The 57,727-nt window shown below is 41.8% G+C and overlaps 1 protein-coding gene across 2 annotated transcripts; it reads right to left on the bottom strand.

Moving 5' to 3' along the window:
• Nucleotides 1–9,008: 9,008 nt before the first annotated feature.
• ZC3H12C (zinc finger CCCH-type containing 12C) lies at nucleotides 9,009–54,270 on the bottom strand. Of its 2 annotated transcripts, none has more exons than XM_010400556.4 (6): nucleotides 54,193–54,270; nucleotides 33,164–33,930; nucleotides 20,925–21,064; nucleotides 17,919–18,153; nucleotides 16,895–17,001; nucleotides 9,009–16,142 (listed from the first exon to the last, which is right to left on the bottom strand). In XM_010400556.4, exons 2-6 carry the CDS (start codon nucleotides 33,856–33,858, stop codon nucleotides 14,746–14,748), a joined length of 2,574 nt encoding a protein of 857 aa, XP_010398858.3. In that variant the 5' UTR covers nucleotides 33,859–33,930; nucleotides 54,193–54,270; the 3' UTR covers nucleotides 9,009–14,745. The 2 variants fall into 2 exon arrangements, with proteins under 2 accessions (XP_010398858.3, XP_010398856.3); XM_010400554.4 differs by lacking the exon at nucleotides 54,193–54,270 and adding an exon at nucleotides 53,328–53,661.
• Between the last annotated feature and the right edge of the window lie 3,457 nt (nucleotides 54,271–57,727).

Raw genomic sequence — 57,727 nt, 5'->3', positions numbered from 1 at the left:
GGCAGGTGTGGGGGAAAAAATACCTGTCTCTGTTTGTTTTAATAGAGGGCCATGAAAATAAATTCTGGAATTCTGCTGGCTTTCCAGCAGTGGCTTCTCTATGCTTTGGGATGGCCCTTTCATATGTGCTTCTCCCAGTCTTCTTTGAACTGGTTCTTACATCTCACTTCTCTTTGCTGCTGCTTTACTGCTTGGTTTGGGCTTGTCTTTGTTCTGTTGTTTTCTTTTTTTTTCTTCTCGCTAATGTGTCCTGCCTTTTATTTCATCTGAAGAACAGATTTTAGTTTACGTCATTGAGAGCTTTAATGCAATTATTTGTTTCAAGATGAGAATGCAAATTAAGACAAGGAAGGAAGATGTTGCATAATTATTAGTTTAAAACCATTGTGAGGGTAAGTTTAAGCCTTAAGTCCTAGCTAAAAAATATGTTGCACTTAGCTGACTGCTTAGACTTAAGGTGAAAAGTGGAGGCAGACAGCTAGGTATGGCAAGGTGGACTTCTCAAACTAAATTCATGATAGAAAAGTACTTTGGTAAAAATCACTAGGCCTTTTATGTATTTGCATTTGCTGGGTTATTTTGAGAGCACTGGAGAAGAAAATATGGAATGATTTTTTTTTTTAGTCGTATTTCCTTTAATTGCTGCTGTTGTGGCTTATTCCACAAATTTAAGAGTAAAAGTGCTTTTTTTTCCTCCCCAGCGATTTTGTAAAGTTATGTTTTGCCTATGACACTGAAATTAGCTTTGCAATCTGGAGCTTAATAGATGAAACTATTTTCTGAGGGAAAGGTATCATGGTTTGTTTGTTTAACTGAGCTTGGTAATTTATATGTATGTATATATATGCACATATATATTAAAAATATATAGATAGCTGGTTAAACTGGAGATTTCTAATACAGCATGTGGCATTAGGCCTTGTAATGTCTGTATTAAAGTGAAATATACGAGTTGCTACTTAGAGGAACTTTGATCTTGAATAGTTTTAGAAATGAGGCTTATAAAAACTGTGTTTAAAATACGATTTTAAAAAAATCACAGCAGGCAGAGTGAATATGGTTCAGTTTTGTTCTTGATCTCAAATCTACTTATCTTCATGTTTGATTTTAGCCACCTGTGAAAGCCAGTTGTTTCTGGGGTTCTCTTAGTACCAGGAAACAGTTCACTGGTTTTAGTGATGCCTTCCCAGCCTACAGTTTCACTCACTGACAGAAACCTGTTTCTTCTCCCCACCCATGTCCAGGAATTGCTGTCAGACTTTTAAAACACCAGTCTTAACCACATGCCTTATTTGCTTATGGTCAAGCCCTGGAAGTTCTGGCTGAATTTCTGTGCCAGAAAATCTGTGTGGGGAACAGGCTGCAGTACAAAATTCTGATGTTCCTGCACATTATGTGCTGTGTCTGCACTCGTAAGTGTTAAAAAAAAATGCTATTGAAGGCTTCTTACTTTTGAATAGCTGCTCATTCCCCATGCTTACTAATTACAAAGAGAATCTGGTTGTTTACTCTTTTTCTTGGTTAATTTTGAAGAGTATTATGATATATTACTACTTACAGCTGAAGTGTTTCTTTCTCTAAAACAATCAGAATGAGATGGTCACAACAAAGGAAGGCTCACATAGGAAGGTTGAATGTAAAATACTGGTTATTCTTCGCCTAGTCAGTATATTTAAGGAAGTCATTTTCCAAAAGGAAAGCAATTTTCAAGCCACTTCAACAATGATTTTTTTGTAAAAAATCAACATGGAAAATAAACATTTTTGAAATGTATCTTCACTCAAGTAAGTTTTGACTCATTGTAAAGATTTCCAGCAGAGGACATTAAACTTAAGGAGAGAAGTAAATTTGAGAGAGATTCTTTATGCTGTCCTCACCTTTTTCTCCAAAAGGCTCATGCAAGGGAACCAGTGAAATGAACTGAACGCCAAAGCTTACACAGCAAACAGCACATGTGTTGTGCTAAAAGGAAAATATGTCTGAAATCATATTGGCTGTGATTGAATGTTCTACAAATATGTCCTATATTTGGTGTATTTGTGCAAAAGGCATTTTATTTCAGCCATCTTTGGGAGCAGTTTTAACACAATCTTACCTCTGTTGCACTCCCATGTGGTTTGTGTTACCTGCAATAACAGATTGGTCCTTTAAAACTACCCCTGGGTGGATTTTCAGTTGGGTTCTTTGTAATGCTAAAATTTGATACCAAAATTGAACTGCTATGTACAAAAATTTGGCATAGAAGAGTACTTAGAGCTTGAGCTGCTCTTCAAGCTGTGAAGATGGGTTTTGGGTGTCCCTGGGTGCCTTGGCCACAAGAACAGTGTGTTTCTTTAATCACTGTGTTTCTGATGCTCCCTCGTTCTGCTGACATCTTAGAAAAAAAGTTCAGTCAGAAATTAAATATGGAATAGTTACAGGGAGTGAATATGGCTCATATGATGTTGCTGCATATTTCTATCTATTGTTTAGTATACTTTTGCTAAATCTATTTGATCTCTCTGTGTCTTTCTGTGCAGGTTACAAAAGTACGATCTCTTGCAACCCTTAGGATAGGAGCAAGGTAAAGATCAGCAGAAGACCTGGGGTCTGCCAAGGCCTGCTATTGCACTTCTGTAAATCTGGACAGTGTACAGTGCTTTAAATTAGGCGCTGCCTGGTCTGTGAAGAGTTTTTGGAAGGACCAGGAAGTGCTGTTACAACATTTTGTTAGTGTTTGATTCTCTCATGGTCTCTAAAATCTTTCCTTTGTCGTCTTTTCCCAGGAGAAAATCAGCTATATGAAGTATTTAAGCTGTTGTTCTTTCCAGGAAAACAGGATAATACTAATGTGTTAATCTTTAACTTGTAATGGGATGTGCTACAGTAATGTGACCCTCCAAAGTGCTTCCTGTAGTGCATCCTGTAGGCTTTATCCACAAATGATGTAGTTTGGGAAGCCTGACATATCCAGCCTGGGTAAAGTGAAATAACAGTAGATACTTTCCAAGTTTTATTGGTTTTCTACACAGTTTCTAAGAGCCTTGATGATACCTGAACAGTGTCAGACAATTTTCTAATGTAAAAGTCCCAGTTTAATATGTCTGTACATACATTCCCAGTGTAAGCTCCCGTTGCTCCTTGCCTTTTTTGTACGCTGTCAGGATGTGCATTCTGTGTGTACGTAACTGCGCTGGACTGTGCACCCTGCACAAAAGCCTGAATAAATGGGTTTGAACCTTCATCCAAAGAATCACTATTCATTTGATGATCAGTGATGCTAGTGGGTTTTCCTTCACTTCTCTGAGAAGTTTTAATTCACTTTGTAGCACCAATCCAAAGCGGAGTTTCCAGGTAAACATCTTGTGCTATGACCAGGTAAGCCAATGAGAGGCTTTATTTCCAAAGAATGGATTACTCTTGAAGGAAAAGACAGCTGGTAGTTAAGGAAGTTAATTGAGTAGATAGACACCCGAATTATCCTCAAATCCAGCTAGCACCCCCTGGGAATATACCCAGCCTTGGTATATGCCTCAGAGTGAACTTTGTGTTCCTTGCAGTGCCTTCTTGCACAATGGCCTCCTGCACTGGCAACTGTGCCAGTAGATCTGTCAGAGGACTTGCATCTGAAGCAGCAGCTGTCAAAGCCTCCAGCATGTGCCCAAAATCATTAGGTGATAATTGCCCGAGGAGGAAGCTGCTCCGGTGCTCTGCAAGCATCCCATGGATCTGGGAGCAGCCCCTCTGGCTTGGCTGAGGGAGGAGGGGCTGTGTGCCCTGGACCCTCCATCCTGACAGGGTTTGGAGCCACATCCCTCACACCTCAGGACTGCAGGTGGGTAGGGTGGGCAGTGGACCATGGCCAGCCTCCTGCTGAAACCCTTGCAGAGACGGGGGCTGTCGAGAAGGAAGCCTCCCCTGCCTCTGATTGGCACACCAGGACACCACCAGCTGAAGCAAGACCCTGGCTCAGCCCTTTGGAAGACAAGGTTTGGGTTTAGGATGCCAAGAGGAACATAAAATACAAAGCTGTGGAGTTTCAGGGTCTGATCTGCACACATAGGCCAGCACTGGGGTCTCGGGACTGGTCAGCACTCGAGTGATTATTTAAAATTGTTTGTGCAGCCTCCCTCTCCCTGCATGACCCATGTGGGGGCTTAGAGATGTTCCTGGTGCTCAGGGGACCAAGGCACAGTGGCCTCCAGGAGTTCTATGTCTAGCAAAGTCTCTGCAGTAGCTGCTGCTTGGAGTAGCCTTCTTTAGGACTGTGTTTGCTTCAGGTACCAAGAGTGAAAGGTAGTAAGACCCTTTCATGCAAATATATCTTCAGTACCACCACAAAATGTTCCCAGGAATTTTTTTCTACTGCTACCCTTGCTGCCTAGGATGCTTTTTAGCTTGTCAGTGTTGAAGTTCTCTGGTGGATGTCCTGCAGAGGGGGAATTGGGCAAGATGAAGCGTACCTTAGCAGCCAGGCTCAAAAACAGAAACATGAAAATAGAGATCCTGATATAATGAAAGCTTTGGGTCCCTCTCACTGATTGTAGCGTTGCTCAAGCTGGCCTGGTCTGGCTCTGACGGGATTGGCAGCTCATTAGCTGGAACAGGCAGGTTCACACCTGCTGCTAGTAGCCGGCAGGAGCTGGTCTGGGAAGGGGTGGCAGCCCTCCCCTGGCAGCTGCTGGAGGACCCGGCCTGGGAACAGCGCTTCCTGTGCTGCAGCAGCCACTTTGGACGAGCCTAAATGGCCGGAAAGGGTCACAGTCTGCCCTGCAGGGGGAAGGGAGGGAGCGCGGTCCTGCTTCTGGTCGGCACAGGAGGGTTCTCAGTCACCTCTGCGGCAGTCAGGATTTTGCCCTGGTGAAGATGTTGCTGGAATTGCCTGTAGGTAAAGGTCTGTCTGAAGTGTTGTTGTAGCAGAGTTGTATGATGAAAAATGCTCTCCTGCAGGGAAGGCGAGTGAATTCAATCGTGCCTGTGAATGGCTGACATCAAAGAGTGGTGCCTTCCTTGTCCCTCTCTGCTCCATGCTATTTCCACACCTGATGGCTGGCCAGCAGCTTCTTTCCTTGCAGTTCATCCTGGGTCTTTTCTCTAAATTCACAACTGGTCTTGGCATCTGTGCCTGCACCAGGGTATGGATTTGGAAGCAGCCGAGCTGCAGGTGGGCACACAGTCACTGGGATGCAGACACCTGCGGTCTTGCAGCTCGGCCACCTCATTGCCCTGACTGCAGAGGGCAATATTTGTAAACCTGCAGCCATTGGGGGGTTTCCTCCCAGTTTCTGTGATGGTCTGACAGAAGTTCTGCTGCCGCTTGGCTTTCTGCAGTTGATGTGCACTGACGAGTTAGTGAGTGGAAGCCTGCACGCCTCCTACGGCACTTGCTGGCCCTCAGCTGGGGGTGGGTATTCTATTATATTAGCTTTAAATGTCAAAAGGTGGGGTGAGCAAGTTAACTTTCACTAAAAGTCTGATCCAGGTTTAGAATAGGGTAGCAGCTCCATTTCCTGGCAGCACGTGGCACGCTAACACTTTCCATTTTTATCATGCTGACGTTTTCCTTTTTCCGAAATAATTCTATAGATGTAGCCCGTGCCAACCGTGAGCAGCTTTGCTGCATCCTGTGTGTGCGGAGTTTCAGCATTAATTAAATCACTTTGTCGCAGAGGAACCAAGGGAAGCTCATTTAATCAGGCATTAAATAAACAAACAAACATCACATCATCCCTCTCCGCAGTTCCTGGAGCATCTGACTCTCCTTGCCATGGTGACCGTGACCAGACCAGGGCAGAGCCTCAGCCTGTGAACACTGGGGGCAGGTTAGTGCTGAGGGTCACCATGGTCTGCACCCCCCAGAAAACCCAAAATGTTTGACTGGGTTTGAGCCCTAGCAGCTCTGTGTTTATAGGCACTCTGCAAACATGTGGCTCGTGCCAGAGCCCCCAACAACTGCTGGAGGCGGCTGCAGTGGAAGGACAGGTAGGAAAACACGTTGCCTGAGATAGGGAGTTCTGCTACTGAATTCAGTTCACTTTTTTTTTCCCCCACCAGGGAAAATAGACTTTCTATTCCTGAAATTGGTCAAACATAAAATAAAATCCAGGTTTGTGCATGCCTGAAAGTTTTGTAGAGGTGGATGAAACCCAAAAATTCCTTCTCACAGGCCACTTCCCAAGGGTTGGAATGTTGGGTCACCCAAACCAGCACTGCAGCTCTGGTTCCAGGGTGCAATTGGGGATCTCTGTAAGGTGAGCCTGGCTGCCATAAGGAACGGGCCTGGAGAGCATTGCCAGCTCCTTATCCCCCACAGTCCTCTTGCTTACACTTCACCCAGCTCATGTAAATTAATATCAGTGTTGAATTTCCGTCATACCTACCTGCTGCTCTTGGCAGTTCAGCTGGGAAAGAAAAAGCCCGACTGTTGCTATAGAGACCATCAGATGGAGTGGCACCAGAACATCTTCCGCACCACTGCCACCGAGTGCTCACGCGTGTCCCAGCACCCGGCTGGCGGCCACGGTGGGACTGGGACACCCCTGCTCCTTGCGCCACCCCTGTCCTGCCCTGTGTGACTCCAGGGATGACTGATCTCCTGGGTCTCCTACGAGCTGGATTTTCGCAGGTCTTCCTCAGCCTGAAGCTTCTCCCAGGCTCTGTGGGTTGGATACGCCCCCAGGGATGGGCAGGGAAATGCAGGGCAGCAGCTCCTTCCTGGTGCTTGTTGCGGGACTCCGGGAGCCTGGTGGGAAGGCTCAGTGAAACAAGGTGCATGACAAAGCCGGTCGGTGGAAGCAGTTTAAACCATTTTCAACACTTCTGCTGCTGGCTCTGCCACGCCAGGTGTCTCAGGAGCAGGTCCTGAGGTTGCTGAACGCAGGTCCTCTGCTGTGACACTGAAGAGCAGGATGATGGTGGCATTCAATGCATGTGCTCACAGTGTGCCCAATTCCATGCCAGATATTTGTCTACAGTCAGCAAAGGGGCAGTTTATGCACCAGGACACAAAATCTCTAAATGTCCCTTCATTTTGTCAGCATGGAATGATCTCAAAGATTCTGTGAGGCTGGAGGGTGCTGCCCAGAGCAGCCCAAGTGACATTTTGTGCTGCTTGGAAATGGTCTCACAAGGAGCATCCCTGTGTGTTCATACAGCAGCCTCTCCTTAGCTTCTCCAAACAAGGTCATGCAGGTTGTCAAGTTCAGGTTTCAGCTCCAGGGTGAGTGACAGAGGCCTTTCATCTCCAGTGTCACAACACTTCAACCTGCATCAGAGGCTGCTGTGATGCCTGTCAGGCTCACAGGCATTTTGTTAAGGCTTATGCAAGAGAAATTTGTAAACAGGTGACAGGCTCTCCAGGCCTGCCCTGCAGGTGATGCAGGCAGATCTCATGGGATTTAGAGAATTGACTGAATTGGGGAAACTCACGGTGCTTGATCAGCCCAAGGGAGAAAGCAGAACTACGGAGGAGAAGCCTCAGGTGGTGGTATGACCACTATCCAAAGAGACCAAACCAGATTATACAAACATTTACAAACACCAGCGGCTTGATGTTTTGAGAAAAAAAGAATGGCTGTATTTAGCATTCTTGAAGCAAGCTAAAAAACTGAGACCCAACCTGTGCCAGCAACTCACCTATGAAGAAACCAGCATGTTCAGGGACATGGCAAATCACGGCTTTATAACTGAATGATCCAGCACACCAGTTTCTTCAAAGAAAGGACACTAGGTTCACTGGTACAATGTCTAAATCCAAAATTTGCTACTATAAATGACTGATGTGTCCTCTTAATCCCAGAGGCTTTTTTCTTGGTAAGCAAAATGAAGGGAAAGAGCCTATTAAATACAAATTACTACATTAAAAATGAACTGATAATCTATAATCATACATGCTTATGTATGGTCTCACATGACACCCTTTTCTCTCAATTAGAGAGATGTGTATTTGATGGCTGGATTATTCAGTAGATAAGGAACTGGCTGGCTGGATGCAGACAGAGGTTTGTGGTCAATGCCTTAATGTCCAGGTGGAGGCCGGTGGTGTCCCTCATGGCTCTCTCCTGGGACTGGTGCTCTTTAACATCTTCATCAGTGACACAGACAAAGGGACTGACAGCACCCTCAGAAAGTTTGTGTGTGGCACCACGTTGGGCGGTGCAGGTGCCATACTTGGAGGATAGGATGTCAGCCAGAGGGAAGTTCAACAAGTCCAGGTGCAGGGTGCTGCACCTGGCTCAGGGCAATCCTAGACATGAGTATAGACCAGGAGAAGTTATTGAAAGAAGCCCTATGGAGAGCTGGGGATTCTAGTGGATGAAAAGCTGGACATGAGTCAACAGTGTGTGCTCACAGCCCATAAAGCCACTTGTATCCTGCTTGTGGCCAGCAGGGCAAGGGAGAGGATCCTGCCCTTGGTGAGACCCTACCTGGAATGCTGCTGTGTCCAGCTCTGGGATCCTCAGCTCAAGGAAGATGTTGACCTGTATGAGCAGGTCCAGAGGGTCACAGAGATGATCAGGGGGCTGGAGCACCTCCCCTATGAAGACAGGCTGAGAGAGTGGGGGCTGTTCAGCCTGGAGAAGGCTCCCAGGAGGCCTTCCAGCACCTTCCAGTACCTTAAGGGGGATTAGAAAAATGAGAGAGGGACTCTTTCTACAGGCAGATAGGACAAGGGGCAATGGTTTTAAACTAAAATAGGTGTAGATTAGATGTTAGGAAGAAATTCTTCACTGTGACAGTGGTGAGGCACTGGAACAGGCTGCCCAGGGAAGCTGTGGATGCTCCATCCCTGGAGGTGTCCAAGGCCAGGCTGACCATGTCCAGTGAAAGGTGTCTCTGCCCATGCCAAGGGAGTTGGGACTAGATGATCTTTGAGGTCTCTTCTAAACCAAACCTTTCTATGCTTCTATGTTTGAAACTGTTCCAATTTACTCAAAGTGAGCAGTTTTGTTATTCAGGTAGGAACACAAAGCTGTCTATAACTCACTAACTGCTCTAGAGATTTTTTTTTATGAAACAAAACCAGCCCATCAGTGAGGAAAATGAATCTTTATTTTTTTTCTCTAAAAGCAGAATCCATGTACATGTTCTTTTGTATGGTTTAAAGGTAGTTTTAAGATGTGAATAGTCACATCACAGAAATAATACAGAACAACCAGTGAAGGAATGAAGAGCCGGCTTGACAACTGCTTTATCAAGTAGCCCAAACATTATTTTTAACTAATGGTTTTCCCAGAGCGGACTTCAGGACAATATTAAAATCTCACCTACTCAACACAAATACAGAGATAATGACTGGGAAAATAACTACAAAATACAATTATTGCTGCTGTATCTGCATTGCTTCCTTGGAGGATACTCTACTGGATGCTGGGAGATCAGTTTTTAAATTTCAGTTTCATTAAGAATGTCATTTAGATAAATAAGAAGTAACCAGCTAGCCAATCTCACATGGTAAATTTATCTGAGACCAGAATAAAAAGGATTGTTCTACAACAAAAGCAGAGAGGTTTTGTTTTAAAAGGTGAAGAGTAGATTGTTATACTTTGAAACACAGACGATGGCTGTGCTTAAGCATCTAAGAAAATTTGGTCTGTAGGTGTTCCCAACACCCGCAAAGGGCAATCCTGGCCGAATGACCTGTCAGCACCAGTGAGCTCTCCCCTTTGTTTGGGAGGAGGTGGCTCTCCAGCTGTGCTCCTCAAGGCTTCAGCCCTGCTGCACTCACATATATGCCAGTCTGACTCAGGGCTTCTCTAACACCGGCCCATGCCTCTACTTCTGCTGAAGTCAGGCGTATGTGGTGGTGTTTGGGAGACTGGGCCCTCCCAGGGCTATTGAGTGTGAGACAGAACGAGAACTATTGCAATCATTTAGGTTAAAGGGTAGACAGAGTAATAAACACTCCAAGCACAAGTTATGACAACCCTTTAAGACCTGAAAATGGAAGCTGGAAAATTATTTCAAGCACACTGATAACTACGAACTGCACACGCTATTCGGTAGTGCCTTTATAAACATCTCTGACAGACCTGATGTGCACCAGCACGGCCAGGAAAACCCAGCATGCTGTAGGGTGTTTCCCACGCAAATGCGCATCTCCCGTGTGATTGGGTGCTTAAGTCACCAGCTTCTGATGAAACCTTGAGAAATGTATTCTAGAACATCTAAAGGTGACATTTGAACATCTCTCACATTACCAAGCAAAAGGTTCGATGGAAAAACCATTCAATACAGATGATTCCAGGTTTAGTTACATGATTAGTCTAAACAATGTGCCCAAACATACTTAATTGGAACAAGATTCTTAAACTATGCCTCTCTAAAATTTACAAAGTATATAAAATGTGATTTGACATTTATAAAACCTCAGCCCTTTTACAGAAAACAAAACAAGGCCATAGAATTTTGTTTTAAGTTTGAATCTATTCAAACTTCTCAGCAGTTTTAGTTCCTGTGATAAAAAAACTTAAACGGCACTCCACCATGGCCTTATAATGCAAGGAATAAATTAGCAAGTCACACTGTAAATAAAAATAAATAATTTCTAAGTTATATTTTTTTTAAAAATGGTTTCTTTAATTGCACAGTATTTAAAATTTTCAGTAGCAATGAAAAGTCAGTTGAGTATTTTTCTAAATGCTCCAGAGAGCAGGAAAGCATTGTGTCTCATTTTTCAAGCTTTACACACTGAAAATACCTTGGTCAAACCATCGACTGATGAAACTGATAAATGTTTTGGTAGTCTCTTACTGTGTCAAGATGCTGCAGTATCTCTCACCCAAGGCATTTAGTCCTCTGGCGCTGGCCCTGCTGGAGCAAACCCCTGCAGCGTCCCCTTCCAAGTGAGGTACTCTGGTTTACACCGACAGCTTTGATATTTTTGGAAAGGTGTTCACCGTTAGCTAAAACTTTCACAGCAGAAGTTTCTCAACAGCTCAGCACCAGTCTGCATCTGCCAAGGCTGCAGGGGTCTCCTTCGAAGGCTTCCCCAGCCCGGCACACCTTCTCTTTTCGGGGCATCACGTGAACACATCAGGCTTTTGGCTCTCCCCAGAGGTATTCTGCAGTGGAGGACCAAGCCACAATTCAGACATACCAAAGAAAATGGGACACCTGGAAAGGTATCATCTTACCTCAGACCATTAGCAGTATCTTAAACCCACTTGCCAAACATATGTGTGTATATATACACAAATATATATATATATATATATATATATATCTTACACATATTTTGAGAAATAAAAGACAACGAAGTGATTAATACTGTCATACCCTGGGCATATTTAACTCGAAGTTAGTTACCTACAGGACATACTTAAAAACTCTAAATATGGTTGTTGTATTGAAAACAGTTGTGGGCAGATGCCTAATGTATGTGCGTTAAAAATACTGTGTATCTATATACTATTACTGATGCAGTTATAACAGCTTGGGATTTTATCTAAAAATGCAGAGTTTCTGCAAGGTATCGAAACAACTCCCAAGTACTGAAGACAAAGGAAAAGTGTTGCCCTCTTCTTAGCTGAGGGACAGCTCTAACTCGAAGGTACTAAATCGTTCATTGCATCTCTGGCACTCAGCTGGGGCCAAGACAGTATCACTGAATTACCTCTGCTATTTAAGTACCACGGGAGGTTACAGTTCAGTTATTTGCATCAATGCAATTACACAGACAAAGGTAGTATCTGACCAGTATCATTGCATCCACATTTGTTACTGGTGTCCTCTTTAGAAGTTGTTAAATATACACACTGGTCTCCTCACCATGGAGGAGTTCACACACAATTCCTCAATCTGTTAACACAGCAAAACAAAAGGAAGTATCAAGGCAAACGTTTTGTCCACAGTAAATTTCCTTTACGCAAAATAAGCAAGTCTAAGGGGAACTAGCACATCATTGCACAACATTAAAATCCACCAAGTTACTCCTGCTCTTGTATTTTTAAAGCATTTTCAGTGCTGGGGTGCAAAGCACAGAACCTATTACAAGAATCACCACCCTTTTGGGGATTCAATACTGCCCTGGATATGTGCAGAGGCAATGGACTGTGGGATCTCAGGCCTGAGCAGTGCAGCTCGCAGTCCCACACACCTCCTCGCACCGATATCCCAATGGCTAAGCCTGCTGAGCCCCTGCTCTCGGCCAGACTGTGACATGTGCGTGGCAGGAGCATCCTGGTGCTCACATCACAGGGAAAAACACAAAACACTTCTTTTACATACGCACATTTCAGTTCATGCTTAAAGGAATTGACCTTTTGGCAGAAGTAAATACCTACATAAAAAATAAATGTAGAAACCCATTAAAAACACCAACATAATACTTGCATTATTAAAACAGCTGCATCTACACTATGGTGTAGTACTTCAGTGTAATTCAATTTAACCAAATCTTAGCGTACAACTAAGATGAGACCCATTTCCCAGTCCAAACCTCAGCGTCAGCGCTGCATTGATCTCTACATTAAAACATGCTCTACAGATGGCCACCAACCAAATCCAGGGAAAAACTGTTGCCACAGGTGAAGAGGTCTTCTCCCTAAACAGACAACGCAGGACAGATGGTGTAGAGCCCCTCCGGCCTTGCCACGGGGACAGGCAGTGGCAGAACCTGCAGCGCACCGGCAGCGGAAGCTGCAGGAGCACCACGTCCTGAGTTGGTTTGCTGAACATGGTTCAGATTATTGGATATGTCTATAGCACAATGCTCTTTAGAAGCATTTACTGTATACCCAAACCCTACTTGCTGCAACACATGGTGTCACACAAGTAGTGAAAACGTCTTCGTATTCAAAGGTGCTTGGACATCATTTTCAGGCAGCATTTTACCTTTATTTTAGTGAGTTCCCACTACAAAGATTTTAGAAGGAAGAAGATGCCAATAGTTTATTTTTTCCTTTTAGTATGTGAAATTGAGACAGACACCTAAATAAATACCTACTTTCACTTGCCTAAATCTATTCTATGTCTGAAATCTCTAATTTTTAAATAAGGGATAAAATGTTGCCCAAAAGACTAGTTATAATTATACATTTGTGTTTCTAATCTACAAATCAAAATAGTTCTCAGTTAAAAAGATACAATTTGTATCAACAGTAAAAGGTACTTTCTGGTTCTTCAGGGCCTTACTTAAAATTCCAGCAAGTGTACCAAAATTATCAGCTGTAATAGTGTAAACTAGTGACACTTTTTTAACACTGAACATTGTTACAATGGATGGAAACCTAAAACTGTCGGCAACTGATCACGTCATGGAAGTACATCTGACATCAATTGCAAAAACTATTTCTATTTTTCATATATATATATAAAAGCTTATGAGGTGCTAGTAAAACCCATGACTTTAAACCAGAAATATCCCTTACTAATGCTAAAACAGACTTGGTTTGTCTGTTTCTAAAACTACACTATTTGTGGCAAGAATCAGGCCTACACAATGCAAAAAGCGAAAAAACTAACTCCAGGACCACATATGGTATCTTCTCTCCCCACAACTCTCCCCTCCCCAGCCAAAAAAGAAAAAAAAAAGTTTAAGTTATTATTTTGAGCTACAATATCATTACCATAGTGCAGTTAATAAATGTTGCATATCCTGAACACACAAAAACCTTTTCAGGCCAGCCTTGATAAATAGCAAGAAAAATCAAACAGTATCTTAAATACAAAACTTGCATTGAGATAATTAAATTCATTTAAAAACAAGTAAATATTTTATGAAAAGCATATTTTATCCAGTACAGTTGTGCAGCAATACAAAGGAAAAACATATAAAACAACTAAACAGGGCCCTACGATTTCAGGTCCCCATCTACTGACCAGAAATACACAGAGCTGGGTAACAACACACGGGAACTGAAACAGGGTGGCCTGGTTTGGGGAGATCCTGAGCATTTGCAGCTTCTCTTAGCTTCCAAGGGGGCTGCAAATTCTCAGTACCTTTGAAAATCAGGCAATAAGGCTTTTACCATATCCATAGATTAGTAAAAAAAAAAAAAAATTTTCCTCCTCTGTTTGCATCTGATCTTACTAATTGACTGCATCAACAAAAACATGTAACTATTTAAGCAAAACAAAGAAAGCAACGAAAAGTGCCATACTATAAATTACCAATACATTGTTACCCATTTCACTGTTAACTGGTAACTTAATTATTTGTTTCAAAAAATGAAGTCAGTGCTGTAGTAAATCTTTGTTTTCTACAAACAGGTGATTACAGCACAAAAAAGCTCACAAAAACAAACAAACATACATCAGACTTACTTATGGTGGTGTAAAAAGTTCAGAAACTTGGCTTGAAAACTGGCTTGAAAATTGCCTGCCAGAAGTAGCAAAATCCTCTTTCTGCAGGTTAATATCTCACAGCCCAAGGATAAGCATCCAGCAAGTTAAAAAATGAAACAAAAAATTCCCAACAAAATGTAACAATGATAAGAAAGTGCTGCATATAAACCCCTGATGCACCAAAGATTATAACCAGAGACCACAGATTATTTTTATATATATATATATTAATTTAAACTGGAACATATTCCAGATGTGAAAATAGCCATTTAAAAATTTTCAAACTAGAACACAAAACATATCTGGTACTTCCAATGCATGGGGCTATACATACAGACTCCATGATACAGTATTTCACATAAACGGAGTACTCTATAACCTCCTTGCTGAGAAGGAGATCCCAAATGCTATTGTAGCAAACCTCCCTCAGCGTTAGCGCTGAGCTGAAAACTACGAGACACCACAAAGATGCATCGTGTCTCAATAACCTAGCTGAGATTTCTCCACTAAGATGGCTGCAGCGAGCTGCTGAGCGTCCGTCACGTGAGGGTTCTTCTTCATCACCATCCTCACGAGGTCGGGGGGGAAGATGTTGCAGAGGTTAATGTAAACCTTCTCCCGGGTGTCTTGGTGCCTTGGGGGGTCTTGCGGGATTCCACAGTAAGGTACGCGCCAGGGCTGGTCCTGCTGCTCGGGAAGGCTTTGGAAGGCAAACTGCTCGTAGCATGGCTGCGTGGGGTTGCTGGGCAAGGAGTATGTCTGGCGGTAGCCGTAGGCATCCATCCCGTAACTCTGCCTGTCCCAACCTCCCAGACCTTCCTGGGCAGCGTAAGGCTTTCTGTGTCTTAACGGAGAGTTTTCATACAAACGGGAGTCTGAAATGCTGTCTATTCTCGTGGACACCAGCGCTCTCCCCAGATGCAGCGCCTTTGAATGGGACGAGCTCTGAGATGCGGAGTAGTCGTTCGGACAACTGGAACGAGCCCCGACTGCTGGATGCTGCAGATGCACAGCCATGTACGGAATGGGAGATTTGTGGTGATGCTTTGGTTCTTCGTGACTGTAGCTCTGCACTCGTGTGAGAGGCTCGTGGTAGCTCTGCAGGAAGGGCTGGGTGTTAAGGCGGCCGTGGGGGTGCATATGTTGGCACTTCAAGTTCTCCTCTAGCTGCGGGTCAGGCGAGCTCATGTACGAGCGATCGCTGTAACCCACGTAGGAATCGCTACTGCCACAGCTGACGCTCCCCTCGCTGCTGCAGTCGGAAGCTACAGAGCTAATCCTATAATCTGTGTCCAAGGAGAAGCGCCTTTCTGGACTACGTGGACCAGATACGCTGAGATTTGAATATGCACTCAGCATGGAATAATAGCCTATATCCACCGGAGACTCACATTTTGGATACTGGTCATAAGGCATTGGTGTTCCATGATTTTTGGTTGCCATCATCACTGTAGGATACTGTCCCTGTGGTCTTTGATCCTGAGGTGGGAAGTGAACTCCGGATGGAAGGCCGTTAGTTAAAGGTGCAGTACTTTGGGGTTTTCCAGCAGAGGAACTTGGTATACTAACTAAAGAAGGTACAGACCTGGTTTCCAATTTGTTTTTGGTGGGAAGCTTTTCCTCCAAATCTTGATAGACTTGAGTCCTTATACTAGGATCGGATTGCCTCTTTGGAGCAGCACGCTTCAGCTCTGAAGTGCCATCACTTTTAGTGCTACAGGGAACACTATTGCTTTTTACCAGTCCTCCTTCACTTGTAGTTTTGGCAGCTGTGCTTCTAGACATGGCACGAAGTTCATCAGCTACGGATCGCTGAGGCTGATTTCCTCTTTCTGGATGGTAGTATTTGCATTTGTGTCCATAGGTACATTTCTTCCCTGTTAATACAGACATAAGCAGATTTAGCAAACTTCAAACAAGATCTGTTAGCCATCAAATAACAGAAATGCCCCTCATTTAAAGTTTTACTGTTGATTTGAAAGATCTTGCAAATGAGATAGGTTTGGTGCAACACAGGGTGTGCTCTAAGAGCTCCTCTCCTGTTTTGTGGGGAAAAAAGAGGCAGTGGTAGCGTTCTGCAGCTGATGCCCTGGGAATGCAGACCAACACTACCAGCCACGTTTTGAGCTGAATGTGGCACTGCCAGGGAGTCTACACACCTGCTGTGTCGGGCCAAGGCAATATACAAGCACAAAACTTAACAGGGAAGTCCCACAGCAATAAGGCCAGCAAGTTTCAGCTCAGTCAAGATGCCTGTAGGAATGCTCAGTAGCTAACCTTCAGATAGCTCAATTAATTTTCTGGAAGAAAAGCTCAATATCTCACGATATTAGAAAAGGGCTTCTGGAACCTGCAGAATGTAGGTGTTGATTTGGATCTATTCCAATGAATGATTAGTTAAATTGTTCCTTTAGTTCAACTAGTAGACAGAAATGTTTTCTAAGTAGCACATGAAAAAACCTCTTATGGTTTCTACCATCAGTTCAGCATTTCAACCCATCTCAGGCTAAAACAACAATGTTAAAACCAATGTTAAAGAGTTTTTAACAGTTCTGGCAATGTTAAAATAAAGCAGGAGCTTGGTCCCCAGTCCCAGCACAAAAAAAATTGATGGGTTAAATCAAATTACCATACGGACACGGTTGCTTCTTATGTTCTGGCACAATAGGCTTCTTCCTAAGAAAATTGTCCAGACTTGGACCATGGCGACCAAGAGGATCATCAGGAGGCATAAATCTATAAAGAAAGAAAAAAGTATTACGGAAACAAACAAGCCTTTTTGCACTCCTCATGCAATGACCAAGAACCTCATGACTATGCTACACCATAACCTGCCATCCTGTCGTTTTTAAATCCGGGTACCCCAAGAGCAGTTTTGGAAGGTCAAATTGCAGGTACTGCAATTTGCAGGTACTGCCTGACAGGTAAGTCACAGGAACAGACTGTGTGGACACCTCCAGGCTGCTACAGACACCTTTGGTCCAGCTCAGCTGATGCTTTGTAGCAAAGCAGGGCTGCAAATAACCCATCCCAAAATCAAAAGTAAGGGCAGCAATACAAGCAGCCATTTCTTAAAACACCCCTATTAGCTTTGCAAAACTGTACTGACTGCCTAGGACTCTTGCATCAGCATTCAGGCACCTCAGTACAAGAGCCTGCTTGGTGGGGTACTGAGTCCCTCCTACTACAAGAAGCCACCAGCTGCAACTGCAGTTGATCTGTAGGCTGGGGTACAGAGTTACTATAGATGGATCTAATCAGACAGTTGAATCACAGACCCCGTGAGGTTCATTCCAACATGGGTTTTTCTGTGACTCTAGGACTTAGGAGTCTAACCACAGGCACAGTATATCAACAGCTGGAACATGCTGGCTCAGGATATCAACAGAGCTGGAATATTATACCATAGCATACACTGAATATATACTGGCATACACCAAAGAGGAAAAAACAGCATAAAAAGACACAAAAATGTTGCTAGAAAAACAGTTTTGAGTATCTTTAATCAGAAGACCAAATCTATGATTGACTATCCCTCTTGTTTTCCTACATGTACCTAATGATTTGGGTGCAAACTAAAAAATTCGTACAAATCGTCAAACTGTCCTTTCTTCAATTATTTTAGTGGCACATATAAAGACAGAATGACTTACTTGTCATTAACAAATGAATACATCAACAAGCGTTCATCTATGAACTTCTTCCATTCTGGCTTTTCATTAGCTAGATCCCTGTAGTTATCATTAGAGACAATGATGCCATCTGACTCAAAGGCCAACTTCACTATGAATCGGTCATCGTAGCACACCACCCTTCTCCCTTGCACACGCCGGGATGGTGTGAACACAAGAATCTTCTCCTTTTCTAATTTACGTAAGATTTCTTGATCTACAAGGAATAAGAATCAAAAATCAAACAACAAAGAAAAGAAAAAAATTTGTTTAATCTCTAAAAACATTAGACTTGAGGAAGAAAATCCAAGCACTTAGGACTAAAAATGTCTTAGGTGGTTATAGTCCAGCAGAAGGTGTCCCATATATGATATCTGAACTTATAGTCAGCAGTCAGCTGGCAATACTTTCAAAAAACCCTGCAAACAAATCAAAACCTCCTGCTCCACACCATTTCTCTAAGACTAACACAAGGGATCTTGTTCATGTTCCTGTGGTTCAAAAAATCCCCATTTTATCAAAACATCTGTGCAGAACTCCTCTGGTTGAAGGGGTCATTTTAAACACCACTGAATAGGAGCACTATACCCAAGAACAGCCACGGCTTTCCCATAACTGAGCTCCTCGGTAAGGACAGACTTTCTTCATTTCTTTGTGGAAGCCAGCAAGAAGCATCTTTTGAAAGAATTCCAGTAGCTCACATTAATGGGACTGTCTCATTGAATCCCTGCCCATCAAGAGAAGGGGTACCCAAAGGACTAGAAAACCCACATTCGGTACAAGCACTCAGGTTCTCCACAAATATTAGCAGCATTCCCCAGAAAGACCTCTGCTGTCATCTTGTAACCAACAGCAAAAATGGTGGTGGTTTGTTTTGTTTGTTTTTTTTTGTTAACACCAGTAATAGTTTAGATTGTATCTTTCCTTGAATGGTTTACACGTTTACATGTAAGTTCTTATCAAAGCCAGATTTCTCTTCAGTCCTTCTAAATAATCATATTTAGCATTTTATGTAGCTCCTTCTTGTTCTACACAATCTGTCACTCACATATCCCAAAAGTATTTTCCCTTTTCCTATGCGGAACCCAGAGATCCCAAGCAGGTTTGAAAGATGGACCTCAGGCTACTAAGGAGGTTGTACCTAGTACTGGGGCACCTACCCCTTCTGTTGATTCTCCTACCTATCACTCTCCTCAGAACAGATAAGCTATGAAAGAAGAATACACAAAAAAACTAGGCAACATCTAAAACAGCAGAAGATGCTTGCATAGTGAATATGAATCATGGCTCTTAGTAATGGGTAATAACTCAAATAACTCAACTGTTTTGTAGCATAAGAAACTTGACAGGGGACATATTCCATCTGGGGAAAAAAAAGATTCCGACAGGAAGAAATACAGCATTAATATTACATATAAACAATATATTTGATACAAGCATTTATCTGCTTAGTAGAAAAAGCACAAGATTTTAAATGAAATACAACCTTTTTGTATTCAATGCCCCACAATGCGGTAAATGATGAGTGAGAGTGTGATGGGAAGTGATTTTTTTTTCCCTGCTAAGAAAGAATAAAAAGATCTGCCACATTATGACTGGTGGGTACTGGTAAGAAAGATGCGGCTGTTTAGTCCAAGAGACTCTCATGAATGCTGACAGTCTAGAACCATCCCCATGTTACTCATCTAGGGCTTTTTCCAAACTCCAGCTGGCCGCGGATTTCAGGTGCGTATCTCTGGCAACAGAGTGCCAGCACCATGTATTTTACATGCCTGGTAGCACACAGGCTTTCTGCATCCTCAGAAGAAAACAGAAGATGCAGTATTTTCACAGAAGATACAACAACCTGCTCTGATGTTCCTCCCATTTTCAGGGTACATGATCACAGACGGAAAACTGATTTCTCATTGCTAGACAACTGACCATTGCAAGGTCAATTCTAGCTTGCTGCTTTCTTGAAATGCCTTTTGGGGTGTTTAGCCCTACGCACACTTCAAGAAGATGTCACTATTTATTTCTAAGTGGCCAAATTTTTATTACTTAGCCAATGCTCTTCTCATACCCCAAACACCAGTACGGCGAAAGAAAGGCTTCAAGAGAAAGGCTCCACACTGCCAGTGCTGACAGGGTAACTGCGGCTTTCCAAATGTTACCATGTGTTAACATGCTATATTCTAGTTGCAACCAAGCAAATGGGATGAAGTGCTGAGAGGATCTTTCCAGATATTTGAAAATGCTCATGGCAATCGAAACATGCTTCTGTATTCTTCTAGAAGCTACAGCTATTAGTCTCAAAAGCCTCCCCTTCTTCAATGGCAATCATGTTGGGTCCCATCTCAGAAAACCCCCTTCCTCCTCTCCAAGTTCTAGGGTTTTTTTAACCCCTAATTCCTTTCTGTTTCAACTTTAGGGCAGTTGGAGGATGTCTCTCCAGCCTTCACACAGAACCTGTTAGTTTGATGAAGGAATCAATACCTCTACACCATATTTTTTTCTATATAAACACATTCAAAATTAAAATTTTCAAAAGTTGTCTATTTGCTAATAGTAATGACAAAGAGAGGAACCAGTCCCTTTCTGTCCAGATAATTCTCATAACCCAGACCATGGGCAGTGACAGGCCATCCTGGCAGAATCTGCTCACCACAAGAAATAATACCCACCAAATGACTAACTTCAAACCTCTTTGGTACTAATACTGCACAGACAGCATATTTTAACAAAGGCAATTACATCCTTCAAGAAGTAAGTAGCAATGTTAAGGGAAACTTGAGCAGATGAGCAGAACAGAACAGGAGGATGTGGAGAGGGCATTGCTTTGTCTTTTTCCATCCTGTAAGTCGCAAGGAAGTCACTACAGCAGAGATACTTTTTGTTACAGCCTTTCACTGCTAAAGGTTTGTTCATCTGAGCAGTAGCACTGTTCATTTGAGCAGTAGCACTCATGCTGTGCAAAGCACTGAACAAACAAGCAAAGATGGAGCTTACCTGTTATAAGAGCATCTGGTCTCGACTGTTCTTTCCTCCACGCTGGCACAAACACAGTAACATCCTTGTGGCCTCTTTCCAAAAACCAGTCTACTGCCAGTTTGATTCCTCGACAAGAAAATACTTCTTTGTTCCCGTGGCTGAAACACATATTAAAATTCTTTATTAGATGACTTTGTTTTTCTATGACCACAAATGGAGCTCAGTAAAATGCAGATGTCAAAGCCATGCTCTTCACTTGCTCCATGGTCTCTAAAAGCAGCTGGAAGTCTGTCTGAGCCTAGCCCAAACACAGCCATCATTTCCAAAACAGCGTGGGAGAGGGCTACTGAATCTGCCAAACACATTTATCACCTGTACAAAGATTTGACAAGTAAAGAAAAATATAAGCGTGCTTTTAAAAATCCTCATAGCCCAACCAACTGTATGGGGTATAACAGGCAGCTCAAAGACTTGAGGGAAAGCAGAAGGCCTGAAATACCAACATGAGAGTGAACTGTGTTTAGGAAATGTTAGCAGATGAGCACAGGTGTGCATGGAAGCAGCAGAAGGGACAGCAGAGAGCTCTGCGAGGTCCTGTGTGAACAGGGAGAGAGGAGAAGGCTCCAAGCCCAAGGGGATGGCAGGCACTCAGCAGGACAAATTAGGCAAACTGGGGAGACTGTCCAAAATCAACATGGCAAAACTAAGAATGTGCTTAGTACATATTTCAGAAGGAGAAATTAATGTTATTTAAAAAGCTGTGAAGAGACAATTAAGCAGAAACTGATCAGACACAAGCAAAACAAAACGTGTGTCTGTTGTGCAATAACTGTCTGGGGTAAGGCAAGAGACGCAATTATGTCATTTTCTAAAGGCAGACAAGCCTTTGCCCAACTTCTACATCCAGTTTTAGGCATGACATTATAAAAGACATAGATGAAACAGAAGGAATCCAGAAGAAAGTGAAAGGAGACCTATGGGGAAAGGCTGAAGGAAGCACATTTAGATAATCTGGGGAAAAAAAGCAGCTTGTGAAAGAACAAATCAATCTTCCACGTATAGGAAGTAACTGAAATGGAGGACAGCAATCAGCCAATGGGTGTCCACAGAGAGGTTCTGGGAGCAGGGAGCTGCTGTGAGAGGAGTTTGGGATTGCCCCATGATGGGCACACCCAGCTCTAGCCAGCTCCACAGCGGAGAAGGGAACGAGGGAACACCAAGGTTTGAGGACGAGGAGGTGCTTCATGAGGAGCAGGTACACTCCCAGAGGGACTTGCACTCTTGAGAACAGGAAAAGGGCAAGAAGGAAGGAGCAGCAGAGAAAAACTGTGACACTCTGACCTCAGCCCCCTGCATGGCTCACAGCTGCTCTGGGAGGACTGACTGCCACCTGCAGCTGTGACAAGGTGTAAGAGCGAGGCTGTGGGGAGGTAGTGGGGAGGACACATGTTTGGAATGAAGCAAGCCTAGAAAAGGAGAGACAGTCTTCCCCCTAAATATTTTAATGTTTTTCTTTTTTGTTTCCCAATATTAAATTTGGAATTAAATATTTATATTAACTGGCTATAAATGAAATTGAATTCCCCAAGCTGAGTCTGCCTGACATAAAAAATTACTTGATGAGTGATCTCCCTGTCATTGTTTTGAGCCATGGGTTTTCTTGCTTCTGTTCCTCCTGTTTTCTCCCCCATTCTGTTGGGAGGAGGCAAGCCACAGCCAACCCACGATAGTCCCACTGGGTAAGGACAGAAAAGTCCTTAACTAGCGTAAGGAACAGTTAAGCACTGTGCTAGTAAAAGCTTTCTCCCTAGTCTGTGGGACAGTCTGGCCACGGATTTTGGGATCTCCTCACCGGAGGCTTTGCAGAACAAGTTAGACAGCTCCTCTGAGGCCAGTCTGGCCTCTCCATGCACAAGAGGAGACAAGCAACTTTTGCGAGGTCTGTCCCAAACCTGCAGCTCTGTGTAGCCGAAGAAACTCAGGGGCATGGAAACAAGCCATCACCTTTCACTTGGCTTGTCATAGCAGGCATGCCACAATCTGCTTTCCAGAAGGGTAAAAGACTATTCTTTGTCCGTGATTTGTGAAGAGGACAATAGCATGATAGATAGCCACAGGAATTTTAAAAGTTCCTTCTCCTTGCATGTTTTGAGGTAAACAGAACACCAGAAAGTTATCTAAAAACTTTTGTCCCCCTCAGCAGGGAAATTTTAAGTACCTACTATTTCCACCTTTCTAAAACATAGCACTGCTGGTTTATTTCTTGACACTGAGGGAGCTTGAGTAATTGTGCAATGGACAAGGTACCAAAGTAAAAGTGAGAAAAAATTTGCAAAAATGTTCCGATTTCAGAAGTCTGTGAAGGAGGTGGTGTACACTTCCACCTGTGTCAAGGGAGAATGAGTCATGGCTAACACCTCTTACAAAACATCATTCTCAGCAGAGGCTGTGTTGAAGGTCACACATCCCATACAAAAGGGAAAAAAAAAAAAAAAAGAAAAGGAAAAAGGCAAAGAAGAGCCCACTACCATTAACAGGATTTAAGTGAGGAAGTGTCCTACTTCCTCTTCTAATGATACTGGAGGCAGTACCTGCAGACATAAGCATATACTCTGATACTGCAACTGTTGCCAAGCATAACAAAGTTTGTAAATTTCAGCTGGCATGGGGTACTCGAAGGATAGTTTAAGCCCATCTTCTGTGCCTACAGGGCTACACTAGGAACACTGTCAGGAACAATATCTCTACCTAAATACCCTTTTTAGCTATGGTTATAGGCCTCTGCAGTAACGCATTCCCTGTTTTCTATGATCATATCACACGATATAGAATTACATCATAATAACACTGTAATTATAAAACACAGACCAGTATTTTTTCTAGGCATTGTTTTATACTATACAACTACTCTTGTGCTTGTTTGGCTGAAAGAGTAGTATCTTTCTGTATTTCAAAACTTACCAGGAATGGGAAAGCAAACCACACACAGATGTGACACACTTAAAGTGCACACGCACACAGTGCAGAGCAAAAATGGCCAACAGTACTTCATCCACGGTCTAACTCCATCTTCCCTCAATGACACAAGATTGGGACACCTGGTGCACTTTCAGCACCCAGGGAGAAGCCATAAGGCCTCCTTTGCAAACGCTGAGAAAAGAGGTTACTGCTCGTGCTATCAGCAGGCTGTGTACAACCATAAACATATTGTAAGCCATTTTAAAACAGTCAGGAAGGGCTTGTTCCAGCTACTAAATTCCAGTGGAATCACTGTACTGTGACTGCTCTATACAATCTCCAGGGTTTCAAGTGGATAAACCCACTTTTCACTCCTTACAGTGAACAAGTGGTGTGTTAAGACTACGTTTTAGCAACACTATGTTTCCTTCTGCAAGTCTGAGAAATAACTTCAGGAAAAAAAATGGACATTCTTGCCTATTGCCTTCCATCAGGTTGTAGTTCAGGCCACACTTTTAGAGGCAGAGGGAAGACCAGGCAGTTCAGCTCCTTAGTTTTCTCTTGCCTAATACAGACTATTAAAATTCTTTCATCCAGAACAGAAATTTTAAATAAACTGCATGAAACAGAAGTGGGGAATGCATTACAATGCATACCAGCTACTCTGCACTGTGGAGCAAGTGAATTTATAACATGTATAAATCTTCACTTTTTTCCACTCCTTTTCAGGTACATGCCTAAGCTGGGATCTGAGCGGCTACAAATTCCAAGGAATTTAAATCATTAGTGAGAAAGTCTGTAAAAGAGATGTGCAATTAAAATTTGTTCACTTTGTTGTTATGCAGATTTGATGGTCTTCATTTTGTGATCTTTGCGCTTCATCAGCTTTATGATACATCATATGGTGAAAAGACTGAAATCATGTTACTGCTTCTGACTTCTTTTCCCTCCTCTTAGTTGCAAAAAAGATGAGAAATGTTTGTACTTCTTTGTCAAGAAACTTTTAAAAATATCTTTCCAGTTATTAGGAATATGAGAAAGCTCAGAGCAGTCAGGTTGACAGCTGTAGCCCTGGGTGACATACTGGTGTACAGTACACTGGTTCTGCTTGTTATGTTTCATCTACCACTCTCAATAGCAAGATAAAGTATATTCCTTTAGAAGTACCTATTTCTTTTTCATATCATGTGTGAATGATTCTTTTTACCACCACTTTTATATTTGGTCTGTTGATAGGTGTAGTTTTATTTTTAAATGAAAGAAAATAAAGTAGTATAATGTTTCCTAAGCAAAAAATCAATAAAGCATTTTCAAGGCTAGGAAAATTAGTAGAAAGTGTAAAACTTCTGATGAGAACACTTTTCATTTTCTCCGTTACCTTCCTAGACCCCAAATTAGATTTTCTAGTGATTGTCTTGGAAAGACTTCTGGTACACACTCTTAAAAGACTGACTACTTAGAATACCTGCAAGATTTCTAGTGTGCTCTAACACAATATTCAAACCAACACTCATATTCTGAGAGCTACAGAAAACACACACATTGATGACAAGAGGTCTACAACAATGTCTGTTGCATACAGGTTTTTATACAACTGAAATCTGGACACAAACACACACTTAGCATGTAAAAGCATATTGACTAAAAGCAAGAACAAAACCAAAACACATACCTGCCCAGTAAGAGTTATTACCAAGTTACCAAACTATTTTCTTCTATCATATCATGGGAGGAGAAGAGGGTTCAGTCCATAGCACAGAGAGAGATGAATTTCCACTCTGTATCGTATCAGTGATTCATAACCCTGGCAGCCTGGTTTTGTAACTAGCCATCCCTTTTTAATTACTTTTTTATTTAAGCTCTACTAATTCCCTGATCATAGAAATCATTTGTCCCAAAGCATTTCTCAGTAACCTGAGCCTTCTATCAGTCCTGCATATATTTTGGTGCCAACACAAAGCAGATAGAACAGTTGCCAAATGTTTTTTTTTCCCATCAGCCCAAATTACTTCAATGCTTTGAGGTGTTTCAAGGAAAAAACGCCTTGGAAGCTGTCACGTATTTCAAAATACCTTTTGCCTGTAGGGCTTCCAATGCTAGAGCACTCTGCGAGTACAGCAGGTTCTGTCTCCAGCCAGAACTTCACACAGGTCTCTGACCAAGCAAGAACCACACACTCGGCACTCAGAGGTCAAAACAGGCAAAAAGAAACAGGCAAAACAGGCAAAAAGAAGCTACACTCAAATCTGCCAGTGATGAGCTCCTATCCATGCGATTGTTACTTGCTGGAAAAATATTTTTATCTATTCTTTAAAGTGAATTCTCAAAATAACCTAAAAAACCAGACAGTGCTACTGAAAGACGAATATCTGAATCAAGGGACCAAGACACAACCATGTCTACTAAACGCAGCAACACAATCTGAGGAGAAGCTAATGCAGCTAAACTGTTTGTTAAAATAAATTGCCACACAAAAACTTCATAAGGCATGGATAAGACAACTGAGCCATCCTTTGGCTGACACAATTTGCAGTTGTGGAGAAACTTCTGTGTAGACAGGGTATGAGTGAACCTTTTACTACAACCAAATGACCTGCCTCAGCATAAACGCATGGACCAAGGCTCAGTTGCCTGAACAGAGATGTCTTAACTCTGGTTAGGCACCTCAGTGACACTTCCTCCAGCTGAATGCCACTCCTGAATGGCACTGGGGGCTCTGCCCATGACTTGTCAGGCCTGGGAGTATGTTTCTGGTGCCACCAAGCACCTACAACATCCACAGCGGGTGGGATGGCTGGGCATGAAAGCTGGAAGAAAATGGTAAAATACCTGTCTTAAACTGGAAATGTATTTATCTAAAAATCAACTCCACAAATCAGTATCTTCCTCTTCCAAACAAAAATTGAGTACACTATTTATCTCATGGTGTATTTTCCCCTGTGCAGTGACGTACAATCAAGGACCATTTAAATATACAGCCCAAGGTTTTCCAGAAAGGGAAGCTGAAATGCATCACCTCCATGGCCTGGGAAACCCAAGGGCAAAGTTTTCATAGGAATCTAATTGCCCAAAACAAGATCAATTGATTTTAATCTGCAAATCAAGGTGGCACATGATCAAAATACTTCAATTCCTTTGCCCATAAACTTCTTAAAGTTGTAGTCTAAAAATAATAAAGCAAGTAAAATAGTAACATAATTTTAAATCAGTGTTATCTTCATGTGGCACTCTCTGTAGGCACAGCAGACTTCTGCCAGTATGTTTTCAGCATAAAGTTTTATACATATTTGAAACATTCTTTCCACAGTCAGTAAAGAAAAGTCTGAAGGCACCCAGGATACCCAGGGAAAACTTACATGGAACAGAAGCAAATGAATAAAATGGTTATAATTTTCTCACTGTCTTTGTAACTAACAACTTTGTTCTTTACTCCTTACTTCTTGGTAGCAAAACCCTTACTTTGATTCCAGCAAAGGAAAGTATCACAGCAATAACCAATTTTAGTCCATTTTCAACATCCCAACCTTATCCTTGAAATTACAAGCGAGGGCAAAGGACTGTGCAAATTTGCTGCCATATATTTCTCTCTTCAGAAGGAACTCCTTTGTTCTCAACCCTAGCAGTAAAGGGAAGTCTTAAAGGGTCAAAAGAGAACCTTAAAACCTTGCCTCTGTTGCCTCGTGGAGAAACAGGACCTTCCCCCCCTTGATCCCAAACTAGGGAGCCTCAGCTGAGGAAACTGGGGATGCATAAAGAGCAGGACCAAGAACTCACTGGAGAAGAGATAGATGTAGGGCTGACAGTGATGACAAAGAGCTGACAATATGCTGTTGTTAGATGGATGGAGATCACCTTCTTTTGCTTACCTCAATTATGTAAAAGGAAAACTGAGGGTAGCTAAAATCTTACCACACAGGGAGGGATACAGAACTACGAGTGACTGAAATGTGTTACCTGGCTAGTATCAATGCTGTGCAGCTTACACTAAATAAGGTCCTGAGTGCATTTTCATGGAGGAAAAGTGCCTTTCTCACTCACATGGACCGAAGTTCTAAATGAATATTTTGCATTACAGTATTATCATCTACATGCAAAACACCCAACTCACCTTATGAAGCAGGGTTAGAACTACACAGCTCTCTGGAAATTGACATAGGTCACTGCTCAGGTATGGCACAACTGAATTCTGGGTCCTATCCCTTAGTTCAGCCTCACTCCCTGCTGTACGAAGGGTCTATCAGAAGGTCCACGATAGCTCCAGGGGATTATCTAATTTGCTGTTCAGCTCTCATTTTGAATTTATATACACAGAAAAATCAATCTCATCTCTAAGAGCATTCTAACAAAAAACATGGTGTGTGTTTAAGGCCTAAACACTGGGCATCTTTCCTCTTCTGGAAAAGGATTAAGTCAACATCAAGAAAGGCAGAATAACAAAACAAGAGCATATTTGATGTATCCTATAGAAGCTAAATAGCAATTCTTCAAGTCATAGCTTGCAAAAGCCTCCTTTCTGCTATTCAGCTGAAAGAGGGCCTTCTCTTTGTTTTTAAAACTTCAACCAATTCATATTCTTTACACCATATTGGATTTTTAAACTTGATATTCATAAGATGCATTTGATCACTCATTTTCAGTTTAAGGCACTAATGACAAGCAATGCCATATGAAAGGTTATGGAAAGCTTTCCAAGCGTTACCAAAATGCAGAAAAATTGAGTGTTGGGTTTTTCTTAATCTACAGTTTGCTAAAGCAGTTTGTCTGTAACAGGAGTAGTCACCAGACCAGACTGGCATACATGGTGGCTCTGGCTTGCCAGAGCAAGTTGTTCTGACCCAAGCCTTTTTCTGTACTGCTCTTAAGGAATTCATGAATCCGCCAGTTCATTAGATACAACCAGTACCACAAATATGAACATTCAGTCACATAATCAGACATATCCTTCCTCCTCTGTGTTGGACCGAGTTGTTCTCCCAATGACAAAAACATCAGGTTATATTTACATGTCTAATGGAAAAGTAATCCTTTCTGATTACCCCCACTCTGAATTAGGAAGCTGAATCAACTCATTTTGCAGCCACCCAGTCATTAGATGAGATGCAGATAAGAAAGCATCCCTGGCAGTGGGATAGAAGCAAGCCTTAAAGGAAATCACTCTGTGTCACTCACTGGATGTTTTGTGAAACTACATCCTTAATTAGTCATGGAATGGAGACACAGGGCAGCACAGTCTTTGATCCTTTGATATCAGTCACCTCAGCCTTCTCCACAAGACTTTCCCTCCCCCATCAAATACATCTTTTAAAGGAAAATTAGTAGCTCTTATATAGAATAATTCTTATAGTAAATGGTATCTTCAAGTATGTTCATTACAACTACATGGGAGTAAGAATACAGATCACAGTCTAACCATTCCTGTGATAGCATATGAGAAAGCTTCCAAGAACACCTCTCAAAAGACTATCTACAGTCTTGCTTAGGGCACAGGCCCATTTCCCTTTAGCAACTCCAGAGTGAACACATCGGCCACAGCTTGGAATAGCAAGGAGGAAAGACAAAACTGTGACAATTTGTAGTTACCCATAAGAGGATCCTGGACATTTAGATACAGAAGTCTGAAGAAGACTAACTGCAAGTGAACTCCTGTCCCTCCTGCATGTAAAAGCTGAAATCTTTCCAGTGTTTGAAGTGCTTAGTTACTAGTACCTATTTCCTTGAAGGGGAAAGGACAGATCCTGTGGGCAAACAACTGGTTGCACAACTGGTGTCAGCAGCTGAGACTCATCTTTTACATCATGGGACTGGCTTTCCTAACCAAGGACTGATTTCTGGAAAAAGGTGAGTGCACTGGACCAACCAGCCAATTGGCAAAGATGCTTTTGTTCTGACCTACACAGCAAGGTGTCACCAATTCAGGAAGCTCCTGGAGTGCTTTTGCAGTAACTTCTTAAAATGCGTGACTGAGGACCTAACAAGTGAACCAGCTGGGCCTCAGAAACAAGGGAGAACAAGACTTGAGATGGGAAGGTCATGGGCCACCTTTGCTGCAGTGACCATGAGAAGCATACCCTGTGAAGAAAGAGCAAGGCAAAAAGCATGATTACAAGACCAGAATTCAGGAGAGCAGATTTTGGCCTACCCAGGAGAATCCCATGCAGAGAAGAGTGCACAGGACAGATGGCAGATTTTTAAAGGATCACCCGTGCCAAGCTCAAGACTGGCCCACAGCAATGTGCAGGAAGTTGGGCAAAGGTAACAGGACAAGACTTTCCCTCAGCTGACTTTTGGGAACTCTGAAATGGGATATTGTGAGGCTGCTGGGCCCTGATGGGTACTGAGGGAGCTGGCTAATGATATTGTAAGGCCTCTCTTGGCAATTTTTGAAAGGTTGTGGTGATAGGGGATATTCCTAAGGTCTAGAAAAGCACAAATATACCTTCCATTTTAAAGGGGGGCAAGAAAGCAATTCAGGGACCTACAAAGCTGGTCAGCCTCACCTTGATCCCTACAAAGGTGATGGAGCAAATCATCCTGCAAATCTGTATGTAGATTGGATAAAGGTGACTGGGAACAGTCAGCATGGATTTATGAAGGACCAGCCTCATAGCCTTTTATGGTGAGATGACTTGTTCAGTGAATGAAGAGAGCAGTGGACACTTTATTGTGGCTTTAACAAAGCTTCTGACAGCTTTGTTCTTGTAACAGCCTTCTCTTATCACAACCTCACTGACAAACTAAGGAAGCTGGGGCAAGGTAAGAGGATAGAGAGCTGGACTGAAATCTGACTTGAACAGCGGCATTCAAAGGGTTATGCTTAGTGGCATAAAGTCCAGTTGAAGGTAAGTCAGGATCTGTGTACTCCAGGGACTGACATGGGGGAATGCACTGCTTAACATCTGCATAATGACCCAGATAACAGAACAGAGTCCATCCACCCTCAGCAAGTTTGTGGCGGATGCTCAACTGGGAGGAGAACACCACACGGGTGTACTCTCATTCTGAGGGATCCTGGTCAGGGTAGAGCAAGGGGCTAACAGGTACCTCAGCAAGTTCAACAGAGGGAAATGCCAATCCTGCAGCTGGGGAGGATTAACACTAGTCATCAGTACAGGCTGGGGGCTGACCATCTGGAAAGCAACTCTGAAGTGAGGAACATTGGGGTTCTGGTGAACACCAAACTGATCAAGAGGCACCAATCTGCATTTGCAGCAGAGAACACCAACAGCCTCCTGGGCTGCATTAGGAAAAGTGCTGCCAGCAGGTTTTGGGAGGGGATCCTTCTCTACTCACACATCTGAAGTGCTGGGTTCAGTTCTGGGCTCCCCCATGTAAGACAGACATAGACAATACTGGAGAAAGGCCAGTGAAGCACAACAAAATTAATCAAGAGACTGGTGCTTTCAAACAAGGAGGAAAGGCTGAGAGATCTGGGACTGTGTAGCCTAGAGAAGACAAGGCTTGGGAAGATCTTATCCATGTGTCTAAATACCCAATGGGAAGAAATAAAGGCAACAGAAACTGACTTCTCACTGGTGTTCAGTGACAGAACAAGGGGCAATGGGCACAAAACAGAATACAAGAAATGTTGCTTAAACATAAAATAAGGAAATTTTCTTACAATGAGGGCATTCAAACACTGGCCAAGGGAATATGTTGAGTCTCCATCTCCTTAGAGACATTTAAAACCCAACTTGACGTGGCCTTGAACTGACACAGCTCTGTGTAGGAATCTCCAAAGGCCCCTTCCAAATGGAATGATTCTATGGTTACATTTGGTAGAAAACAAGTAAAGACCTGTTAATTTGCTTCTGGGATACAGAACAACCATTCTATTAATAGATTTAATCTGTTCTAAGGCCCTGCCGCATGCATCACATACATTCATATTTGGTTCATTTGATGCAGGTGGTCAAGAAAGTAAATTGAACATAGGAAGGCAGATCCTAAATATTTACGCTAATAGCTGAATAAACATTAAGGAAAACTGACAGATCTGGAGCTAATTCTGGAATGCATTCAGTTCAGTTTGTAGGAGAAGTTGAACCTAAGTCCACCCACCAAGTCTGAGCCATGCTAACTAGCTAACACACAACTGTTTTGGCTTTATGTGAAGTACAGTAAAAACCCATTTTAGAAGTCTCTGGATAACTTCTTGGTTGAGAGCCACAATCTTTTTTATTCAACTGGACATGCCTTCTCTACAGCTCAAGTTAACCCAAGAGATAAGGAATGATACATCCAGCAGAAAGAACTCACAGGAATACACCATATTAAAAAAGTAATATCCTTGCCTTATGGGCTAACTCCTCTACTTAAAAAAACAAAACCCATCATACTGGCATAAATAAGTGGTATATTTAAATTTTAATTTTAAAAGCTTGATTTAAAGGGAGCTGACTTGATTACAAGCTAAAAAAAATCCCCTGCCAGGGTATTTTTTCAGGCCAGGAAAGTCTTGCACTAACTTTTATTCCTAAGATAATGAAAACCATATTACGTTGTCACAAAACTAAAACTGGCCTCCTAAACCTTGCTGTTAGTAATCAGATAATCCTTATGACTTACTGAAACAGTTACTAATCAATTTATCATTTAATGATTTATATTGCCATAAAACCCTAATCTCTCAGCATGTCTCTCTGCCATTTCCTTCTCTCTTTAATCATCGATGAAGCATGAGCCTCTCGCCTTCACAGGCAAGTTTGTTGTCATGCAACCAGATGACTGGGTCAGGATCAGTGAATGCTGAAGGTAAGTGTGCTATCTGTGGGCATATAAGTGAAAGTCATCTTTCACACAATAATCCCAACAATTAATGTCAATAAAACCTAACTCCAAAACTGATAACCAAGACCAATGTTATGGGCAGATCAGTTCTCACAGATTAGCCGACCAAGAAGTATCCCTTAAGCTGCTTAATTTTACATCACTATTTTATAGTCTTAAGGAATCTTACATTTGCTGTAACTTTCTGTATGTAACTCTATCCAGCAATTGCCTGTAGCAATGGTGACTACCAAAAATTAAGGACTACACTGGTAGTGAGAAGGAGAGATTTGATATCTGCCTACAATGAGAGACTGGCATTAACCTCTGGTTTTTCTACCAGTGAGTAGTACACCACTGAAGTCTTTCAGACCTGTAGCCTGGTTACAAGATGGGCACACTGTGTGGTTAACAAAGACACTTACAAGAGACCCTGCACACAGTTTTAGGCACACCAAACAATAGTGCTTGAAAGGGGCAAGACCCTTCAGTTTCCATTTAAATAGAAAAGCAAAACCTTCATAGTCACATACCTCATTGCAACATTGCTGCCATCAATAACTATTGGCCTCAGGTTGTCTCCATCCTCTGTCACATCCTCCTGCAGTGGAGACTCTGACCTCTGAGACTCTATGGAAGATGCTTCACGCATTACACTAGTGTTAGCATTACTTACAGTCTGATCAGTCTCAGTTTTATTCCCAAGTTTGACAAGTTCTCCCAAAATATCATTTATTAAAGCATCAGTACCAAGTTTATTTAGTACAAGTTGAACCTGCTCTTCAGAGTAACCCAACTTAAGTGCAAACTCCAGTTTGGTTTGATATTCTTTCACCACATCAGGAGGCTTTTTGACTTCCTTAGGTACTATCTGAGCCTCTTCTATCCTAAAGTCTTGTAAGATTTCATTTCTTTTTAGTATATGAGGCTCTAAGCAAGGAGATCGGCACAGCTGTCGGTGAGTCTTAGGCAATAAATGTGACTCCGATGCAGAATTATTCAGTCTCTCTGAATCATTATCAGAATTTGTGCTTTCTTCAGAGTCACAGCTGGAGCTTCCAGAAGTTTCTTCAGACGCCTCCTTTTCTACGTCTTCTTTCCTAGAATTAACCTTATCCATCGTTGGCTTCTCTGCCATCGACCAAGGTACAATTGCATTTATTTGTGTGCCAGTGCTCCCCACATAAAGGTGGCCTAAGTCATGCCCCAGATGATCCTTCAAGCCCATGAAGCTGCTGCATGTACTTGACTCCACTTTGCTGTTTTTCTTGTATTCCTGAATATAAAGTGTTCCGTATTCCTAAAGAGAAAACAAAAACGTTGCAACTGGTTACATGCATTACTTGTTTTCTGTTTTCTTGCTGCTTCCTCAGAACTGCATTTATTCTCTTGCAGCAGAGAAATAGGACTTCTTTCTTTGTTTAAACATGGAGGGCTTTCTGTGGGAAAAACTCTTCCTAAGGAACATCTATAGCTAAGTGGATAAATACCTAATCATCTGTCTTTTGAATGTATCAAATGTTTTTACTTACACATTTCTAGAAATGGATTTATGAAAGAATATGAAACCAAAGACTCCAAGTTTACCTACTGTAATGCAGAAGCAGGAGTAGAGTCATTATTTAAAAACAATGAGATATTTCTTCTAGCATAAGATTGTGTTGTAACAACGAAAAAAAAAGTGACTATAAAATACAAACACTAGAAAAGGTTTTCAAACTAAATACCTTAGACTATGTTGAACAGAAAGAAATTAAGAGTAGTGCTAGATTCTCTGGCTCATTAGTAACAGAAAACACAACTAAATAAAAACTTATTGTCCCTGAAAGACACCATCAGTTCAACTGAATACACTCAAACTATTTCTGAATTCCCTTATAAAGTGATAATTAAGTCAAGAAAGACTAATTGCTCTCAACAGAGTGTTGTATTACTAACACATAGAGCATTTAGGGACATGGATTGATCTAATGGCCAATAAAGCCAATGGAAGTCTTTGCACTAATTCCAACAGACCATTCCTCAAGCCAACAAGGCAACAAAATTAAAAGCTGATTTCAGCTCCTGCACTAGACTTGTGCAAGCCTTTTGATAAATCAAAACTATACATGTATAGATAGGAGCCACTTAGGAAGAATGGAAGAAAAAAAGTTGCAGTTTTCTGGACTTCATACACTTGCCATACTGGATTTCCCGGAGGAATTTTGCGTAACAGTAGTTACACAAAAGTTAGTTACCCATTTCATCACAAATATTACTTCAACAACCTACATTTATAGGCAGATTGCTACCTCTTTCCCTTACTTTGTTCTTTTCAACAGGAATCTTTGCTAACTGATTCAATAAAGAAAATAAAAACATAAATTATTTCTCATAAATAAAAATGGACCATATGGACCAATTGTACTGCAAGGTTACCATGAAAAAGAAGAATTTAAATTAAGGAAAGACTATGAAACAAAGAGTTCTTTCACACTTCCATCTTGTAAGGCAGAATATAAAGCAAGATATAGAGACAAAGGACTTCTCTTGAACTTGACAGATACACTACAGACACAAATTTCATCAAGGAGGATATACTGAGGAAAAAAAACACTGTGTCAAACAGTCTCTTGATCTATACTAATAGAAATTACAGGTATGTTTCATGAACAGTTAAAATTTCTGTCAGCAAATACATTAACTCTCCCATCCCCTTACAGGTGAGCATTTAAGATTGACCCAGTATCTTTAAAATACAGTGTATTTTGCTCTTCTTGGGATAAAGATTTGAGAGTGTGCACCAGAAAAATTCATCCAGGCTTAAGATTAGAGAGAATCAAACAAACAATCCAATCCACGGTTCAGTAAAAGTAGATTCTATAGGCAGGGAGTGCCAAGACATCACCATTGTGGTGGAGCGTCCTGGTTATGGGGCACATAAACTTAATTTACCTAAACATGTCTAGTTAAAATAAATAAATCTTATCGATCATCGGTGCTTTCATCTCCAACACCTTAATCCAGGCAATACTGATAGGGAAGAAAATCAAGTTTTATTTAGATATTATATTGTTAGAAGGCAGTAGGGCTGTAATTCTCAGGCAGTGTATTAATGAATGTTACCTTCTCTTAACTCAAAGCTTTAGCATTTCAAGCAACCCACAGATTAAACACAACAAGAATTTAGGAAATGGACCTTTTCACACAGTGATTTATTAACTAAGATAATACACTTGATAGCACAGAGCTAGTAACAAATCACAGTATTCCAATAAAAGGATACAGTTAAAAACCCAACACTGTGGCCTTCACAGAACTGACACACACACACACACACACACACACACACACACAAATTAAAACAAATCGCAAACAAGCAGCCCCTATTGGAAGCCAGGCTGCTTAGCAACCAGCCTCTAGTTGCTAGGATGCGCTCCTTTAACATACCATCATGAATACTAGCACAGCCAAAGAATAATTTGGTATGAACAAAAGCCCATGAAAGAGAGCGGGACTTAAGTGCGTCTGGTTTCCCCTCAGAGAACAATGCAGCTGCCAAACCAATCTGGAAGCCCCGACATCATTGTTCCACCAACCCCACAATCTGCTCTGACTCGAGGAAGTCTAGTTAATGGGCAACACTTTTAAGCTGGACTGAAAAGTTGAGCTGGCTCATGTACCGCTGCTGCAGAATACAGGGAGATAATGGGTCACTGCCGAAATCCGTGTACTGTGAAATGTCATTTTAGTACTGAACTAAAAGTGAAGGGAGGCGTTTTTTTGGAAGGGGGGGGGGAAGAAGAGGTTGCATATTAACAGCATCAAATACCAAGAGCCTGCAGTGCACAGATTAGAAAGAGAATTTTTTTTTTTTTTAGTGTTAGTTAAAATAATACTTAAGTCATTCTCCAATCACTTCTTTCTTGAAGTTTAAGTGATTTACAGCAACTAGAATCATAACACCCTCCACTGGGATTCAAAGAAGTCACTAGCATATGAATGTGTCTGAAGACCAGGCATTATATGAAACGTACTTCAGATGATTTGCACATCAACTGCTTATGAAAAATGACCATAGTCTGAGCTTGGTCCATTGTTAGGAATATATACATAATCAGCCTCACATCTATCTGCTTTAATTCTCCTGTCAATCTCCATCGTGCTCCAATATATAACTGCTTGTTTTGCAAAGAACTCTACTGTTTTTCAGAAACTGTTTGAAGAACAGAATAATAAAAGCAGCAGCTTTAACATCTCCCACAGATAATACGCAGTCATTATACTACTGCTTTAAAAGGATTGTTAAAATTGTATTTGTACTGTAAATCCAAAGCTAAATATTTCTGAAATAGTTTTGCATAAGCAGTACACTATTCTTGGCATTTGGCCTAAACCCTGCATGCAAACTGCATTTATTTTCAGACAACTTTTTACAGTGCCTGTGAACTTTGTACATCGTATTTGTGGTCAGTAGCATGTCTTAGAAACATTACACTTTGGAGCTCCCATCATTATGTCCTTTATGAGATTCATTGACTAGAACCATGAAAATCAGATGTCACTGTTGAATGCTGCTGATTATTTTGTCTTGGTTTGGTTAGTGAAGAGCAACATGCCAGGCAATCAATTTGAATGAATCTGTATTCCAAATAAACACTAGTGTACCTATACACAGGACAATGAAGTTCATGAAAACCAGAAAAGGTCACATTTGTCTAAGGAGTAACATCAGCTAAGAACTCCTTTTTTTACAAGGAGCTTTTATTACACACATATGGTTCAAAAGTATGCTGACTGATACAATGCAATACAGCTAAGAAAAGGATCTATTACAAATTCTGTCTCAAATGAGAGATAAACAAAAATCATCCAAAAAATTCCAGTCAAGAAAGTCTTCACCTTTTGGTTATGCTCACCACAGCTCAGTAAAAGAATTTGTATTTATGAAAAAGTTACTAAAATGGGTAACTCCCAATTTAGACATACCTATGATAAGTTTTAAACTGTAGTCTGTTTGAAACTACAGCATCTCACACTGTGATCACTCTTAAAGGCTTAAAATATTGTATGTACATTTATCAAATATAAATGTAATAATCCAGATGAGCACTTCATTGCAGAAGTATAATCTTTTCCCATTTTTTAGAAGTTGCCACTATTTCGCACTAACCATTAACAACAATCAACCCATCGATTCACCTCCACACAAAACAGAAATATTTCTCAAAGGGATGTGGGCAAGTAGATCACCTAATCTTTTACTGTGTATTCAGAATATTTTTGCTCAACTTACAGTTGAGCATAAAAGAAGTAATTTAATGCACATTTAGTTCACAGAGGAAAATAGTAAAGTAGTGTCATGTGGCACAGTGTAACAGAAAATGTGTATTCTCAAAAGACCATCAACAAGATTCTGAAGATACACTCTACAAGGAAATAGTTCAACATGTTTTCACACAGGCAGACTTTTTCTTAAGTCTTCTAAACACAAAATGGAAAATATTTAAATCAGTTCGTTGAAACACTCATTACTTGTCACAAACAGAAGTGCAGAGCTGCTCAGAAAAGCAAAAAAAGATAATGTATCCGTTACCCAAATGATAAAGATACTGCAACAATGCAAATAAAATAATGAATATGTAATAAATACCTACTGCTGTAGTTTCTATGTATTTAATTACCATTGTATTTCAGTGAGTGCTGTTGTCTGCATCATTCTATCCAACAAAGGAGGGATGTCCCATTGAACAGATTGGTTAATGCTCTAGGGCAACAGATGTCTACTGGAACTGCAGGAGACCAGCAACTGGTGGCCTGCCCATCTTCTGAAAACTTTCAATAGACTCATGCATATGTTCACACAATAGGGCATGTGGTAGAAATGCAAACCTCTTTTTAACCCTTTTATATGCTCTCTTTCCCTCTCAACTGATATATGAAGGTCTTTGTTTTGGACTTTTTTTTTTTTACAGGATCCTTGGAACACAGGCTCATGGAGTACACAGTGTTTGTTCTTCAGCCTAACATCCGAACTCAAAACATAAAACAAAATAGATTAGAAACTTTATAAAAACAGACGGGCTAGATCTGACACACTGATAACTGGTTTTCAAAGCTCAAAACCTTTGACTGTAACACATTCCTATTTGAGAGCACCCTAATGCTCAATCTTACACTATGATGTATCTTCAGATAGCCCATAATGGAGCTCTTCCTATTTCTACAAACACGGGAATTTTCACCCATTGTATGGTATAATGGAAAGGTGTCTAATTTTGTTTTTCCTTAAAAGCTTTTTCTACTAGTCACAATAATAGCTTATTTGCAAAAAAAGGGTAAATACCTGTAACTTAAAAGTTGAAACCTCTCCTTCTAGCCAGCGGGCTAGAGAGAATTTGTTCTGTCGATGGCTACTACCTACCATTTTCAAATTCTGGGAAATACACCATTACTGATGCTTTCAAAAGTTCCTTAGTAGAACGCACTGTGTGAGATCAATGCTCTTTAATATACTTAGTCACAGCACATAACTGTTTTTCTTTCCCTCTTTTTCCAAGAGACACCCAAAGTGTGCAAATCTCAAGCCGACACACAGGCTAGCTCGTTGTCCAAACGCAAGCTGATAACGCTGCAACACCAGAAAGGTGAACCATCCCGTTTGTGCAGAGAGAAGCCCCTATACTTACGTTGGCTGGAAAACACACAGACATTGGTTTCTCGTAGCTGTTCCAGAAGCAACTCCTTAACACGATTTCAGCTGCAGACTTCAGGCAAGCAAGCAGAACAATGAATGGACGAACAGATGGACCCGCGATGTCTTTGCTTAACCTATTACTGAGCGGCCGCGGAGCCAATCACGGCCCGCAGAGCTCACAATTAGTTGGCTGGGCAGATGCAAGGCAACCTCCCCACCCTGCATCAGGTTCGGAGGTTTCTAAGATAAGCAAGTTGATGTCATTCTCAGGGTCTGCCCCGGGCAGCATGTGTATTAACGAGGGGTGTGCAGCAACAATAGGCCATACAAAAGAGACTAGCAGGCAGCTGCTGTATGAGAGCCAGAGTCATTAGGGAGCAGGCTGCCAACAAGAAACACCTGGCTTGGGCAGACTTCAGCTTCTCCTCATTGTTTCTAATTCATGAAACAAAGAAAAGAATTATTTTTTAAGTAGTAAAAATTCTGAGTTTCTATTAAAATGTATCAGTCTGAAGGAATATAACCCCTTCTATTATGGAAACAAAAAGTTCTTTGTCAGGAAAAATATTAAAGAGAAATAAATCTATCAGTAGCTATTGTAGTCCTCTTTTCTTGTTAGCAAAATTAATCATAGTGGTATGAAGCACAAGGAGGTATGAAAGGAGCCCACACTAAACACTGAAATGTATTCAGAAACTGCTTTCTGAATTTTCTGACAGTTTTCTACATTAGTCAATAACTGCAACAAACTTGCATTTACACACAACTTGAAGAGTACTTGTGGGTAATTTCAAAGGAGGGGGTGAAAGTGTTTAAACTAAAATGACATAATATTAATATATGGAATAATGGATATTTTTAAGCGGTTGAAACATCAGAGTACTTGATAGAAAGGAACTAAGAACCACACTTTTGTTCTGGAGTCACTTATATTTCTTTGCAACAGAACTTCTTTCCTTTTTTTTTTTCATAGATCTGTTCTAGATGCCAAGATCTTTCCATCTCTTCTCAATGACAGAATATTTGAACAGAAGTCTGGAGCTAGGTTATAGCCAACTCTTTATTGTTTTTATTTTCAGTTGAAATAATCCACATAGAAACACAAACTCCAGTCCACATCTCCCCTCACTGCCCAACATTTCCAGTGCACAACATGGACATTTAGCAACATAACCCTAGCAAGGTTTGATGCTTGATAAAAAAAGGTGGTGTCCTGTGGACTTTCAAATAAGAATTTGCCACTGCTGATAACTTCAATGAAGATAGGTCAACACACAGAGGGAAGGGATTCTGCATTTGCAAATGTTCATCTGAATGACTACTAGAAAAGCGTATTTACTGAACTTCAGCATCATTACATGACTAAAAGCAATAATGAGAACCACAGAGGCAGCTGGCAAACTGCTGGGAAATATCTACTGTGATTTAACAGAAGAATGAGAATAGGTTTGTTAGAACTGTTTCTAGAAACTTCTCAAGCTTTATGTGGATATTAAAGCAATTCAACACAGTAAATGAAATGACATACCATCATGCTATTACACTGATGCATTTATCAGGTGCCCAGATATTAAACTTCAAAGAAGAAACCCCAACTATAGTTTCTCTGCACTGTCCATTAAACACTCCCAAAAACAACTACTAACACCACAATTTGGGATCTTTTAAGTCAGAGGCAGGAGGAGACTCCACACTAATTTCTGCCACTGTGAATACAAAGACTGAGAGAAAGCTACCCACGAGCACAGTGGGATGCCTGATCCCCAGCACTGGATTAAGCCTCTTTGCAAACAGCGAATAAAAGCAGTGATCTGAAAAAGCTAATCAGTCCCTGCTGTGGTATTTAGACTACCTCAGTTGCCGGTATTGGATAATGTTAAGCATATTAAAACTTCTGTAGGCAAAATTGGAAGCCAGTCCAGTTCATCTATGTCCAAGAACCGCACTTAAATGCAAGCAGGATCACTTGGCTAGTCATTTGTTATCTCCCTGATTAGAGCCAGGCATTTCTTTTGCAATACCAGAGATGCTTGCTTTGCAGAGACACATATGATACCCTTTATATACATCTGTAACAGAGAACTCTGTGGCAGAGAAGTGCTGTACTTAGGGCTCTACAAGCAAAACTACTAAAAGTGTATGAACCGGCTTAGAAATCTGCCTTAAAAATGATGTTGTAAGAAGTTCACTTGCAAATATCTGCCCCCTCTATATCTTCTACAGTAACAACAAGAATACCATCCTGTTCTGTGTACCACTCCAACTCTCCCCATACCAAGTACATGTCTTCAGGGAGCCAGGGATAAACTTTAGTTGCAGATTAATGTTCATGCAAACACCATGCTGCAGCACTACGAGCAAAGTGAGAATGGATGCAATCTGAAGACTTACATTATATTGTCAAATTTACAGTATTCTAGCAAGCTAAAGCTGTGTGAATTAGGAAGACATTTTCTAATTACCTTGTGCGCAATATTGGTTACTTAAACCAGCTGCCTCCTCTGGAAGCATCTTCTCAGCTCCTCCCTAAAAGAAGTTGGGTTGTCAAAGGTTTACAAGGTGTCAGATGGTCCTATTAAATCATGCTTGTGATGACAGAAAAGCATTCATATCAAGGTTTAACCAGTACATGAGGCTTCCTTGTGGGAATGATGAGCTCACCAAAGACACTTTAGTATGAAACACTGTGGCTCTGTCATCGTATTCGTGAAAGGCTGTAAGAGCATAACCAGAAGGTACACAGCACAAAAGGACAAAGCAAGTTCTACTTCTTGAGCTAAAACCTCCAAATCCGAAAACTAGTTCAACAGCTTCCTATTACACAAAATACAAAGAGGAAATAAATTAAAGCCAAACACAGCAAATGTAATAGCTCCTTCAAATTTCTGGTCTTGCAAGATGAGTAAACTATAAAAACCTATTTTTGTGGCTGCTAGCTATGGGGCATTTTGCACAGTGCTTGTCAGGTCCCTAGTGCCACTTCAGAATAAACGGCAGGCCAGCACAAAATCCTGAATTGCCTGGAGGTGATAGGCTCGGAGACTCCATGGTGGAAGGAGATTTCAGAATGGCACACAGGAAGGGGATGAGATGCTGCAGAGAGACACAGAGCAGAGTGTTTCTTGGTTTGGCTGAGGGGTGGGAAGGAGAGCATCCCCTTTAACCCCCCCCCACTGCCCAGTTTGGTGTGAAAAGCATGCATGGAAGGATCAGAGAGACCAAAGGGGGGAGAGCTGGAGCAGCTGGGAAATTCAGACAGCAGAAGCTGAAGATACTAGGGAAGCACTGCTATAAGCCAGAAAAAAAACCCTAAAAAAACCTCAAAACCCCAAAAAACTAAAAAAAAAAAAAAAAACCAACTAAAAAAAAAAAAAAGCTGCTAGTTCCAGCCAAATCTTGCTGTTTCAAGTACATTGAAAACAAAGCCTTATTTAAAAAGAAATTATTTTATGCAAGCATATGAAGTGGTCATTCTGTCATTCTGTAACTCCAGTGGTACTACTGCAGCAATTAGAAAGACAATTTGTCCCATTAAAGTATTTAATTATCTTTTATTGTAGAACTTTATGCTAAGCCTCCTCTAATAAATGATGCCTTTGTAAGAACACACTGCAAAAGTTAAATCAACCATGTACCACTGCATTTATGAAATAGAAATTAAGGTTATAGGCTACAGACAAAACTCAGCCAAAAAAATGTAAAAAATTTACATTTACTGTTGTACTTGGGAGCTGCAAAGGAAATGCTTATCTCTAAACTTACAAGGGGACAATACAAAAAGAATACTTCTTTCAAGTCATGTGAAGAGATGTAAACTATCTTAAGTAGAATGCTTGAAAGAAGTTCACCTAGTTTTGAGGAGTGGTAAGTGGTGCTCTAGACTGGATCTACACACAGTCAAAACCAGACAAAAACCCACCACCACTCCACAGCCATACAAAGGAGTGAATTAAATGACCCATAAAGAGTGCCTAGAATTCAGAAAAAGAACTCATATTATGATAAAGATGACCTAGAGAATAACTAAGCTTTAAAAACCCCCATATTTTAAAATAAGGTTCAACTGTATTTTCAAATGCAGTGCAATTGCTCTGTAGAAAAATACGCACTTTCAAATGCATTAAAACAAAGTAGGGAAGAGTTCTTTCACTCTTAGAAAAAAGACTATCTCTCTCTAGTTATACTTAAAATTTAAAAAAGCAGAGATGCATTTTCCAGCATGGCATTATTTAAAAGAAGGTCAGAATGTCTAGAGTTTCTGGAATAATCCCATTAGATCATCAGTACATTGGCTGCATGCAAGACTTGAGCAAACCACTGCAACATGTATCAGGATGTGCTCTGAGGTTTTGAAGAGAAGCGGAAAACCCCAAGCTTTATCACAAGTAGCGATTACCTTTTTGCTAACCACAGGTAAACAGATCCAGTCTTCGCTTGTCTGTCGGTAGACAAAGGCAGTGACTGTGAGCTGTTCATCACAACATGACAAGGCACCCGCCTGCAGCTGCAGTTTGCCTACATTAGGAGCCCAACAGGCTTGAGCCCCACCAGCCAACTACACAGAAAGCATAAAGCAGCATTCTGCAACACCAAAAAACACTGGTGTCACCCCTCACTACCACAATGAGATGTAGCACCTGAAGCGAAATGTATTTTCTGAAGCAGATTTTAATTTTAAAAGTCAATAGTTTTGATCATGTAGCAAAACTCCACTATTTACCTAGGAGGATGATGAAAAAGTCATTGCCTCAGTACAATAACTTACAGATATCCATTGCAGGCATGGATGCCTAAGCAATGCTCCTTTCACAGTATCACAAAATCGCTGAAGTTGGAAGGGACCTCTGTAGGACATCAGCTTCCACTCCCCTGCTCCAGCAGGGCCACCAAGAGCCAGCTGCTGGACCCTGTCCAGACAGCACCTGAACATCTCCAAGAATGGACACTCTACAACCTCCCTAGGCAGCCTGTGGCAGTACTTGGTCATCCTCACAGTAAAAATGCATTTCCTGATGTTCAGATGGAATAGTCTGTGCCCATTGCTTCCGGTCCTGTCCATGGGCACCACTAAAAAGAGGCTGGCTCTGTCTGCTTTGCACACACTGATATTTACACACACTGGTAAGAAACGCACAAGCCTTCCCTTCTCCAGGCCGAACAATTCCAGGTCTCTCAGCCTTTTCTCCTAGAGGAGATGCTCCAGTTCCTTCATCATCTTTCTGGCCCTTTATTAGACTCACTCCAGTAACTCCATGTCTCTCTCGTACTGGGGAGCCCAGATTTATCTCACCAGTGCCAAGCAGAGGGAAAGGATCACCTCCCTTGACCTGCCGCACAACCCCTCCTAACACAACCAGGCCGCTGCTGGCTGCCTCCAGCATGGCAACATACAGCAGGCTCAAGGACTGCCCCATCTTTAAGTGGATGCTCCAACTCAAATGTGGTTAAACCCCAGCACAGACATGCAAGCCACTATAACCACATCTGCACAAGCACACCAGGGCATGCACACAGAAGGATGATCACAGAAGTCTTGTTTCCAACAGCAGTAAGTCACATGTCTAGAAATTCTTGGGGGTTTTTTTGGGAATAGACACAAAGCTCTACCAGAAAGTATTCAGGGGTTTGCAAGCCAGAAAGCACTGAAACCCCCTTCTATGTGCTAAGGTGGCTGTCAGGCAACCACTCTCATCAACACCATCTCATCAACTGTGAAATGCACTGTCCATTTCTGCAACAAATGGGGAAACAGTGCTTACTTTAAGATTGTAACTGTTTAATTTATTTTTAAATTTTATTATTTATGAATTGAAGCAGACACTGAAATACAAAGCATTCCAGGAAAAAAAAGTTTCCACCAATACACACATGTTAAATTTGATCTCCTCCCACTTCCAGAAAGAGTCACGTTGCCTACATGCTTTCTGAGCATGAAAATTTGAACTGTCTAATTAACTTTCCCAGTGACAATACTGGGAGGCCAGACAATGCCTACAACTGTACAAAGTGTATACCATCATGCTTAGCAAAGTACTTTTATTCAAATTTGTTCTGTCAGAAGAAAATCCTCTAACAAAACTAACATGGTTACGTGAAAAAAAAGTATTCTCTTCATTTAAATACACTTAGCTAGTCAACCTAATATCTTTTATCTGTGCCACAGACTATTGTTAAGAGTTTGAAAGGTTCGTCAGAGGAAAATAGGCCTCTCAAACTGTCTAGAGACATGGCCAGGTTGTGTTTCAGGCCATGCTGCTGGCAAAAGAGCTCCATAATCTCCAGGGTTCCTGGACAGAGTTCAAGGTGTTGGTTGGACTCTGTGTCGCCCTAAATGGCTTCACAGCGTTATGCTTATCTGAGAGACAATTCCTATGCCTGTACCACACGGCTGCAGTTGTCCTTTTGGCCTGGAGCCTTCTGCGAGAGAGCTGCCAGCAGTGGATTTTCTGCACGACTTTCAGCCTTGCCATTTACTCTCTATTGGGATGAAAGAGTCAGAGAACATGTTATGGTTCAATTTTTTACCTGGATTTAGTAAGCTAAGAATCAGGGAAGGCAGAGATGATCATGTGGTTTGTCGAGACACACTTAGTACACAACTGTTTTTTACCTTCTGGGGAAGCTTTTAATAGACCTGACAACAGCCAGATCTTACACAAAGTGGGTTACTGTAGCTGCAAATCAAAGTTCCAAATGAACTTGGATTTTCGGAATGAAAGAAAATAGCTGCACAGAAGTCTTACTACCTAAGTATAGCTTTTCTTCAGATTTACTGTATTCCTGAATTCAGGAAAGGCCATCAGAAAGTCTCCACAACAAGCTACATACAGGCTTTGAAATTCTAGTATTTTACATGTTAATAAAACAGCTTGCTCATGTTTAATAACCTAATACATCAGAAAGAGACAAACTGTGTTAGTGATTTCACATAATTTTCCCGGCTATTTGCAGTCTCAGAGTCATTCTGAGTTCCAAAGTTTGCAACTTTTAAAGTAGTAATTAATATTGCTGACCAAATTTTCTTACATTTAGTTGAAAAGCCAGCTAGATTTTAGACCTGTGAGTCCATGCACAGATTTCTTTATTAAGGCTAGCCTTTCGAGCCCCCTGTTCTTCAGAGTCCTTGTCATGAAGATAGATCTGATAACGACACATGCAAATGGGAATACTTCATTCAGAACTGGCGATGCTATTAACATTTAGTATTAAATACTTCAGTTTGGAAGGAATCTCTGGAGATCAACTAGTCCAACAACCCCCATTTAATACAGGGTCAGCTAGAGTAGGTTGCTATGTGTCTTTTCCAAGTCAACTTTTGAGCATTTCCAAGGCTGGAGACTCCACAACTTCCCCAAACACCTACCCCAGTGTGTAAATATTCTCATGGTGACATTTTTCTTCATCTTCAGCCAGAATTTCTCCACTATACCTTGCCAACTGCTGTCTCTTGTCCTTTTGTTACGTGCCTCCAAATAGAATACTTTGTCTTCTCCAAACCCTCAAATTACAGAGCTGAAGACAGCAATAAGATCCCTGTTAGTCTTCTCTTAAATAAGGCTGAACAAACTCAGCTCTCCCAGTGTCTCTCCTTGTTACATGATGTACTTCAGCCCCCCTAATCAGCCTGGTAGCCATCCACTAACCTTGTCCCTGTAAGCTAGTGTCTTGTCCTGTCCTTTAGAGACCAAAACTGGACTCAGTGCTCCAAATACAATCTCATCAGGGCCAAAAAGAGGTAAATGATCACTCCACTTGACCCTAGGGCAATGCTCTTGATAATATGGCCAATTCATAAATAATATTTAGCCTTATTATCTATTTCTGCAACATCATCTTACATTTATCAAGGGCTGAGGCTTTACTTTCCACAATAGGATCCCATGTCAGCAGATGAACTAAACCCTATTTACAATACCCACTGGAGGCATCTGTTTTCAGTCTGTCCGCTACAAACATTTTCTCGTCAGAGCTCTCTCACAGGCATAATGAAGAGTGCATTCAAGCTGCAGATGAACAATTCAAACTGCTCACAGAAGCAGCGACAAAGATCAACTTTCAGATGATGATGCTTATTTCACACTAATGAAATACCTGAGGTCTTTCTTGCAACATATGTATATATCAAAAGCAAAGTGATTTGTAACACACTGATGTCCAAAATTCATCAAGGTGTCCCATTATAGAGTGCTACCACAGCCTTATAAAATTTTGGAGCTGCCAGTTTTATGAACAAATCAGACTGCAGACTATCAGCAAATACTGAACAAAACCTTAGGAACAGACCATGCACGGTACCAACACCATTAAAACCTACCAAAGAACAATTATTCTCGGTCCTGAAAAAAACTGGCTGCATCATTTCACAATGCAAACACAAACTAAATCTCTGTGAGATCTGTAGTTTAGTTTCTCCTAAATTATCAGGCACGGGTGGTTTACCAAATTTCACTTATAAGCAATGGTCAATTCAGAGAAGAGAGCAAAGAGCTCACACTAAAGTCGTGACTTTGAATGAGTCCTGGCAGTAAGATCAAGCTCCAGGAATTGGGCACTACCTAAACACATTTAGCCACACAGTCTTTTTGCTGGAACCAGATGAAAGTCCCATCAATGTATGCATGATACCAGATGCTATTTTCTTCCACACAACAGCTACAGTAAAAAGCTATGAAAAGACAAGTGAACAAGTGGCTGGGGAAACAGCAGCTGAAGCAAAAAACTCTGATTTCCATCTTGCACCAGAAAGCATGGGCTGTAGCTCAGCAACAACTTCAAGAAACTCAGACTGTAATCCCAATAGTGACAGTTCCAGAAACTCTAATCCAACTCACAGCTCAGCAAGAACAGCAAAAGCCTAGTTGGCAGCCCAGCAAGAATCCCAGAAGCAGCTGCTACAGAGATTTGTGAACCCAGGTACACAGCCCTGGGCACTTGTACATCACAGTCCTTCCCTAGCCAGAACAAACCATTTCCAGAGGTGTATCTGGCATTACAAATAGTATGTATTAGAATTATTGCTGAAGGAAAAATCATCTGAGGTTTCCAAATTAGCTGAATGTTTTAAGGTGGAATAGCCTTAGGGGATGTTGCTGCAAGCTATGAGGCTCTAAGGCTCGCCACTAAGATAAAGTTGAGATCTCCATGAGAGTGTTTATGGCACTTCTTATAAGAGAACTGTCTCTCATCAAGAATGAGGCCATGCCTCAAATCTGGAAAGATCAGATAACTCAGCAATTCAAATATTAGCTTTACAGATGACAAAGGACTGAAGAGACCTGTTGAGAGTCAAGGCACCAACTATAATGGTAACTCTGAGAGCAGAGAGATGAATAATGAGATACCAGCTACTTACGCTAACAGTTTAAAGAACAAAAGTAGACTAGGAAAGCAGCTTTTGTTAAAGGAAATGCAATCTGTCCCTCTTCCAGACAATCTCTGCCAAACCACCAAATTTCATTAATCCTAAGATAAAAGGTCTAAGTCACAGCAACACTGAAATTTTCAGTTCATCACAAAACTTCAAAGCTTCATGGGCCTGATTCACTGATTTCACAACTTAGCACATTACTTTTAACAGTTCATAAGAGAGCGTGGCTCACACAAATAGTCATTTAGGAATTATCATGTGAATTTCTGTCAAGTAGTAAATGGCTCAAGGATTTTACTCTTTAAAATGCTCCCTAGACTCTGAGCTTTACCTACTCACAGCAAGCAAAATGCTTTTCAGGTATTTGCAATAACCTGTGTCACATTAACTGAACACCTCCAGCTTCACTGACTCTTCAATCTCTGGCACTCCTCTGCAACTTTCAACCACCTCCCAAGACATTCCTTTCATACCAGAAGAAATTACTCTATTTCTTCCATTGGGAGGATTAATAACATCCATTAAATTTTCTGCACTCCCAATCACTGAATGTCTTGCCCCTCCCTCCTTTCTACCCACTCTTTTCTCAAAATACCAACTTCTCATAAAGTAAAATCCCTCCTGCTGAATAAAGCTTTAGTTTCCTCATTGTCACCTGAAGAAAACTGTAATTTTAAGACAGAATACATTTTAAATACTTTGTAATGCAGAAATTTTATGCGAAGAACATCTTTATCCTGAAAGAATTTAGAATCAAATAACTTTGGTCTAAAACAGAGGTACTGGGAGCTACATTTATGAACGCATAGGTGGTTTCAACATTCAAAGGACAGCAGAACCTGGGATGGTCTAGCATTCTATTCTGTATCCATCTACCCATACACACACACTTACATATAAATATATAAATAGACATCCACCCTTCCAGGGAGGAGGATGACGTATGTCAAATTTTAAAGTGTTACACTGGTATCATAAATCAAGCAAATACAACCTTAAAATGGCCAAGTCATCAGGAGAGGTAGTCTGGTGCACGCTGTGACATAAGCCTGGAAGAATGATGAATCTCACAGTTGCAGAGGGTGAGCTACGTTAGTCCCCAGGGCAAACTTTGAAAACGTCTCGTCTGGACCTTTCGAGTCAGGAGAGCAGAGGTGCAAGTCTTAAAACTGAGGTATGCTTTCAAAACATTCTCATTCTGCAGCTATGACTCAAGAATGAATGGAGCTTGAGTTTTCCAAAGAGCTAAAATAATTCTTTAACTGGTTAGTACAACGTTCTAGCAGAGTGCGAAAGTCAGTGCCAAATGTCAAGCCCAGCACTTTGCGCTAAGCAAAACACAATTTGGATTTTTGGTAGTGCAAGCTAAGCTTTTTACATAAGAAATGTGATCTAACCTGAAGTAATCAATCCTGATAGGTAAAAGAGAAATGCCTGGTTCATCTAAGCAGAAAGCCCCAAGGTTATGAAAACCTCCGTCAATTTCTACTCACCACTAAATAACTTGGTAAGGAACATGCTTTTTGACAGAGCCCCAAGCTGTTACACAAAAACATTTAAAGATGAAGGGCTTTTCAATGAAAAATCTCCTTTAGCTCTGGAGATCTGCCTATTCCACAACACAAAGAGGAAAAAATACAGACAGTGAGAAAAAAAATTAAAAAAAAAAAAAAAAAAAAAAAAAAAGGGATGAAGAAAAAGGAGTGGGGTGGGGGATGGAAAAGGGAGTGAATGCCTCATAACACTACCAGGAAGGCAATTATGAGCAGATTACAATTGATTTTCTATCTATTTTCTAACTGAAAATAACTACAGTTTGAGGCCAGGAAGTAAGAAAAATTACTCTGATTCTCATTACACCATTTCACCTCTGCTTTTTTTATATTGTACTTTTAACATATAATTTAGCAATTAAAATGAAGAGCCAATTCTCTCAAGCATAAAAATATGGGCTTGTTCAGTTAATAGGTTTCTTGATTCAAACATATGGTAGAAGTAGTACATTTATTGTAAATATTTAGCAAGCTTGGAGACATGAGGCATTTTAAACATAACTATACATGATAAGAGATATAAAGCATCACTATACAACAACTTCAGTCCGAGGACAGAAACGCTTCAGTCTCTTCATAGAAACAACTCGCTGTAGTCTTTGTACATCATCTGTTTCTTACAGTAGCTCAGACAGAGTTTTCACTACCCCAAGTCAAAAAACAAAGTGTAATCACGTCTATCACTAATCAGGCCGCTGGCTAGCTCCCATGGCAACAAACACTATGGAAATGACTGAACGATGAAATATCTCTTGAATAACTTAGAAATACTCTTATCTACGACTACCTAGCTACATGTGGTACACTGCTTCACAGAACAGCAAAAGCAGCAGAATAATACAGAAGAGGAAAAGTGGGAGTTCTACATCACACATTTTCTACCCTTACTCCTAGTTATTATAAAGCACTCTCCCCCTTTTTCACTACTGTTACTCTCTCTGAAGCATTTCAGCTTTTAAGAATTATTTAAAAAACAAATTATGAAGAGATTGATCATTGGAGGCTGAGACTAGTAAAATCCATTGATTTGCTAAGATCTGTTTTAATTAAAAAACAGAGGGCATCAAGGGAAAAAAAATGAAACCGACTCTTTAGTTCTCAAGGGCAGTTTTTTTTTTTTAATAACTGTTTCAAGGCAGAAGTTAGAGAGATGATGCAGAAAATACCAAACAAGATTTTTTGACTCCTGTAATGAAAGAAGTCAAACTAAGTCACACATCTCTTTTCTACCAAATGGAGTTGCTTAGCTGTAGCCATTTCTGAGTACAACAAAACTGACCTGAGTCAAACAAGTTCCTCATTTTACTTCACACTGACTTTGAACTGCTTTTTCTCCAGCTTGCTTAAAGAATATTTTCAATTGCACATAGGATGTATAAGATATCACAAAATAAAATCACATAAGGTTTATGACTTACCTATGTAAAACTGAACAGTAAATACATAGTAAATAGGTTTCATCAAATATCTAACTGAATCTCCAATCTTTACAAGTCCCACCAACTGCAAGTCCAGTTTTCTTCAAAAATACCAACAGCTCTGGAACACCAGTAATGTTTTTAAAGGTTGGTACAACCCAGAGAAGCAGGCAGTGAAATCACTGCAGCAGCGTTGTTCAGCACAGCAGTCAGCATGAAATGCACAATCTGCACAGATGAGTCAAGTCTGGATAATCCCTTCATGCTCTGTCAGGTTGAGAGTATGGGGTTTGTTTTTAAATTGCATGCCTTCAATAAACTCCACTTCTCTGCATTTACATTTTAAGACAATATTTTTTAAAGCATGTTTTGATTTGCTGATGTGTAAAAATACTGTTAGAAGAATTCCATCTATCAGGACCTCATAAATAATAACTGCCTTTTTAAAAGGACTGCGAATGGTAATGGTAATTGTAGCTCCACTGGGTGACTGCTGCCCAGAAGTCTGGTGTACTAATAAAGGTGTAATAACCATGGTAAGATTTGTAGAGAGATTAAATACTTCCAATTGGTTCAACTACCTCCATTAGGAAAAAACAAAAAGGAATTTTTTGAATTCTTAAGAGTAATTAATAAAGGCTAATTAATAAAGAAACAAGGGGGAGCAGGGAGAGAGAAAACACAAAACTTTCCCCCTAGTTCCCTGAAATAGCTGTAAACGTGTTTTATACTGACATAACACATTCTCTTTAAAATGCCTACATTCTTGAGTTCAGATTCATTCATGACAGATTACACTCTGTTGAAGTGTAGTATCACCCTGGAGCATTGCCAGTTAGAAAATTCAGTTCACTAAGATATATCTAATACAATCCTTGAAGAAGTCTTACTGTCAGCTCACTGGCTTGCTATATGGGCAAATGTTATGTGGTAAGGAGACAGTGGAAGAGAAAGAACCCTGCCAGTTTGAAAACCCAGACATACTCGAATGGTTTATTTTCCTTCCAGATCAAAAGACTGTGCTACTGCTATCTTAAGTATGTTGTTAATTGCATAACCCTTAGAGCCACAATTATGAGTTATGTCTCCGCTTTGCAAGAACAGATCAAGAGGACAAGACACAGTAAACAAGACATTTCAATACATCTGTTGTTCAAAAATTGTGGTCTGCTGTTCAGTGGGATGGATTTACTTAACCCAACTTTTTCAGCAACACCATCGCTTAAGGGCTGTTTGGCCCTGTCAGAGGCACCAAACCAGAGCCAGGCACGGGAGTGTCAGACAGGGCCAGGTCCGGCTGCAGAATGTGCTGCACAAGCACAGCCCGGCGGAGTTTCCTCCCCCGGGGGCATTATAAAATAACGTCACCGCTCCACAAATACAACCGTACATGCCCGGCGCTACTCAGACATGCCTGCAGAATTAGGTCCAAAACACACAGGTGATTGAAAATTAATTTTTACGATAAATTACAATTTAGAAGCTACAGCCAGATCTGAGAATGGTGAAACCAACACTTATTACAGTTCGGTTAAATAGAGCAAGCCAAATTATGCAGCCGGTTCTCTCACACAAAGCGGAGGGAATAAAGCTACACTTTCTCACACAATTATTAAAAACAAAACACCCACAAAAACAACCCCGAAAGTCAGAAACAGGGGAACGGCAGGGTAGGTAAAGTACCTGAAACAAGTTTTAAATTCCTTGTCAGGCTCCCGATGTGCCAGGTACGCGTGTCCCTCGGGACAGCCGCAGCTCCGGCACGGCCGCGGGCGGGGCGCGGCGCAGCGGGCGGGCCAGACCGGCGCTGGGCAAGGGGGCACGGCCGTCTCGGCCCGCGGCTCCCGCCAGGGTGGGCAGCGAACAGGTCGGGGAAAACTTTCCGGAGGGACAGGGCCTGCCGAGGCGCGGGGCGATCCTGCCAGCCCCTCGGAGCAGAGGGCCGGGGCTGTCTCCTCCCCCCCCGGGAAGCGCCACCGCCTCCGCCGCCCGGGCGACCTCCACCCGGCGACCTCGGGGAGGCGCCGGGGGCAGGGCCGGCGCGTGTGTCAACACGGGGCCGCGACGCCGGCCCAGCCCCGGCAATGGGCGGCGCCGGGGCGGGAGCGCGGAGCGCGGCGGCCGCGGCCCGGCTCTCCCCCGCCGCCATCGCCAGGGCCCGCCCGGGGCCGCCGAGTCCCCGCGGCCTCGCAGGCAGCCACCCACCTGCAGCCCGCCGGCAGCCGCGAGCTCGCCTTCACCTCGCCCGTCGCGGCGCCGCCGCCCGCATCCCCTCCGTGCTGCGGGAGGCGCTCCGCGGGGCCCCGCCGGCCGCCGCCGGGCCGCCCCTCGCCGCCTCCCGCCGGGCACGGCCGGGGCGGGCGGATGGGGGGCACCTGGTGCCGGGGCGCCACGAAACCCGGCGGGGGGAACCGCCCGGCCCAGCCTCGGCAGCGGCCGTGAGTGGTGGGCAGCCGAGGGACACGGATCGCCCCCCGCGCCGTGGGCTCCCGCCGTGAATTCCCGAAGGTTGCCGCGGTGCCCCCCTCCCAGAACGCCGCTACGTTACCGGCTGGGGCCAGCGGGGAGGGCCTGGGCGGCGCGGCCTGGGCAGCTGGTCCTCCGGCCCGGCAAAGGTCCTGCCGCCATCGGAGAACAGCTCCGGGTGCTCGCGGGCGCTCGCTGTGCAAGTGTCCTTGTGCCCACCGCCCCGGCTGTGCAGGTGGAGAGAGGGCGGTCGGAAAGCTTTTCGCCAAGGATCACGAACTCCCTCTGTGACAGAATTGGCAGAGACCTTAATTTCCGTCCCGTGTTCTAATTACGAGGTGTTTCCTCCCACCCCGCAGTTACTTTCATGCAGTTGAAGTAATCTACCTCTCACCATCCCACCCAGCCTTCTGTGCTTCTGCCGAGGCGTCTGAGCGCCAGGAGCTGCTTAGAAGATATGAATGAAAGTCTGGTGTTGTGATTACGGCTTGTAGCTGATGGAGCATATCGTATATAAAGATAAGACATACAGCTATTGCTACTCACAGACTGCAAATGTGTATATATATATATCTAGGTATATAACTGTTACCTTCTCCTATTCTACTATTGCAATTTATAAAAACCTCTTCTAGTACCCAGCAGAAAATGGGCTAAATTTTAAAATTTTTGCATCCAATTTACACAAATTCTGCTCAGAAATATGAGCCTAAAGGGCCACTTTGCAGGGGTTATCTTTTTAATAAAACGTGATAGATTTGCCTGGACAAAAGATTGTGGTGGCACAGGGCTACATTGCTTTCCTATGTAAGTTTCCATAAACCCTCCCTCTTAGACCTGACATAGCCTGTAGAGTGATGGCATGATTTTGTTTGTTTGACTCATTCATTACAAAGTCTGATGAATTTTTCAGTGGCTCTCATCCCCATCCTAGGTACGAGTTTGGAGGGTTCAGTTCATGATGTAAAAGGCCACCTCTCTTCCCTGGTTAGCTACTTAGCTGTACAGAAGGAATTTGAGGCCTCTACTTAAAAAATTAAAATGCTCGTTCCCTCAGTCCCATATGCTGATGCTGTTTCAGAGCCAGAGTGGTGTCCAAATGTGACTATGAATATTAATTTAATAGGGGAAATTGGTGAAAGCAAGATGAAAGAATTAGACACTTGCAGTGCTACTTTGCCGCTTATTATGGAAGCCTTTTCCGGTGATTGAGGAGCATATGAGTCAGTTAAAAGCACTGCAGTGCTGGAGAAAATGATTCTCAATTATCAGAATAAGAGAGAACAGAGCAATATGGAATTGATTTTGAAACTACTTAAAATCACAAGAGTTTCACATTAACTTTTTTTTCTTAGTATACTATGGCTCCTCCTGAGTTTGTCAAATGGATCTTTTTGATCTCATCTCCTGTTGATCTTGTGATTCTGTAAACCTACAGTACGCTGTGAGTGATTAAAACATACCACTCATAGGCATGAGTTACGTCTGCTCAAGTGGGAGGGCTACTCAAAATGAAGTGAGCTGCTTGATGTCACTGCACTGCTCGTTGGTAAAACCGCACGTCCTCCTTATTGCCTTAGGAAACAACTTGCTTCTCAATTAAAATGGGAATAGGATTCTGACTTGGGAGTCAGAAACCAGAATTTTTCTGTTCTGTGACCACACACCCACAATATAGTAATAGTACCTTTGAAGGAGGGATTGTAAGTGTTAAAAGACTTTCTCAGGGTAGGACAGTCAGAGGCTGGGGATTTATGTGCCATGCCTTCAGAACTTCCCACATCTCTTTCTTCCTTCCCCATTGTATGTCCCCTGTCATTCCTACATCACTGTTCTTCAGGTTTTGTTGAAACTCAGGATTTCCATGGCTTCTTTGGGACTTTCACATGTTTCACAACACTTTCCTGGTCAGCTAATGAAAGAAAAAGTTTTTGATAAATGAGAACACACTCACAGGATTAATCAGGGAAAACTGGACCAGCTGCCCTCTTTGGAAACCAGAACCTCCTTTGTTTCCAGAATCTCTATTGGCATAACTACAACATAATATAGAATAGCAGAAGTTTATAAACAATACTTTTTCTGTAAAACTGATCTCCTGTATGTGTTAACTCTGATTTCCCTTCTGTCTTCTTTATCAATCTCTGTCAAGTCAAACTTCTGTTAACAGCTCTACATCAGTTATCTCTCTTTTTAGTGTAAGAAATGCACATTCATATTTTCACAATTTCTTTACCTTTTCAATTATGTTGTGCATTTCAGCTGTTTTCCATTACTTGAATATTTTCTGCCTCAGAGAGGGAATGGCTCTTTTATTCCTTCAGATTTCCAATGCACTGGCCAGCCCCTGCAATTGAACCTACTCCTCACCTTCTCAGCCTGGGAAACCTCTGAGGTTTATGCTTCTGTCCTCAACAACCTGCTTCTGAGGTAACCCCCCAAAATCTCTTGATCCACCTTGTGCTTGAGATTATCAGATATGCCAGAGCAGATAACTGATTTCAGCATAATGTAATCAATATTAGTGCCTGTTTCTTTCGTCTTCTTAAATAACCGCTGCTTTACTTGAAGATCCTGAACATTAAGTGCATTTCTTGCTGGCTTTCTGTTTTGGTTGTTTTGAGTATCTTTGACAGGTAGACATTTATCCTTTCCTTCCACTTAACCACAGTTATGGTCCCTGATTCCAAACTGACATCCTTGAAATATCTAGATGGTTTGTCAGCTCTTTGTTTAGCCTTCACCTGGCATTATTTTACCTTTTCAGCCATCACATTTTGTCCAGATACTTTTCCATCTGAGAATCTTGTGCTGCTTCTGCCATTATTTGCGTGGAAAAGCCTATGTACTTAGATGACAAAGCTGCTACAACAATGTACATTTTGTTAATTTATGTTGCCACAGCAACTGAGTCATGCAAAAATTTAGTGTTTCATTGTTTGGTATTGCACTTTGGCATTCTGATAAAAAGCTAGGGGGACGTAGTCTGTGTGCAGCTGCTGTGGAGCTGGGTCTTAACTAGGTAGATAACCATGCCTATCGAGTGCCTATCAATAGCTGCTGTCAAAATGGGTTTACCAGGTAGGATCCTGTAGGAATCTAAATACAGTTCTGTTTGGTTATTTGAGGAATTGCAAGCATGCTGGAAGAGGGGATTAGGATCCTGACATATAGAAAACTGGTCTAGAAAACATAAGACACATGTTGGGGGGACAAAAGCAATGAGCTTAGGCCAGTATAAAAAATTGCACAAATTCAGGAAATGAACAATGGGTGAAGAAGTAATCTTCCAGAAAGGAATCGAGTCTACAGTAAGTCACAAGCTGAGTGTGAGTCAGCGATATGTTTTCCTGGCAAAACCAGTAAACATTCCAGGAAGATATAGATGTGGAAGATACAATCTGTAGGCTCTGTGTGGTATTGGTAGGACATCAGTGGAAGGGCTGATTTATGCACTATTTTGTGCATCGAGAACTATGTGAACCACAGGAGTCAGTGCAGGTGGCAACAAGGATGGACAGAGGACTGGGAAGACTGAGGGAGCTGGAGTTGTTGTTCAGGCTAGAGAAAAGAAGGCAGAAGACAGACATGCTAAGGCTCTTCATATACTTAAAAGG

Source organism: Corvus cornix, chromosome 1, assembly GCF_000738735.6.
Source record: "Corvus cornix cornix isolate S_Up_H32 chromosome 1, ASM73873v5, whole genome shotgun sequence".
Taxonomy (NCBI): domain Eukaryota; kingdom Metazoa; phylum Chordata; class Aves; order Passeriformes; family Corvidae; genus Corvus; species Corvus cornix.
Note: the sequence above shows the minus strand (reverse complement) of the source record. Positions and strands in the feature narration are given on the sequence as shown.

Bases quoted from the DNA above. Each gene is read 5' to 3' on its own strand.
- ZC3H12C (XM_010400556.4), bottom strand. From the start codon at position 33,858: ATGGGCTTGAAGGATCATCTGGGGCATGACTTAGGCCACCTTTATGTG. The intron at 18,154-20,924 runs GTAAGCTCCATC...TATTCCTTGTAG, and splicing joins ACCAGATGCTCTTATAACAG to ATCAAGAAATCTTACGTAAA. The intron at 16,143-16,894 runs GTAATTTGATTT...CTGTATTAACAG, and splicing joins GAAGCAACCGTGTCCGTATG to GGAAGAAATGTACCTATGGA.